At 37.4% G+C, this 71,522-nt stretch overlaps 4 protein-coding genes across 12 annotated transcripts in view; 3 read left to right on the top strand and 1 right to left on the bottom strand.

Annotated features, from left to right (window-relative positions):
• The window catches only part of LOC109035580 (BRISC and BRCA1-A complex member 1), a 2,951-nt gene extending 2,403 nt beyond the window's left edge, over positions 1-548 (top strand). Inside the window, exon 2 of one of the 2 annotated variants that reach the window (XM_019049264.2) lies at positions 1-548. This exon is cut by the window's left edge and continues 688 nt beyond it. In XM_019049264.2, coding sequence (XP_018904809.2) covers positions 1-158 — 158 coding nt within the window. In that variant the 3' untranslated portion in view covers positions 159-548. The other variant, XM_019049263.2, reaches the window with a different exon arrangement.
• A 1,426-nt stretch (positions 549-1,974) lies between these two features.
• Positions 1,975-10,277, bottom strand: Nf-YB (nuclear factor Y-box B). Its single transcript, XM_019049329.2, has 5 exons — positions 9,844-10,277; positions 8,663-8,811; positions 8,057-8,254; positions 7,270-7,327; positions 1,975-2,760 (listed from the first exon to the last, which is right to left on the bottom strand). The coding sequence occupies exons 1-5, from the start codon at positions 9,932-9,934 to the stop codon at positions 2,657-2,659; spliced, it is 600 nt and encodes a 199-aa protein (XP_018904874.1). The 5' UTR covers positions 9,935-10,277; the 3' UTR covers positions 1,975-2,656.
• A 5,379-nt stretch (positions 10,278-15,656) lies between these two features.
• wus (TM2 and DnaJ domain-containing protein wurst) lies at positions 15,657-31,734 on the top strand. Of its 6 annotated transcripts, none has more exons than XM_019049321.2 (6): positions 15,657-15,902; positions 22,289-22,551; positions 23,521-23,668; positions 24,763-24,970; positions 25,871-26,138; positions 28,249-31,734. In XM_019049321.2, the coding sequence occupies exons 2-6, from the start codon at positions 22,306-22,308 to the stop codon at positions 28,453-28,455; spliced, it is 1,077 nt and encodes a 358-aa protein (XP_018904866.1). In that variant the 5' UTR covers positions 15,657-15,902; positions 22,289-22,305; the 3' UTR covers positions 28,456-31,734. The 6 variants fall into 6 exon arrangements, with proteins under 6 accessions (XP_018904866.1, XP_018904865.1, XP_018904867.1 ...); XM_019049320.2 differs by lacking the exon at positions 15,657-15,902 and adding an exon at positions 20,654-20,895; XM_019049322.2 differs by lacking the exon at positions 15,657-15,902 and adding an exon at positions 20,654-20,974.
• Positions 31,735-33,522: 1,788 nt separating this feature from the next.
• On the top strand, positions 33,523-70,852 carry LOC109035589 (b(0,+)-type amino acid transporter 1). Of its 3 annotated transcripts, none has more exons than XM_019049277.2 (13): positions 33,523-33,965; positions 53,007-53,180; positions 54,046-54,147; positions 55,585-55,863; positions 56,834-56,959; positions 57,209-57,308; positions 59,673-59,717; positions 63,326-63,449; positions 65,207-65,310; positions 66,571-66,667; positions 67,493-67,642; positions 68,096-68,264; positions 68,831-70,852. In XM_019049277.2, the coding sequence occupies exons 1-13, from the start codon at positions 33,905-33,907 to the stop codon at positions 69,154-69,156; spliced, it is 1,857 nt and encodes a 618-aa protein (XP_018904822.2). In that variant the 5' UTR covers positions 33,523-33,904; the 3' UTR covers positions 69,157-70,852. The 3 variants fall into 3 exon arrangements, with proteins under 3 accessions (XP_018904822.2, XP_018904821.2, XP_018904823.2); XM_019049276.2 differs by lacking the exon at positions 33,523-33,965 and adding an exon at positions 42,221-42,570; XM_019049278.2 differs by lacking the exon at positions 33,523-33,965 and adding an exon at positions 48,220-48,421.
• Positions 70,853-71,522: the final 670 nt, after the last annotated feature.

Raw genomic sequence — 71,522 nt, 5'->3', positions numbered from 1 at the left:
AGCTAGATAATGGATACTCGTACATTCTAGAGACTGATAACAGTGCTGTTAATTTTATGAATGCATTTTCATTGTTTTCATCTCACCCGTTGCAGCGTCCTCACCAAAGCGATTTTAAAGATGACATAATGTCTTACAAGAAAAGCTTGAGCAGTTAGAATAATTTTTCAGAAAAACCTGTTCTCCATCTCGATTTTTTCCCCTTATTGTCGAAGCCACTTCAGCTTATTGTTTAAAGTTATGTCTAATCAGACATGTTTACATTCACAGTGCCTTGCACATTACCTTTAAATTGATGTACAAATAACCATTTCTCTATCATTTTTGGAAAAAAAATTTTCTCCTCTACTTATTTTTAGTGTAGCTCTTTACTTTTTTAGTTATTCAAAGCAAGAGTAAATGTCTATGTAATTAATAGTTTTGTTTCTTTGTCAATTTTTTACCTCAATTTTAGTTCTCTATATTTTGTTCAATGTTTCTTATTCTCATTTATAAGTATCATTATTTCTGTTAAAAATGAAATTTACATTTTGAATAAATTTAATGTAAAAAAAAATTGATTTCCATTTTCTCATTGGATGTAAATTACTATAACAAAAGAAGTGTTTCTCAGCATATGGAGCAAATGTATCAACATTTGTAATAGAGAAGTCTTCCAGAAAAGACTTCAACTTTGATGACCAATCTAATAACTTCTCTGGTGTTTAAAACATTTTATAACACCAGGCAGAGCTGACTTAATTAAGTAACGGGGCAGAAAGGAGAGGTGTTTTTAAGGTCAAAATCAGCCTCATGAAGCTGAAATCGGACCCATGTTAAATTTTTTTTAAAAGAAAACACATCTTATTACTCGCCTGGCATTATCTTGTTTGCTGATTGAAAACCATTGAATGCAAAAAGCTTTGAAAATTGGCTTTTTTCAGCTCTTAGTTCCGATATTGGTGAAAAAAAAAAAAAAGACCAGGGAACGGTCATTATCAGAAATTGGCCCCAGACGGTGTTTTTCGCCAATTTTTGGAGTAAATGATATAACTACAAAACCTTGTATCCTGGTTTTAGTCTTTGTTAATTTCCCATCATATTTTACTCTTTTGGTGGATAATTAATCATCGTTGTTTAGGTAAGAAGTAGGTCCCAAATAAAAAACTTGGACTTTTTTTCTGTCAGCTTTTCTAGAGGACGCTTTTAGCTTTAAAGTTTTTACGTATTCTTTAGAAAATCACTCTTTGGATTACAAATTTTCAAAAACGAAGAGTCGTTTGATGGTCAATCCACATACATGAGTCATCATTTTTTTTCTTTTTCACAATTTAGAAAAAAAAGCGTTTTTTACCTTCTGGTGCATGTTTCTAGGAAACTAACAGTTCGATCTTCATAAACTTTTTTTTAAAATCTCCTTGAAATTAGAGCCTTAAGTGGTACTAGAGTTATATGTGTAGACATATAAGTTTTTTTATGCCAAAATACAGCAATGAAAAATTTCGGGGAAATGTGCCCAAGTTTCAACTTTCGAAAAAGAACTTTCATGCAAACAGATTTTCATATCTCTAGTTTTAGGTGTAGACAACAGTCATATTTGTATGCCTACAAACTTTCAGGCTTTTAGATTTAAAAGTTTCTGGGGAAAATGCTACTGCACTGGAAGTTGAACAGATTGTACATTGAATCAAATGTAACCCATTCCTTCCCCTAGGCAAAACTTGTGCGATTTGTTTTCTGCCCTTGTAAGTTTTAAAAGTATTTTTTGGAAGTATTGTATAAAAATTATTCAATGATATTTACTTGAAAAATTAGTGAGAGTAAAAATTTTGAACCACAACAATCGAGATACATTTTTCTGTCGAATCTAGGATAAATAATCCAGTTTTTGAGGTCATCATGAGGTTACATCCAAAACTTCTTATCAAATAATATCGAAAATTAGCTGGTGCAGGCTAAAAACACTTGAGAGATCTTGGAATGAAGAGTTCGGTGTAAAATGGGACACTTCTTTTATTTTAAGCTCTGTATACTTTATACAAATGCTTAGACAATAAGTCGGATCAATGCAAAAAATACAAACATAAGATCAGACAATTAAGATTTTAGATCGCCTAACAATAATGATAACTTTCAAGTAAAATTATTTACATCTATTTTATTTATCAGATAAAATTAATCGTGCGGGTAAAAGATGATATAATGATTTTTGAAAGTTTAAAATTGAATTTTGATAGATTATAATGAGCGACAGTTACAAACAGGTCTTGGCTTGTTATGCCTTCATGTTCAAACCGTAAAATATTGACCAGACAAGTGAAATTTTTGTACTTCTTTATTTTTGAGATTCTTGCTGCTTAATTGTGCTAGAGGCCTCACTAAATAAGTATACGCACTTTTAGACTGCGAAAGAAGATCTGCCATAGTGTTCCTTGCATTTACTTTACATGTAAAAGTGGCGACAGATAATTTTCTGTCGCAGGCTAGAAGAGCGTAAACTTACTTGGCAAGGACTCTAACAGACTTTAAAGGAAAAAAGAACCCAAAAACCAATTCAATTAATTTCTCAATTTGACTATTCATATCGAAAGAAATCAGAATTTGGGGAAGAAAAAGGTAAAGTGAAGACTGTTCATTGGATTAAGTTAAAATGCAATATTTTTCCAAACGTTGTCTCTTAAGTCATATGAAACTGCTGAAGAGGTTCTTGATATGTTGTGTAAACAATAGTATCTTCTTGTCCATTTTGGGCTATCATATTACCAGAGATCGAAGGTGAAGCTGGAAAAAAAGAACGGAAAATAAAAAAAAAAAATAGGAAAAATTGTTTTCATAGAGAAGTGGTAAAAACATAATACTTGCACTGTCCTTAAAAGAGAAACAAAATCAGGTCTGTGCTGTTCTTGCTCTTATGTATCTTCATGTCTCTCCTTCAAGCCGAATCAATGTTACAACTTCACCAGATGCCTTGCATTGAAAATATAAGCTTCAGGCCTGAAAAGAAGAATTCTTGCCACGTCAGCACTCCTTGTTGGTATGGCCATGATTTCCGTCGTACCCATGCTTCTTGCTAAATTCCTTGCTTTATGATGGCCATGCCAAAATCAAAATTGATCCTAGTTCTTGAGAAAAATTCAAACATTAGGCTAGACTTCAAAATAGATGAAGAGCCTACGATTTCAACAAGAATGCTCATTTTATATCCTACTGAAGATAGAAATAGGGTGAAAAAAACTGTCCCTGCAATAACTTATAGTAAGGAATGTGTCACCAAAGTGAAGGAAAGAAAGAAAAATCATGACCAAACAAGCACATTTTTCCCCTATTTTCCTGCTCATAGCTGACGGGGACAAGTTAAATGAAAGCTCTCATTTGAAATTTGGCATCTTACTAATTCACTTTTTACCAATTCTCCATCAACCTGTTCAGCCCGTGCACCCGTAGCCTGGGTTAGGAATGAGAAACAAGGAAAATGTTTGAGTCCCATTAAAATGTCTATATCTCCCGTATTTTTTCATGAAATAACTTGAATTTGTCAGGATTTCTACATAATGCATCATAGATTGACAATACCTGACTCAAATTGTTTCAGCTTTATTCCCAAAAACATTTTCAGCAAAAATTTTAAAAATTTAATTTTTTAACTTGTACATAGAGCCTAGAGTAGGCCCTGGAGGACGGCGAGTTGAGCTCGTATTTTTACAGGTGCAGGGTTCACCAGGTCAAAGACATGTGTAGCCTTTAGATTTTGTCATCAGGGCCGGATTACCAATAGGCTAACTAGGCTATAGCCTAGGGCGCAACATTCTGAGGGGCGCAAAATTTTTGAGAATTTATTCAAAAACGTGACTCATTAAAAATGTCTACGTTGCGGTTGACAAAATTTCCTTCGCGTGTCATAAGCACACGGCCACGGGGTACTAGCTACTACTCGGGCAAAGGCGCAACGAAAAGAATGGACTGATAAAACTCGTGCGGTTCTGCTGGCGATGGCTAGTTCCGGCCCGCCGGGCATTTCTCTGGCCAGGCACCCTAGCCTGGCGCAGCCGATCCGGCGAGGCGGCTCACAACCGGAGATTTGATCCCTTTGGTCTCCGTCATAAAACACCAACTTATCAGTTATCTTGGCTCCGGTTCTTCACTCTGCAATATTTTGAGTCAGCAATGAGCTGACTTTGATAAAATTCTTTTTACATGACTAAATGGAGCTTATGTTTCTCAAGTCCCCAGCTTGTACGGGGCGCGGGTGGATCAGACTTAGTTGTCGTTGGATGTCCGTGGTGCCAAGTGAAAAGCCCACCGCCCCGCGCCGTGACCGTCAAAATGAGTTCTAAACCTAGTGGAAGCGAATTCAAAAAGAGAAGAGAGGCCCGGGCAAAAAATGAAGCCGAGGTTTTAAAGAAAGTGCCTAAAATTTCAGCTTTTTTTGGCAGTGATGATAAAAGCAAATGCGATCCCGTAACAGAAAAGCCCGATAACAGCGATCGCGACGTTCCTTTAACAGTTGATCCTGGTCCCAGCACACGTATATCGGGTGATAACGAGAGTGACAGTGTAAAGAGTGTCGGAGACTCGGCGGAAAAACTCGAAAGTGATATTGAATCGGGGGAGAATTTGATTGGTGCGGTTTTTCTCTCGGATCCAGCGCTGTGGAAAATCGATGAAAATCTTCGCGATTACGTGGCGGCTCACGGTGTGTCCCAAAACTGTGGCGTAGATTTCAGTGCATCGAAAAGACTTTATCCAGACCAAGCACGGTATGCCTCAAAAAGTATGTTCACGAGAACATTGCTCAATGGTGAAACCCAAAATCGATCGTGGATGGTGTATTCTAAATCTAAGGGTTGTGTTTACTGCGTTCCTTGTATGTTGTTCGGATCACCCGCGAATTCAGACAGTGTATTTGTGACCGGGTATAATGATTGGAAAAATGCAACCCAGCGATTAAAGGATCATGAAAATTCACGCGGACACAAAACATGTTTAGGAAACCTGAAAGTCCGAGCGAATACGAAAGGACGTGCAGATTCACACCTGCTTGAACAGACGGAAAAGGAAGTAAGCTACTGGAGAGCTTTGTTAAGAAGAGTTGTCGCGGCTGTGAAATTTCTAGCCATTTACGGCCTGGCATTCAGAGGCTCAAGTGAGAAAATTGGAGAAGAATCAAATTCAAAGGGCAATTATCTTGGTTTACTGGAATTTCTATCAGAATTTGACCCGTTTCTTAAAAAGCATATAGACCGTTATGGCACTGTCGGTTCAGGGCACACTTCATACCTATCATCCACAGTCTCTGAGGAATTTATTTTACTCATGGCTCAAAAAGTGAAAACCATTATATTGCAAGAAGCAAAAGATTCTAAGTATTTTGGCATTGTTTTGGATTCCACTCCCGACATTTCACACACAGATGAACTCACTTTCATACTGAGGTATGTGAAAAATGGGGAGCCAGTCGAAAGGTTCCTGTGTTTTTTACCCAACATCGGCCACAAAGCTGAAGAAGTAGTCGAAGCAGTGATAAAGGTGTTCGAGGAGTGTGGTTTGGATGTCTCAAACTGTAGGGGACAATCATATGATAACGCATCGAATATGTCGGGTATTTACTCCGGCGTTCAGGCGCGAATCAAGGAATTATGTTCCCATGCTGAATATGTGCCGTGTGCGGCTCATTCTCTAAATCTTGTAGGTTCCTCGGCTGTCGAGTCTTGTGTTATGGCAATATCGTTTTTCTCTCTCCTGCAAGAGCTTTACAATTTTTTCTCTTGCTCTACGAAACGATGGGAAGTGCTTTGCAAGAATTGCACTCGAGTCCTTCACAGCCTATCCAAAACACGATGGGCAGCTCGACATGATGCTTGTCTTACCCTTGTTAAAGATTGGACTGGAGTAATTAAGTCTCTTGACGAAATTGCCAGTGATGAGCACCAACCAGGCGATACCAGGCATGAGGCACGTTGCCTAAAAGATAAATTGGACTCCTTAGAAACAGCTTTGATGGTCACCATATGGGGAAGTATTTTAGAAACATTCAACAAAGTGAGCAAAAAACTTCAAAGCCAAGCCATAGATCTCGGAGAAGTTAAACGTCAGTACAAAGCTCTTTCCGACTACGTGTCAAATTTGCGTGAAGATTTCGACCGTTTAGAAACTTTGGCGAAGGAAAAATCAAGCGTGACCACTTACAAGTACGACAAACTAAGACGCCCAAAGCGAAAACTTACGTTTGGCGAGTCTCGAGAGGGTGAAGTGTCTTTCAGTGGACGTGAAGATTTCAGAGTTAATACATTCAACGTGATATTGGACACTTTGAGCGTAGAGTTACGTAAACGGGCTGATAAGTACGATGATCTCCACTCCACTTTCGGCTTTTTTGAGGATATCGACCTACAGCAGGATTCCGCTATTATTTCAAACAAAGCTGCTGAGCTTGTAGCCTTATATCCTAATGATCTTGAACCAACATTAGTTGATGAATCATTGCACCTTAAAGCCTTCCTGATCCAGTGTGGCTCGTCTTTGTGGGAGAAGAAAGGCGATAAACTGATAAAGAAAACAACAAGTCTACGGGGACTTTATAAATTTCTATATGACAGCGATGTTTTGGAAATTTACCCAAACGTCGACATAGCCCTCCGCATGATTCTGGCTACACCCGTAACCAACTGTTCTGCAGAGCGCTCCTTCTCTACCTTGCGTCGGGTCAAGAATTACCTCCGGTCAACGATGGGAATGGCTAGACTAACGGGACTTGCTCTACTTACTATTGAGCAGCGCATCACAGGCCAGATTGATTATGAAGACGTAATCGATGATTTTGCAAACAAAAAAGCAAGAAAGAAGCCACTGTAAAATAGTGAGTAAAGAGAATTTTTTTTTTTTTTTTTTTTAATTTAACGAGTCTTTTCTTACTTCTTATTTGCAAACGTAATCGTACCTCAGAAATGTTGAAAATCGTGTTTCTATAAAGGTGAATTTGAACATTTTCCTGACACCTAACATCCTCCTTCAGATCTGTAGGGGAGGGACGTCTGGGGACCCCCCCCCCCCACCCCCACGAGAGTGCCTACTTTTAGGGGCGCCACCCTAAGTTTAGCCTAGGGCGCTAAAAATGTAAATCCGGCCCTGTTTGTCATGAGTGTAACCAATTAATTCACAGGCTAATTTCTGCTGATTGGCTCAGTTAGCCAATAGAAATTATCTTCCTTAGATTGTGATAGAGAAATTCATAAAGCCATTTCCCCACAAAGTAAGATGATAGATACTTAATTTATCTTTTTAAATCCTTACCAAAGCAATCATCAATTTCTTCATAAATATGTCCAGTAGATTTATCGCCTTTGGTAGCCTGAAAATATTTAGAAACATTGAAAACATTAGAGAAAAGGAATAAACAATGTAAAATAAAGAGAGAAATGTGGTCATTAGCTGACCACTGAATTGACTTCATCTTGCAATCTCATTAAAAAATGCACCTATCTCCATAGGGAATCAAATGGCACATATGTTATCTCTAAAATGAGCTACAAATAGAAGTTCCTTAGTTCAAAATGTCAACAAATTGATTTCAATAAGTAATTTTATTTATTTTTAATAGAATACACAGAATCAAAGCATACTGAAATTAGAGCTGGTGATCTTTCTGCTGTTGAACCATTAACGTTAAACTTCAGCTACAGCAAGGACAAAGTGTCTCTCTCATGAAAAATTGCTCAAAAATTAAATTGAGCCCTTTATCCAAGTAAATGGATAACAAAAAGAAGAAAGCGCATAAAACTAGGTAAAATAACATATGTTCCCTCTTTACTAGTTGAACTTTGTGAACACTTTAAAAACTTTCTGCTCACCGAAACACCAAAGTTTAGATGGATCACTGAACCGATTTTAGTGCTTTTTACAATGAAATCTTCAGCAAACCATACTTATCAATTTGTTTGCGAGATTGAGATTCTTAAAATTTTCTTTTTTTTTCTTTCGGAGTTTTTGAAATCGAAATTATCCATAGTTCCTGACTTAAAATCTGCAGCCTATAGAAAACAAACTTAAACATGATTAGTCGATAAAAGAAAAAAATTACCTCTCGGTACTTTTGCAAGTAAATTTTCAATGATTCTATGTAATTGTCAAATCCTAAATTTGTCATCGCAAAAAGAATATCTTCACCGTTTATTGTTTTCCTTTTTTCTTGATGACATCGTTCGCTTGCCTCACTTGTGATGAAACTGATAAACTCAGAAACACACTCTTGGACACATTCTCTGGCATCTTTGGCAATCTGTAAAAGGATGACAGTATTTGTTATTGACATGGACATCAAGAATTTGGCAGTATCACAGATCATTCATATCAATGTGACAAATATTCTAGATCCTTGTTTAATGCAAACTAGGGCTGGTTAAACAAATCCTAGTTATCCATCCGTTCAATTTAATATTGATGAACCAAGATAAGGCATCTGTAGGAAATGGGCTAACTCTTTTGGAACTATTCATGCTCAGAGTCTGAGAGTTGTTGCTCCAAATTCTCTCCGTTGGGTTAGGTACAGAGCCCTCGAAAGTGAATTACCCATCTTTTCCATCAGTTTTTAGGCTTCTTGGCCAACGCTTAAGAAACACATGGTTGACTCTCTCTTGTGCAATAAGACGAATCATCATATTCAACGTTAAGAAAACGAGCGACTTACTTTGCCCCTAGGAGGAATGGCTTTTTTCATAATTTTAGCAACATTTGCAATGGGCAGGAATCTGTCTTGTTCTCTGAGGGGTCTGGACGATTTTGGGTCACCATCATGATTTGAATCATCTGAATTTTCCCCAGTCAACACAGCATCATCTGTAATATATCATAAAACTATTAAATATCATGTTTAAGAATTGAGTCAGCTCACAAAAAGGCATCTAGATATCCGCATTGTTATTCAATTTTTAACTGTAAAAAAAAAAAAAAAAACTGCAGAGAGCAGGATAAAATAATGTTAAGCAGCTGATCATCATACAGATGGATTATCAGGAGACTGTAAATGTGTTATTAGTGCTTGATCCTACTAAAATAGAGTGACAAAAGATGTTTGGCATCAGATTTTAAAGCCTGCAAGCCGCTTGAATTTCTTGAATAGGTAACAAGGTGGTATTTTGCTGTACAATAGCTTGAAATTTACTTGAGAAAGCTTAAAATTGGATGTATTTTTGTCAGACGGAACTATGTGCATTAGGACGTCAGCTCTGTTATGCCAGTATTCTTATGAGTCTCAGGGCTCATATCTTGATGCACACAGTTCCGTTTAATAGAAATTCGTCCAATTGCATCTCTAGTGCCTTCCATTTTGACAATTTTCCGGAGGGGGTACCCGGGACTCCCCAGGGGCTCATCAGTTTAAGCTGTCCTGAGGCTTATATTGTGCTTGCGCATCCCTGTTTGTCTCGCTTTGCAGACTGTTTACGTCTTCGCATGCAGTGGTGGCAGCATCCGCAATCAATTTATGATTGCTTTGACAAATGAATAAATACGAATGGCTTAAAATGTACAACAACAGCAAAGCAGTAGCTTACAAACTGAAAGTAGACAACTGCTGGCAAATCTACCCATTCCCTGGCGACTCGATGTAAGACTCTTCCCCGCCTCTTCGTACCCATGACTGTTCCGATTTCGTGAGCAACATGATCTGAGCGATTCATTACGGAAGATTTTCAAGTAATTGCACAGTCCACAGTATATTGGTTGTGCATCTGATGGTGTGAGAAAACGCTTGTAAAAGGATGAGTGGAGGGGGGTAGATGCATTGAGGGAGGCTCAATATGAATTGAACATGGTAATAAGCCCATGACTTGACAAGAGCACAGACTTACACCCTGAATAGCTTCTTACCATCCATGTCATCGTTGATGATGTAACCTTGCCCGTTTCCAGTCAAAAAAGCACTGCTAATTTCGTCGCCGCTGTCACTGTTACAATCCATTGCAAAATGTTTGGATGAACCGCGATTAGGCTATATAATGAGATTGACGAATCAGCGGAAAAAGCTCCCCAATGGAGGATTCGATTGACTCCGAGGATTCGTGAGCACTGACCAATCAGTTGTGTCCTGAAAGAAACGACCAATAAGCGGGATCGAAGGACCGCAATTCGTGAAGCAAACTCGTAAGTTCACACGGCGCTGATATTAATCGCGAGAAAATCTAAACTGAACGTAGAGACACTCAAAGATTTGGGCTCAGAAAAGTTAAAAGCTATTGGGAAAATGTCGCAGGCGCAAAGCAAGCAATGGCGATCAAAAAACACTGTCAAAAGTGGTGGGGGATGCCTCTTTTTACGTCACGAATGTAAACATCTCGTGATGCTTGCATCACTTACCAGAGAGCGCTGCGAACGCTCACTGGCCATGCCATATACATATACTGCCGTGCTAAGGAAAAAAAAACGCCGTATGAGCCTTCAGACGTTGCCGAATTTTCTTCGATAAAAACAGAATTTACAGAGAAAGTTGTATGTGTATTTTTCCAAAAATTTCAGACAATTTTTTACGCAATTTAATCTAAAATATCTGAAAATTTCAAGAGAAATTATGCTTGCATTGCATCAAAAATACATGTTTTATCAAGGAAAATTTGGCAACTCTCGAATGTATATGCGTATTTCTTCCTCAGCACGGCAGTATAGGATGCTGATCGGATGATAATATTCTTTAAACAGGGTCAGGGACGGACTGGCCGGGGTGGCGATGGGGCGATCGCCCCACTTTCATCGGCCAAAAGGGGCCCCGGAGGGGCCCCTTTTGGCCGATTTGAAGGGCCGTATTTCGCCGTTTCGAAGAAGCGCCCGAGGGCTTTTTCGGTTCGTCCTCGAGAAAGGGCCCCGAGACTCCTGAGAGGACAGGACACTTTATTGCCGATTCGGAGAGCGCCCTGAAGGAGCTTTTTTATGCCGTATCTAAGGGCGTTGCATTTTGAGAGCCCTTTTTTCTGATTCGAATAAGTCCAAAGGGGTCCTTTTTTGTCATTTCGGAAGAGCCCTGAAGGACTCATTTATTGCCGATTCGAAGAAGACTCGATGGAGCCTTTTTTTGCCGCTTCTAAGGACCTTAAAAGAGCCCCTTTATCTGATTCGAAGGAGTCCTTTTTTGCCGTTTCCAAGGGACCATTTATTGCCGATTTGAAGAGGCCTTGATGCGGTTTTATACCGCCTCTAAGGACCTTCAAGGCACCGGGCTCTTTATCGCCGATTCGACAAAAGGGTCCTTTTTGCCGGGGGCCCTTTGGTACTGATTCAGAGAGGCCTCGAGGGCGCATTTCTATGCAATTTTGAACTTTGGAGGCCCCTAGTAGGGAACCTTTCCTACCTTCCTCAAGGGATTTCGTAGGGGCCTTCGGCGATTTTTCCCCCCTTTAGCGAAATCCATAATGGGGGCTGTCCATATAATACGTAACGCAGTTTTTCCGATTTTTTTACCCCCATCCCCCTCCGTAACGCATCGTAACGCAAGCTCGAACCATCCCCCCCCCTCAAAAAAAATAAATAAATACGTAACACAAGCCTCGCCCCTCCCCCCTATTTTGGTCAGTTTTTTTAATTAACAAGGAAAAAAAAGGTCTTACGGCAAAAAAGAGTTACGTAACGTTGGGCTTGACTCCCCCCCTCCTCCCCCCTTAATACGTTACGTATTGTATGGGCAGCCCCAATGACTTTTTTCTAATTCAAGGTTCATGATGCGGATTCCGAGTTACGTGTTTTCAGAATTTAACCATCGATTTATTCATTCATTACGCGTCATTTAACTAGTAAACGGCACTGATTTTTCTATGAGCAGAGCGAAGAAAGGATCCAATAAAACGTTCAAAAAAAATTAAGACAGTTGTCAATTTTGGCGACTAAAAAGTACATTTAAAAAAAACAAAGGAACAAAAAAATCCGAACTGTGTTTTTCAGAATGTGTTCATTTTAGACTGTCACTATTACTATTCTACTTGATTCTATGTATCTTCTGTATACTAATTTAGCTTTGGCACAATTTTTTGTTGGAAGAGGAAAATAAAAGTTGAATTCCAAGTATACAACGGATTCTCATTTTTTCATCCAGTTTAAGAAAATATACTAAGTTTTGCATTTCTGGTCTCTTTTTGGATAATGTTTCAAAAATAATATTAAAGAATAGGGTCTAAAATAGCGTAAAATTCATTCTAAAAGGGCCTAATTTTCAAAATTTTCCGGGGGAGGGCCCCGGACCCCCCTTCTACTGGGGGCCCCCCCAGACCCCCCTAGGGGCCCGCCCCATACTTAATTTAGGGCCAGTCCGCCCCTGAACAGGGTGATTCATTCTAAAGTCCCTTCCACTCCCTCTAACTTTTTACCTGATTTAGGTAAAGATTTGAAACTTAAGGGATGTTCCTTGATCAAGGGGAGATACTTTTCGGCCCCCCCTAAAATTTTAAGGAGGTCCTCTTCGGGAAGGGCGACGGACCCCAACTTTTTTTTTCCGAACAGGAAGACCCCCCCCCCCCCCTTGTGCAATGGCAATACCTTGATCAAAAAATCTTAAAAAAAAAGAAAATTTTTGCGCAAACCCGAAGTCAATATAAATCCAACCTTTTAAATATGGCGGCCGATTAAAGTTCAAAATGACCGAATACTGTCGCTTCGGTTTTTTGTCGATGGATTTACGCCATTGGTAGCTGTGGGCTTTACTTTTTCCCGTGAAAAGCGAATTTCACGTTAGTTTCTATACATTAGCCGAATTTTTCTAATTGCAGTTGGTGAAAATTTGAAATGAGAAATGACCGATTTTTTTTTTTTTTTTTTAAAAAAAAACTTCTAACTCAAAATTTTTTTTTCATGCCAGCATACCTCGTTTCCTTTACATTTTCAGGCAAATCCATCAGCCCAAGACCAAGCTGTCCATTTTCGACCATATTGTTTTTTGACCGCCCCCCTTTTTTGAAAATTACGAGTTTCTAAAAGCTATCGTCAATTTCATTTTTTATTTTCAATACACTCCCGCTTATCGATTTTCACTGAAATCCATCGACAAAAAACTTATGCTTTATTGGAAAATGCGCATCGAAGAGGATGTCTCTCCATTTGAAGAAATTGGGGTCCGTTGCCCCCCCCCCCCCCCTCCACGAGGGCCCCCTCAAAACTTTAGGAGGATCAAAAAGTAGGTAGCCTCTTTTGACCGAGGAACTAAAGTCCCTTTATAGAGGAGCATCCCCTAACTTTCAAATCTTTGCCTCAATTCGATGAGGATTTAAAGGGGCTATGGAAAGGAATTTTGGATCACCCTGCAATTACGCACTCGCAATTCTTCTTCATCTTTTGACCATCAGCTGAATTGGACAATTAAGACTGTTCCTTTTACTATCTTAAATGCGTTACGTTACACGCTCGTTATGAACCGACGTAAGAACGTCCTCGCTTCTTAAATAACCTTTTCATAATTTCTATATGTTTTGAGCTCGCATCTTTGAATTCGGATTTCAAGCGGGTGAGAATTAGAACTTTGGAGTAGGTATGTGTTGTGGTATCACGCGGGAAAGAAGGAAAATCATCTAGCTTTTCACTTTTCTGAATTCACTGGCGAGAATGAATGTTTGCAAGGAGCTCGCATCGTTTTGGCTTTTGAGCGCGCAACTATTAGAACTCAAGAGTAGGTATGTGATGTGGTATCACGCGGGAAAGAAGGAAAATCATCTAGCTTTTCACTTTTCTGAAATCACTGGCGAGAATGAATGTTTGCAAGGAACTCGCATCGTTTTGGCTTTTGAGCGCGCAACTATTAGAACTTAAGAGTAGGTATGTGATGTGGTATCACGCGGGAAAGAAGGAAAATCATCTAGCTTTTCACTTTTCTGAAATCACTGGCGAGAATGAATGTTTGCAAGGAGCTCGCATCGTTTTGGCTTTTGAGCGCGCAACTATTAGAACTCAAGAGTAGGTATGTGATGTGGTATCACGCGGGAAAGAAGGAAAATCATCTAGCTTTTCACTTTTCTGAAATCACTGGCGAGAATGAATGTTTGCAAGGAGCTCGCATCGTTTTGGCTTTTGAGCGCGCAACTATTAGAACTCAAGAGTAGGTATGTGATGTGGTATCACGCGGGAAAGAAGGAAAATCATCTAGCTTTTCACTTTTCTGAAATCACTGGCGAGAATGAATGTTTGCAAGGAGCTCGCATCGTTTTGGCTTTTGAGCGCGCAACTATTAGAACTCAAGAGTAGGTATGTGATGTGGTATCACGCGGAAAGGAAGGAAAATCATAACTTTTCATTTGTCTGAGAATACTAACGTTTATGAATGTATACATACATCGAACTCGCATGGTTGAATGCGGATTTCAGGGGAGCGAGAGTTGGAACTTCGAAGGAGGTAGGTACATGATGTGGTATCACTCGAAAAAGTAGGAAAATCATAGCTTGTCAGTTTGTCTGAAATAAGTGAAAGGACTGCCGATAGTGAATTGTATAGATTGAGCTCACATAGCGTTGAATTCAGAAATCAAGCGCGCAACTACTCGAACTCCGGAGTAGGGGTCACGGAATGATTTTTTATGAAAATTTCACTAAGTTTTATTTGGCTGAAATGTCATTCTCCATGAAATTCCAAAAAATTTTCAGGTGTTGCGTTTGCCAACTTCAAACAATTAACCGAGAATTCGTTAAGAAACTGCCTTTTTTTCTTCTTCTTTTTTCCGAATTTTCGAAAATTAAAATGTTATCGTTTCTCTGCGTCTCGTGAGAGTCCATTACAGAAGTTTCGCAAATTTCATGAAATTTTGTGAATTTTCATGGAATTTGGCTCTGGAATTTCATTTCTCCAAATTTCATGAAATTTTGTGAATTTTCATGGAATTTGGCTCTGGAATTTCATTTCTCCAAGTTACATGAAATTTTGTGAATTTTCACGGAATATCGTTATGAAATTTCATTTTACCAAGTTCCGTAACATTTTGCATTCCTGTGAAACAGATGTAAAGGCTGCCGTGCTGAGGAAGAACGCCGTATGAGCCTTCAGACGTTGCCAAGTTTCCTCCGATAAAAACCGACTTTACCGGGAATATTGCGAATATTATTTTCCAAAAATTTCAGACACTTTTATACGCAATTTCATCTAAAATATCTGAAAATTTCAAGACGAAACTTGCCCGAATATTGTCAAAAATACATGTTTTATCAGGGGAAATTTGGCAGCTCTCGAATGTTCGTACGGCGTTCTTCCTCAGCACAACAAAAGGGACAACCAGTGCTCTGCCATGCGAAGAATGAACGCCGTATGAACCTTCGAGAGTTGCCAAACTTCCCCGAATAGAACATGTAGTGTTGAAAAGAGTTATGCGTATTTTTCCTTGAGATTTTCAGATACTTTAGATTCAATTATGAACAAAATTCTCTGAAAAATTGGAGGAAAAATATTCAGGATTTTCCCAATAAATTCTGTTTTTATCGAAGGAAACCTGGCAACGTCTGAAGGCTCATACGACGTTCTTCCTCAGCATGGCATTGCTGGTGCTGGTAGGGACATCATAAGAATATCGCGCAAGCCTCGGGCAGCATAATAAAGCAATTAGGAATTGGAAGCGAAGGCGGCGCCATCTACACCTGGAGACGAAGACGTCGACCAATGACGTCACGGAGAATTCTACGTGGGGCCGTAGGAAAACCCGTTAGTTCTCTTCCGTTGCGCGTCGCTCCCGAGCGAGACAGTACACTGACCCACTTCTTCGGCGCCGTACAACCGTAGATGCAGATCCGCCGGCTTCAGTGTAAACCCCTGCGTTCTCGCCTCTTTTCTTTTTCCGCGTTTAATTCTCCCATATTTTAACCACTCTCAATATTTAGCTTCCAGAAAATGTGCTTCAACCACGCATAGATATCGCCGTCAAGTTGCATTCTTCGAGGACATGTGGTGACAAGGACATTGACCCGGGCAGATCAACGTAAGTGTCGGCCTACAACACGTATACCTATTCTTATTCTCCTGTGCTAAGGAAAAACGCCGTATGAGCCTTCAAACATTCACATTTTCCTCGGCAAATCACTAGTTTTGAGGAAAATTTGTGAATGTATGTCTACCAATTTCTCACATAATTTTGTTTGTAATTTGATCTAAAACTTCTGAAAATGCCCATGAAAAATATTCATATTAATCCTCAAAAATAAGCATTTTATCGAAGGATCTTTGGCAACTCTCGAATGTTCATACGGCGTTCCTCCTTAGCACGGCAGTGTACTTATACCAGCGTGAAATTAAATTATATGTGACGTTTTATTGAAATGTGGCATCGAATTGTTTGCTTTTCCTCAAATTGCACATCTAGCATTCAGTACAGTGCAACAAAAATATTGAAGTAATTTTCCAATGGAATTACATTTTTTGTTTTCATGCAATATTTGTACATTATTTGGTCAATAAATACCGCTCTTTAAGTTCAATAAAACGAGTTATCTATGTCAGGGCCGGATTTAGGGGGTGGCCACATGGGCCGCGGCCCATGGCGGCAAATTTAGGGTGCGGCAAATTTTGTAATATTTTTAAATGTAGCTATAAAGAAAAATCGGAACCAGAAAAAAAATTATAAACGAGAAAAGGTGACAAAATCTCTCATTTCCTGAGAGTATATTTCTAATTTAGTCGTCTCTCTGTGATACAATAGACAGTACCTTTAATTAGTCGAGTTAAGACTAAGAGAGAAACCGAACACGGAATTTGGTCTGGAATGGCGCGACGCAGAGAGCAATGATGACGAGGACTTAAGATGAAACGGAGAAACGCGCGGCGCGGCGGTCGGAATGTAACACATATTAGCGCCTTCAAGACTGCATGAATACTTCACGCATTGCGTCAACAACAGTGCTGTCGCTGCGGTCTGCAGCGGGCGGCGTGAAACGCATAGCGCCTACAAGACTGCATGAATACTTCATGCATTGCGTCAAGCCGCTTACAAGACTGTAGGAATACTTCACGCATTGCGCCAAACACAGAACGGTCATCGCGGCGCGGCGGCGGAAGTTAAAATTATTAAACCACATTTATGTTTGTTCTGTCATTATTTTTACGTTCATTTCATATAAATGGAAGGCCTTGTCCACACAGAGATAGGTTTACGGAACATAACTTGCGCACTAAGTTCCGTGAACTTTTGCCAGTATATTGTTGATAGGGCTCTCGCAAAAAATGTGTCCAACACGAGTATACGCGTCTTATGAACCCCTCCCCCTCCATGCACGTTCACTTGATGGTTCTTATCGATGTTTCAAAACAAAAGAAAAGGGGGCGGCAAGTAAGAAAATCCGACCCTGATCTTTGTGCGAAAATAAAAAGCAATTTGCAATGCCAATTAAAATAAATGAGAGTATAGCCCCTTCAATTAGATAAAAAGCAATACACACAACACCTTGATACAACGGCAATATACTTTTTCCGCGTGATAGCAATTTACTGGTGCCCGTTCTGCTCGGGTGTTCTTTGCGGATATTATCTTCCAAAAATTTTCAGTAAATTGTTTACGCAATTTAATCTAAAATATCTGAAAATTTCAAGGAAAAATATGCGTGAAAGTTGTCAAAAATACATGTTTTATCGAGGAAAATGTAGCAACTCTCGAATGTTCATACGGCGTTCTTCCTTAGCACGGCAGTGTTGTCCTCAGCGCAACAAGCGAATGTTGGGGGAACGCGGTTTCCGTTTTGGCAACGAATCCGATCCCGAAAAATCCATTCTTTCTTGGGGGAAACTTGGCAACATTCGTATGCTCATTGGAGTTTTCCCGTAAAACGGCAGCACAGTTCGCGAGAGAAAAGTGTTTTTTAACACTTACGCTCATTAATTCTGGCGAACGTACGGCCTGGTCGTTTCTTGTCCGATTATCGAGAAGTTGGCTGTTACTGCCCCAGGTTTACGACCCTCGCTGAAAACACTGTTAACATCCGGACTGTTCAGCTCGTTGAGCTTCGAAATCGTGCTCGCCCTCTACTCCACCCTGCAATTTCATTAGGACCACAGGTTACAATGAAGAATCACTTGTGTCTAGCTCATTTTAGACAAAAAACGAGCGAGGGGAGCAAGAAAATAAAAATAACTTGTGCGTCGTTAATTTCTAAATGCAGGTAGGTGATTTCACAAATGAACCAGAGACAGCGAATTTTTCTCGCAAAATGAAATCCGTTGTGACAGAATCAGTCAAAAGCAGGGCTATAGAAACGCACAGAAGCTTTGTACTAGATTAGGTACATTGTGCAAGAAGGAAATAAATGAGGAGCTTGCAGGACAAGGCGCATAAATGCTTTTTTTTTTGGAAAAATTGAGGTATTAATGATTTCAAGTAAAACTAGTCTTTCTGCATATGCTCTGAAAAATTTGCTCCCGAATTCCAATTTTTAAGCATCAAAAAGTCAGTTTGAACTTACTTTCCGCCACAAGGGTCCATGTCATTTCGAAACTTCAAACACGTATTTCTCGAAATGATAAAAATTGCACTTATGCGCCTTGTCCTCCAAGCCCCTCAAATATAGTTACTACTTTTAGCCCTTCTTAGAGAGAAACGCATAAGTCGCGTAAACTTCCCTATATGTACTTTTTTTAATGAGCTTGAAGTATGATTCCCAATTGTATAGGCTGAAGTTCAATTAATTTTTTAGCACATGGAAAATTTGAACCGCTTTCATTTTCCCGTCATACTGCACTTTTTGTGCCGATGTGTCACGATTGTAGTTAAGTTGCACAATCGATCGACCATCAAATTTAGGGCAGAAAAATCATGATGAAGATCAAAAGCAGATCTTGCCTGGAAGCGCCTTCATTTATGCATGATACATCACGCTTTGTCACGAAGTCAGTTTAGTTGCTTGAACAATCGAAGCCCGCAATTTATGTCACCAGAGCTGAAATGAAGATCAAAAGCTGATCGCGGCTTGATCGAGGCGCCTTCATTTTCACGTGATACATCACGACGTTCTCAGTCACCCAGCCGACCTGAAACCAAACCTCGGTTTTAGAATTGGACGTATTTATCATGCGAAAAGGAACTATGTGCATACCTAGGTTTTGCGTGTAACATAGTTCCTTTTAGCATAAATACGTCCAAATGAAGATTGCATCATTCATTTTGGACGGATCCCCGAGTAGATAAAAAAAATTTAATTCAGTTTCTTCAATTATCTTCTACGAGTTTTGTGCGATCCGGAGAAAAAAAAAATCGAAAAATAAGTGTAGTGCGAAACTTTTTTCCCCGGAAACATACGCGATATTTCACACAATGTTAGCCTTTACGCATAAAACCATTTTTGATTTTGAAGCTGCGTAAGAAATAAACATATCCACGACTCCTGCTTTAAGTATTTTCTCCAAGGCCGATTGGACCGAAAATTCCCGGGCCCATTTCTCAGAGCCAGCAAGGCACATAGCCACATTAGTTCAGAGAGTTCACCTTCGCATTCAATCAATTTCTAATTACCCATGCAGAGATAGGAATGAATACGTTAGTTTTGCCTTGATAATTGCTAGAAATGATATTCTAGACAATTGAAGTAGAGCTCCGTCGTGCTACAGGCCGAAGAACGCCGCACAGTGGATCGAGTTAATTAGAGAGCAGGTCGGACATAAAATTTTCGACTAAAACTGCAAATGTTGGTATTTATTTCGTCGCATTTAACATTTCAAGGTATGTCTTAGGTAGACAATTTTACGAGGAAACTAATGGAACCACTTTTAAGACCTTAAAGTTCTGTATGAACGGAGTTATGAGCTTTTATAGTTTCCAAATGTTGTCCGACCTTCCCCATTGACTCGATCCACCGTGCGCCGTATGAACCTTCAGACGTTCCCAAATTCCCCTGTAGGAGCGGAAATTTTGAAACAACGCGATGGAGATACGCGGTTTGGCACCTGGGCCATGGATATGTGTCTCGCTTTTGGCCACGCTGTCGCTGTCTGCGCAGTTTTCACTTTCCACCGTTTTCTGAGCTGAGTGATGACTGATGAGCGAGAGAGCGACTTCACGGGTTCATGATCACAATCTCTCCTCCAAACGAAATGGAGCTACTCGCTATGAGCTCACCGATACACGACACAAAATCCATCAAGATTTGACCGATTTAACGGCGTCTCATTTAGAGACAATCAGACGAGAGCCAAATCGCGACAATAATCAAAACTTTTACTTCCGCATTTATTCCAAATCTCTTTATGGAAACAACGAGGTAGGTAGGTAAAGACTGCCGTGATATGATATAAAACATGACAGGAAATCTGCAACGTCACAAACGAAGATACTTGGTTTCATAATTTAGTCATCGATTTCTTCTCTCCAAAATGAGTATCAGAGATGGTTCATTGTCTTTGTGTAAAATCTAGTCCATTTTTTTCCCCAGGAAAACCAAAGGAACGCAACGACTTAAAACTTTCCACCTTTAAAAAATGTATTTCAACATACACCAACAAAATTTCAAGACAGAATATTGTACGTATAGTTTTCTTGTGAAGCAATGAAATACGAGAAATAACAAGGGAAACTGCTACGTACGCGGCTGATGTAGTTAGATTGAATGTGGTCATCGCCGTCATCGCCACATGTCATTGCCGTTCAATTAAATCTGATGGAATCTCCCGCCACAATCTTATTGGTCAAACCAAGTTCGTTTGCGCATGCGCGCACCCCCCTCCTCCTGTCATTTCATCATTCACGGATTTGTTTACAACTCCACGTATGTGTAAACAATGAGCCTTGAAATGAGAACGGGAAATTCATATTCGCCTGTTTCGTGGAATCATTTCTGTTTAATTTTTAACACTTTGTCATCTAATCTTCATCTTATCGCGCTGATCTTGTCTCAACATTAATTTTCTAAGCCTGTGGTTTTCTTATTGAGTGTTATCAACAATTCGCTCAGTCCCGGTCTCATGCATTTGCGAGCCACGCCGACAATCAACAGGTGCCGATACCTATTATGTAGCCTTTCTATTTATACTTTATCAACTGTAATGAAAAATATGTGATGATTAAACCCCAATGTGAGAATTTTTTCTGCTATCCAGTAGTTTCACTCGTGGTTTCTGTCATTGTCAGCCTATACTCTTCTAAGCTGTTGGGATGGTGAATACTTACTACCACTTACTACCACCTTAAATCAGGGTGCGATTTCAACTAGTTTCCCGATTGAATCTCAAGAGGAGTCGGATACTGAAGTGATGCCATTATTCCCATAATAATCAGCCAGGCTCTGCCACTGTAGCTCCCCACATAGCCGACTGCTTATGCTTTCATTACACGCAGTGCAGAGAGAAAAAGTGAATGACCACGTTATTGCTTTCAACTTAGCTTGGTCTGTTGAAGATGTGCTGAATTTTCAAAGTTTTCCTGAAGAAGACATCTACTGATGCTCTTTTGCATCGGGGACACATCAGTTAGGCACTGAGCCTGTCAAGCTTCCCAAATACTACTGGTATTCAAGCGATGCTGCTCTCTGCCGAAAAATGTCTTGTTGTGAGGGGACTTACGGTATGAGCAGATTCCTTCATGAGCAGATTTAACTGCTGTCCTGACGGAGCTGTTCTTTGCACCAAGTGAGGCACAGAAGTAGAAAAAAAAATAGATAAAAGTTTCAATCATGATACTGTGCTTAGTAGGGCACTAGACAAGCCATGAACTTAACCACTTTGTTCCCTTTTTCCAATCTCTTCAAACTTTTAAGTAGTTTATGATATTTTTATCAAGAAGTTTGGTAATGAGGGCCTCAAGCAAGTTTAGGTATTTTTTTTTTTTTTAGACAATGTTTTTATAATAAGTATTATTTTGGTAAATGGGAAAAATACGAAAGTTGCCATTGGTATATTCTGTGTTCCATGTGATCAGTGTGAAGAGAACCTGACTATATCGACGGTGTAAGTCGGCAATCACATAACTCAGTTTGTGACGTTGCGGACTCCCTGTCATACTTTATACTTTAAACAGAAAATCACTCAACGGCAATTCTTTAAAACTGTCATGATTTTTCCTCTCTGTGCGAAGAAAATTCTGCAAAAACTTCAAGGAAAGATGTCACTTTGTTCTCCTTTAAAAAAATAACATAGAGGCGGAGATCTTCAGACACCACATCCGAGATATGTGATTGCGGATTTCGCAAGTATTTTTCTAAGGTTTTGATTTCCTAACATCCCATTGCTTGAATCGCCTCCTTTTTTTAGAATTTTGAAGAGCAAACATGGAAGACGATGCTTTAATGAATATCTTGTCAAGGGATCTAGGATATTATATGTTTTTAATTTTGTAGGTAGTACTTCAAGCGGCAGATGTTCTAATGCGTATCTCGTGGTTGTTTGTTACAGGATTCAAAGCTTGAATAATGGCTAAAAACGAAAAAAGCGTGTTTTTAACGTACCTTCTTTGGCTGTTGGGTGGTTTCTTCGGACTCCATCATTTCTATCTGGGTAGAGATATGCAAGGCTTTTTGTGGTGGTGCACTCTTGGAGGCTACATGGGTTGCGGCTGGTTACGGGATATATTTCACATCAGAGAATATGTCGCAGATGCCAACAGAGATCAGGAATACATGAAAAAACTGTCACAGACTCTAAGGCAAAATCCAAAGGTGAGAATATAATTTTTCAAGATCATAACGCAAAGTTTGTATGTATCATTCATGTCTCTAAATCCTGGTGTCTAGGACCCAGGTCAATCGGGATTCATCAGGTTATGAAAAATTTCAGGGGAAATCCATGAAAAATGAAGGAATCTGTTCTAGGAACAGGGAAGCTTTTCTTCTACAATTTCACTTAGAGCCATTTCGTTTTTTAATTTTGCAGAAATTTTAAGCACTTATTGTTATTGAGGTGTATGTTGTTGCACCTGAGTAGCCATTATTGACCTCTTAAATGACATATTTGTATATTTAAATCATCATCATAGTTGAGGAGCTATCAATGAACACAGGATAAAAACACCAGGAGTGCTTCTATGGAATTACAAATTTGGTCTGTGCAATAGAACCGGCAGAAAGATGAAAAAAATTTGATATTCACATGAGGGACTGTGGAGATCTTTATGTTTCTTAAGAAAATCTTGGGGAAGGGGTAAAACCTACGGTTTTCCATCAAGGAATAAGCTACAGATTCTGGGAATGAGCAGGGCCAAAAATTCTAGACACTGTGCTTCAAATATGTCACAGCTAATGACAAAAATGCGCCAATGTCAATTCTCTATTATGATTAATTAATTCGTTAATCCTTTATGGACCTGCAAATCTGGCATAGATTCTAGCATAATGTAATTTGCACGAGCTTATAGATAATTTCTTCAGCTTCCTAATTTGACCTTGTTGAGCTCATTTGATCAAGAATTTGCTGATCTTTAGAGATTTCCTTTGACCTTTTCCAATTTTTTTCTGAAAAAACAGGACCTGCAACATTCAACTTGAGAATGAGATGACAATCAGGGAGGGTCGTGTTTCTATTGCTCATACTGAAATGAATACAACATCGAAAACCTTTTCAACTTTTTATCACTCATGAATTGCATCAACTCAACTCTGTATCAGTGCTGCTTTAATTTTTTCTTTCAGCCACCTTTTTCCAGTGTACGGTTCCTTGGTATGATAGTAGTTGGTTACATTTGGGGCTCAATCGTTCACTTGGCAGTCCCAGAAGAAGAAGTGGGAGGTTACAGTTTCTTGTGGCTGCGACATTTGGTTCCTCTAGCCTGTGCTTTAGGTAAGATAATTGTAACAAATTTACTCAAGAAGAAAAATCTAAACGGTAGCTCTCAATAACTGGACAAGATAAAAATGTAAAAAGCCTAGGTGATGAAGCTCCCAAAACTAAATGATAGAAATGTTTTGTATTGGCTAGTTACTTGGTGGTACACTTGGAAATTAGGGCAAAACAGGAAAAACTTGCATGTTTCTCTCATAAGAGGAAAGTTGTCGTTTTGCATAGGTATTGCATCTGTATATTATGATAAAAAAAAGCAGAACTAATAGTCAAAGATGCATTTCATTTACCAAATGCATCTTCAGCTAGCTTTGTTTGCCTTTCATGAACTTCAGAACTATGTGTAAAACGTGCATTTTTGCGTCTCATGTGAAATAGGAGCCTCCGTAATTTCTTTTCACTCTGACTCTCAATCAAGACAGAATCAAAGCATTTTGGACCTACCAAATTTGACTCAACCCTATTTCACTATTTTTAAAAATTGGTTTTGCATTGGTTAAAGGAAAATGAAAATTGGCTGTAAAAATTCATCAACAATTTTGTTATTTCATGTGTTTTTTCACCACACAAAAGCAGAACCAATCTGCAGTAGTGATAATATGCTCAAGTCAAAAACCTTTTCATATATGTTGCATTTTTCCCTGCTTGGTTCGAATCAATGGGCAATGCCACCCGCAGGAATAGTTTTAGGTCCTTGACACATAATAAAGCAGATTGCAGAAGGAATTTGGTAAATAATTGAGTCCATCGGTTTAGGGTTAGAGTTTCGGTTTGATAACCTTGCCTTGACGCAGTGCTAGAAAAAAAACAGGAAAGCCAACACGTATGTTTAAACCTGCTATCAATAACTGAAGTCATTTTACTGACAATCTATTTCTCCCAACACTTTAATCTAAGGATCTTAGCGAAAAGTTCTCCGAGGATACACTCTCTATTTTAGGTAATGCACGAATACCTCCATTATCGTAAACTTGTATCAAGAGAAGCAATATTTGAGTATTCAAATCTACAGTTTTCACCAAAAGAAGTTCCTAATTCCAAAATAAATTAATTTCTCTTGTAGGTATTTAATTTTCTCTGGTTTGTTTTTTCAGGTGTTTGGTCCGTAGGCAACATTGGTCATGAAACAGGCGGTCTGAAGTTACCATTAATTACAGCTTATGTTACGTATCCCCTAACTTTTTACAATTATTTTGACGAATCCACTTCTTTCACAATTATGGTCATAGCAGCAGCTTACATGTTTGATACTAAAGCCAAGAAATGGAAACGTAGATTCAGACCGCAAACATCTTGTTTGAAGTAAGTCATTGTTAAAAATCTTAATATCGTTTTGGGGGTTTGATTTGCAGCATAAAGATTCCTGTAGAACTGAGAAGGGGAGTCTCAGGAGTGGCCACCTCCGACTCTCTTGCGCTTTGTCGTAACAAACAGTTCAAAGGAACCTGATGGATCCTCTTCAGTTTTTACCAATGGGTCTCTGAAACCTCCAACAAAGTTGTCCAAAAATGCCCTATGATGATCATCTGCAGTAGGTATAGAGAATGATTGTCAACCTGACATGTAACAAACAGGGGTAGAGCAGTGGTTCAGTACTTGCCTCGTGGTCATGCGGACTTGAGCTCAAGTCCCTGGCCAGGTATTAGTTTTAAAAATTAGATTTAATTATTTATTTTTGTCATAAAAAAAGTCCTTTTCCCTAGAACTCTTGCTCCTGCTGTAACAAAATTTAAGAAAATTATGATGTGAAGATGAGTTGCTGTAAAAAAAAAAATTTGGATTCGGTGACCCACATCATTTCTTATATCATTGAGAGCCCATCATATTAATATTTTTATAAAATGTTATTCTCGTGTGAGGTTCTAAGGGGTCAACCAGAAACTCAGAAAAATGTGTTCCAGAATATGTTTAACTGATTTCTGAACTAACTTGCGAATTACATTAAGAATAAAATCACTAAAACTTTAAAAGAAACTCAAAACTTTTAATTTCAGTTGAGAAATCCTCACTCAATTTATGACCTGTTTAAGCACTGTTTAAGTAAAGACAGTTTTGAGTTTTTTTTAAAAATTTTAACGATTTTATTCTTAATTTAAAGGTTCTTTTTTTGTTTTTTAGCCTTATTTTCATTATCATTTTAAATGAATTAGGTTTGTTAGGTTCCTGTATAGCTGCTCAAAGTTGATTAATTTTCTCTTTTAGGAGGTGCCTGATTCTTGGCTCATGTGCACTATTGTACGCATCTCTACTAGGCAGTTACCTGTACTTCAACGCCTCAATAACTGACGAGGAAGGAGAACAACTACCAATGAGAGAAGCGATTTACCATTTCTTCAAGTCTCCATGGTGGACGGATATCAAACAGTCCTTCATCGATACATACAACTATGCACAAGTCCATGGCTGGATGGAGGTCTGGAAACAAATAATAGACTTATCTGATCCCTATGGGGAGCAGAATGCTTTCAAGGTTTGTTTTAAATTTATTTCTTTTAATATCAATAACCCAAGGACTAAAGTGAGGGGGAGCTGGGTGTGAAGAACCCGTAAGATTAGGAGCAAAATATTTGACATGACATCATAAATCTAGCCGAAACCTTGCAGTCCTTATGATGATGTCATCGAGTTTGGAAGCAGAAGTTTAGGTATCTGCACTACCATACAACGCAAAGACGCCGTAAACGCCATTTTGCATATTTTGGAAACAATGTATCGTAGCAGAAAAACTTGTGTATCTCGGGACAGTGTTTTTACGGAATTTTTTCGAAAATACCATCAAGAACTTAACCTGAAAATTTGAGGTGCATTGGTAAAACAGTTTTTATTTCATGAAGTGTTAAGTTCCAAAAAACAAGGGAAAATCTAGATGGATTTACGGCGTTCTTGCATAGCAGAGCAGTGCACTGCTGATGGCTCCAATTAAATCCAAAACGTACCTGCAGTTCCCATCTGGATTAACCATACTTCAGTTTTGCTCCATACCTACAGCGTAGCGATGGCCAAAGTGCGAAATCACACATATCTCCATTGCGGTGTATCAAAATTTCTGCTCCTAATTTATTATTTCAAGGAGAAACAAGCCAATTTTATAGCTTAAAATTTATACAGAATATTCTGCTGACAGAGAAGAAAAAGCAAGGAGGCTTTCAAGAGATCAAATGGACTAGTTTTTTTTTAAAAAAAAAAGTAACGTATGATAGAAAGTTTGCAATGTTGCAAACGGAGATACGCAGTTTTGCACTTTGGCCACCAATATCTTTATGAATACATAGGGAAAAATTACTCTAAATGAGTTTTTTCTTTTGTTACAAGTACTTCAGTTTCTAAAGAAGGCAAATCACCAAGTCAAGATTTTTGCAAAAAACTGAAGGTACACAACTCTTATTTTGAGAAATCGAGATATCAATATAGTTTTGATGCATTTTGAAGATCTTTAATAGCAGTTCTGTGCCTGCCATGGGATTGTGGAGAAAACAGAACTCAACCGTGAGCTTGAACAATCGGGAATTTAGATGATTCAAGTTTTAATAATTAGGAATTTAGTTTACAGTACTGTTCCAAATTTTTTGAGCATCAAATTAAAACTAATATTGCAATGCCTTCTCTTAGACTGCAGATTGAAGAAATTATGCATCTGAATTGGTCAATAGACAGGGTCTGAACCAGTAAAAAACTTTACGTTTTCTCTTCTAACGCTCATGTAGAAAGCAATTTCAACAACGGGAAGTTTGTAAAAAAGCCTCTGGACGAAATGTGAGAAAATATTTTTAACATAGATTAAATGGAAGTTGGATTATACAATTGACATATTCCGTATTTCTGCCTTTTAATCACTGTTATTTGTGAATACTCACATCTTGTTTAGGAGGTGATCTCCTGACTTCCCATTGTGTGATTCGCTTCCCTCATAAAATATTTCAGATGAAATATGTTGCCAAGTGCTTTAATTCAAACATTGTCTAGTGGCGCGATGCAGCGCTTAAAAATGCCCATCCATCTTTTATTTGAAGGGCAAAAGGGAAAAAAAGCAGTAAGAGATTTTTGCTGGCAAATTTTCAGGAATTTTTTTTCAATAGAGAAAATAGCATTTTGCAAAATTTCACTGATAATTGAGGTCCAGGATGCGAAAAGGGCACTTCTCGGTTGCGGTGTTTCCGAGTCTCCTCTAATATTTCATTCATTGTAAGGAAAGTGAATGCATCCATTTCACTAAAAATTTTACTGAATATTCCTTATGATTCTACAATTCTCTTTGGAAAGAATTCTGGAAAAATCACTCATTAAATTCTTCTCCAAGGGGTTAATTGGCAGTAGAGATTCTGAAACACTGCAATCGAGAAGTGCTCTTTTTGCATCCAGTGCCTCAATTAGTCCACTCTTCCATATTTGAAATTATTTGTTAAGAGCTACTCATCATTTTAAGAGCTACTCATCATTATGATGCAAAGCGAAAATGCAATTTCCTAGATTTATAATGTTTACATCATAAATTGATTTATATGTATACCTCTTTCCAGAGGTAGTTCGTACCTAAATGTTTTGAATTTAAACTCATTACTCATTTCCTCAATTTATTTCAGGTGCTTGATCTTTCGATGGGTGCAAGGCAAAGTGATATTAATTCACGCTGCAAGAAGTTGGCCGTAAAATATCACCCTGACAGAGTGCAAGATCCTGAAGAGAAGAAAGTTGCTCAAGAGAAATTTTATGAAATTCAACAGGCCTGCGAAATCTTGTCGAGTAATCGCGCCAAGAAACGAAGGAAGAATAAACAATTCAACGAATGATCCTAATTGATACCGGAGTTGCAATGACTGGTCCTAGACAAAGATCTGCCCATGCATTTTTTTCTGCGAAGTAATTCCTTGCTAAGGCAAGGAAACTACTTCTATTTTCCTAATCATTTTTATTTTTCGATTTGTTGTTTAAAAAGGTCTCTCTTAGAAATGGTATACTTCAAACATGCTTCATAAAAAAAATCTAAGTTTTATATCCCCATGATTTATTAAAATATTCTACATAGGGTAACCTAGAACAAAATAGGGTACTCGTGGAGAAGCACCCTACCAAAAAAAATAGACTATCCATGAAATGCATTTTGGGATGGCTGCACAAGAAACCAGTGGAGCTTAATAGTCCATTTCCTGATTGGTCAACTGATTTGAAGCCAGGGAAAATATATCCACATGCAAAGCGTTGTAGACATTTCTGAGGTAAATTTCTCAAAAACCTATTCATCTCACCCCGTCCATAACAACATAATTTCACTTAAACTTTGAAATTCCAAAGTTGGAAGTATCCATATGCTAGCAAAATCAATAAAACTTCAAAAAAAACCAACCAATTTTCAAGAGAAACCAGACAAACAACAATTGCATTGCCTAGTTCAATACACGTGATTGTGAACGATCAGGATGAGTGGATAGCCCCACATTTGTTATAAGTAACCCTATTTCTAACCAATAAGATGACACAAGTACAAAAATTTACTGAGAACTCGTGCAATTATCCTTTCATTGAAATCGTGAGTAAAATCAAAATCCTCTACCCGGATTGATGCTTGATTTTACCGTTGATCTCAGAAAACATGAGGTTTTGTTTCTATGGTACATATAATGTTAGAGTATTTACCAAATATCTTTATTTAGTTTTAACACAAATAAGCTTCCATTTCTCCAAACTAATGGTAAACTGAAGCAAAATCAAATTGTTATTAACCTATTCTGTTATGGTAAATTAACTGAATAGATTCATCCAAAATGTTTGAGCCAGAAGAAGTGTACAAATCAGTCAGATAGGCATTTTTTCTGTATTAGACCTCTAGACAAGGTACGAATTCATAAGCATTATTTTCTCATCTGGTTTTTCTAGTGAGCGGAAAATTTAACTTTTTTGTTACTAATGGTAAATAAAAATGTTGATACCTTGGTTTTGAGTGGATATCAGTAGTTTTTGCTGGGCGAATCGTGCTCTTGGTGGAATTCTGAAGAAGATATATGTATCAGAATGCTTAAATTCGTACCTTGTCTAATGGTCTTTTGTCTTCCACTCCAAGAAATGAATTAAGATGAGAAAAATATTTTTAAAAATCCCTTACATATGGAATGCAGCATCACTGATTTTTTAGTAGGGAAATATGACATGGTATGGATGCCAAAATGTAGTTAGAAAATTCATCTCCCTCAACAACATTTTACGCTTTAGAATCTTGATTTTTCATGAGTCTGTGATAAATATTTTGTCTGCTAATTCTGGATAAGTATTTACGGTTTCTCGATTAGGAAGAAAAAGGCAAGCTGATACATTCCAGAATGCTTTTGTTATTTTTTTGATGAGAGATTTTATAACATTGTCTTAATGTAAATTGATGGCTAAATTCTGAACATGTAACTCATTCTTTATCAATTTTGAGAGAGCTGAAAAGTAGAGTTAAAGAGGATGCTTTTGATGCATTTTTTTAAATTACCATTTGAGGAAAGTTGGAATTAACTGAGATACTCCAAAAAGAGTCTAAAAAAGGAAACTATAAAATTTCTGGACTCTCCTGAAAAACGGAGATGTCTGAGTTACAGCTGTTATTAGAATTTAGCTATCAAAATGTATGAATTCTCAGTTCGCCGTTTAATCGACTCTTATTCATGTATGCAAAAATTTTTTTAATTAGGCATGTACATTTCAATACGTCACTTTATTTAGAATACTTTATCTGTAGAAGAAAAGAATGAAATTTAGTCAGCGCTTATACATCATAATTCCTTAGATGGACAGTATTTGGATTTGTTTCTGTACAATCCAGAGGCCTTATGTTGAATATTATTTGTTCAAAATTTATTTATGTGTTAGTTGTAAAGATCTGATTTATCCGTGCAATAGCTCACATTTGTACTTGATTTATTTTAAAACTTGACCGTCCACTTTCACTTCTTTTATGGTGAAAGATTAATCGCTCAAAATATCCATCGAAATCAGTGCCTTTTAATTTGACCCTCCCGTTTAGTTAGAGTAGTATTTTAAAGATTTGCTTGGTTATAGTATCTGTGCCAATTTCAATTTTTTTCTTAATCCAGTAACTATTTGGAAAAATTCAAATTAGATAAAAATTTGATGGTCTGAAGCAGAGAATGAATAAACCTTTATATTGATGGATTTACATCAGTAACTGAGTACATAAAAAAAACAGATTCTTACCTGTTCTAACAGAGACAAGCAAAAAATGGCCTCTTCACTTTTTTTTAAATATTTTACTTAGGCCTGTTATCTATGTGTTTAATAATTTTGACAGAGAAATGCTAGAACATCACCTCGAGTATATATTTCCAAAATCATATCACAGTGTTTCGAAGTAGAACTGTGTACTTTCATCTTCAGCATGAGCGACACAAATGCTGCCCCTAAATTTTTCATTATTTTGATCAAATTTATTTCCGATGGCGGAGGACGCAATTTTATCACAAGGCATCCTAGTCCTTTACTGAATTTTGTGATCTATTGGTTTTTTTGTTCTCTGTGCTCAGTTCAGGATATTCATCCCGAGATTGATTGAATCTTTATTTTTTGATCAACAAAAAAAAGTAAGTTGACATCACTAATCTTGTTAAACCAGGGTTACATACTTTATCATATAAATATTTTTTTAATCTTGCAGAGCTAAGTGCAATCAGGGTACACAAAGCTCTCACTTGATTAAGTATTATTGATTTATTTTTTGTGATTTTAGATTAGAATAAATGAGTATTGATGAGTTATCTACATTCTGAAAACTGGATTTGTTAAAAATACAAGTTTAAGAATCGAAACTGCACAGTAAAAAATTATCATCTCACTGATAGTGCAAATCAGAGAATCATGAAGTCAGCATAATTGCCAAAGAATGGCTTTTGGAACTTGCTTTTTTTTCCTAATGCTAGGTGCAGCATTTCTAATAAGTACATTAGCGAGTATTTAGTAAATGCTTAAGCTGTATTTGATTCCAGAATTATTCTGTATGCAATCGTTTTGATCACTGAATTAAAATATATTCTGAAAATGTTATTTGTAAATAAAATTAATTTATTTTTTATAAGTTATCTTGTGGTTCTGATCTTATATTTTTTTACCACTGTCACTGCCTTTCCTTGATAACTGCCCAATCAATCATTTGTACCTGAAGAGCTCTTGCGAGCCCCATCTAATTTTCAGTTTCTCTTTTCTTTTTCTGAAAGTAAGTCAGATTTGAAAAATCAATCGATAACATTCCAATGTATTACACTTTTCAACAACCTTAAAGAATTCCTCTTGCATCATGGTTTGAATTTTATAATCAGGATCCATTTTAGAGCCTTTCGGAAACCAATGATAGAGATTCCAGCCCAATGTGTGTCAGTTTTAATCGCCGAGGCCCCGTTAAGATTAGAAGGCGAAGCACTTACATGGGAAAAATTGATATTGCTGATTTAACAATTTTTTAGCTAGAAAAAGTGTGTAACATGTTTCAATGTAGATTTTACGATAAAAATTGCTAATTTAACCACCTCCTTAAAATTAGCTTTCAACCATTGTAAAATGTACATTTGAAACATATCAGACATGTTATTTTTAACAATTAAATTGTTAAATCAGCAATCCATTTCCTTCTGTGTAGTGAGCACAAAAAATCCAGTCATTATATGTTTGAAAGCAAGAGCAACAGTCTACCAGCCCCCCTCCCCCCCCCCCCCCCCAAAAAAAAAAACTCCTGGAATCTCAGAGAAACGCAAGATACCTGTGCAATTTTTTCGAGGCAAAAAACCGTGAGAAAAATCCTGGCATAGCTCATTAATGGAAGTATGATGGTTCTGACCGTGGCGTGCACAAATTTTCTCATCAGAAAAAGTTCAACTTATTTTCTTAAAATAGATCAACTTCAGGATCCTAAGTTGAGTTGTCGAGGTCTCGAACGTAGCTCTCACGAATATGCACAAACATTTTCTCGTAAAAAATTAAATTGCCCAATTAAAATTGGCAAAAGCTTATGTGGCTTGGTTCCTTTCTGTTAAACGCGGTCCATTTGTCCTTCAATTTTTTAGACTTTTTAGTAAAGTTACAAGCAAAATTCTGTGAAAAATTAGAAGATAAACATTCCAGAATGATTTCAAGAATTTGCGATTTTCCAAGGAAATTCGGCAACGTCACCTGGGGCTGGGGTACTAAGCGTGGGATTAGCCAAAGGCTATTTGAAATTGGTTGAAAAAAAAAATAAATAAAATAAAATAAAAAAAATAAAAAAAAAAAAAAACGTCTCCAGGCTTAAACGGCTCATAAATAAAAAAGAAAGACATGACAGAAAATCGGTTTGAGTATGTAGTCTTTACGCTGAAAATGTTTTTATGCGGTATAGATAACATTAAAATTTGATTTTGTCTTTTAAGAATTGGATTAGTTTGTTAAAAAATCTGGTCTTTTGCTTCTTTTTTTAAACAATGTGACACCTCTTGGCCTTCCACCCCAAACTTAAGCCCCTTTCAGTTATAAGTGACGGAGATGAGCTGTCAGAAGCGCAAAATTAAAATTTGGCGCGTAATATTTCGGCGGGGCGACAAAAACCAGCTTTCCAACATCAGCATTTATTCCCTAAAACTCCTGAAACATAACACAAGTCGAATCTCTTGTTTGATTACTAAAGTTAGACTTCTAAAGATCTGAAAAGAATGGAATCGGAAACTATGTATGTAACAGACACCATGAGGTTATCATATTTCTCTTCTATAATTTTCTCTTTAGCATTTCTTTCTGAGGTTTCCGAGTTCTCGTAAGCAACAGGTTGGCAAGCTTCGTTGTTTACATCTGAAAGTTATCAGCTGCTGTTGAGGCGTGTTGAGGTTATGTTGCATCCCTTGCCATGCCATCCCTTGTTGACGTTGCCGAAACCCTTTGTTCATGCGCGTTCTTGAGTTCTTTCTTGACCTAATTCTCCGTTTGCGAGGCTTCAGTCCACGCAGTGTCTTTACTTACAAATTTTATTTTCAGTTCAGACCATATCATTCAAGGTTCAACGAACCGTTCACATTTGAGGCACCTTTTCCCGTGGTCATGTGCGTTGAGTGAAAATTCATTCTTTTGTGACTTTCTCCTTTTCCACATTAAACATGTGCTCCTTATCGTTCTTCTGCGGAGTTCATCAAAACCTGTGGTAAAGATCCTGGTTCAGATATCTGTAATCTCTGGAGTCTCAGTTTGCTGGAAGTACCTATTGTTTTCCAGCAAGTTTTATCAAGTGCTATGGTGTTCGACTGCAGCTCCCTAAACCTTGACTGGCTTTTCCTCACCCCCAAAAAATTTGGTAAGCATCTGAATCCTATTAACTTCTTAAATTTTAAACCAAGTCTTATTTTGCTTGACTTACTTATTGGCCTCTGCGTCTTCACATCGCCAAGCTAAGTCGAAGGGATTGCTTTTCAGATTCAGGTGAACTGTTGATTCATTGCTTCAGTTTTGCTTCAGTGAAGGTCATTAAGTTTACTGAAGGATTTTATTTATATCTGACAGCAATTTTCATAACTATGTCAACGCTTGCATTCGTGAGAACATTTATTGCAGTTAGATGGACCTTGAATATTCTAAACAATGAAAGGGAGCTGCACTGCAAAGAGGACATGGCTACTCGTTCCATGAAAATCCCCTGTTTTGTTTCTTTGGCACGACGGTTAAGAAACCTCAGGGTTACGAAACAATGAATGAGGGTAAACTTATGTAAACAGGAAAAGAAATACGGGCAGGAATTCTTTCGGGAGCTTTTCCGTAGCGACTTGAAGCAAAAGATATTTACTGAACTTCCGAAAAGGAGGGTTGAAGGGAGTAAAAAAGAGAGGAAATCTCTGAATGAATTGTGTTGTTTTGAGAAAAAGAGTAGTGCATTAATATTGTTTTTATTTCTCAGTCATGTTGTGAATATTGTTCCTTTAAAGAATTAGGTATTTTTTATTTAATGGCGATTACAATCCTCTAGAAAGTTGGAAGTAAAATATTCACAAATTTTCCATAAAATTCCTGTCCCATCAAACAAACTTTGGCAACGTCCAAAGGCTCATTCAGTGTTCTTTCTTAACATAATGTTTGGATCGACAGAATATGACTTCCGACTTCATATATTTTTCCTACCACACAATTTTTGCGGCTATCGATGAGAGATTGTCCCTAGTTCTTCCTAGATCAGGGTGTCTGCAGGTCCAAAGAATACGGTAGTTACTGTTTCTTAGGGCTGTTGGGAAGTACTAATGTGTGTATTTTAAGACAGCCAGGAAAGTATTTGCAATCCCTTACTCATTAAATCTTAGTGCATTATTTACCCACTAAATTGCTATTTTGCTCCCAAAGGATCTTCAGGCCACAAAGACACATTAACCCTCATGCTACGTCATTTTTGTCGCGATTTGCGCATTTTTCGAATTTTTGAAATTTTGAATTTTCTACTTGAGGGTAGGTAGGTACTGAGAAAGTAGGCACTGAATTTTTTTGATGAGGTACTGAATTTTCTTGAGAGGTTTGAATTTTTTGGGAAAGATCTTGAAAAGCATGTGAAGGTACTGACTTTTTGCCAGTCAGTCTCCATAGACACCCTAAAGAGATAGTCGAGTCAGTTTGACCTAGCTTGGGATTTCTATGAGTGGTCATCAAAAAAAAAGTTTCAAACCCGATACAACTCTCGCCAAAGTACCTCTCATAGACATGCGTCCTTTACAGTTCTTGAGAGACCTCTAAAAATTGTGTACTTTAAATGATTATTGATTTGGACATCTTGTAGCATATTTTAGTAAACCTCCCTGTAACTTCCTCTAAACTTCAAAAATAAGAGACAGCCCAAGGTGCTTTAATGACAGCGCAGAGATACAACTATTCGTGCTCGATGGATGTCCGTGTTGCATCTGCAAAATTGAAGGCGCGTTAGCCCGAGGCGTGAACTCGTAATGCTCCGCTCTGTGCTGCCAATGAGATGTCACTCAGATTCGGGAGGAAAGTTCAAAGGCGAGACCCGATTACGGCTCTTAAATCTTCGGCTGGGTTGCTCACGTGAAGGCCTGGAGCACCACTACTAATACAAGACGAACGGAACCAACACAACATGGAAATAGAGCAGGGAAAAAGACGCGCGTTGCTGATGACGGCGCAGGGATCCGTCTATTCGTGCTTGATGGATGTCTGCGTTGCATCCTCCAAATTGAAGGCGCGATGACGCGAGGCGTGAAATCGCAATGCTCCACTCAATGCTGATAATGAGTCGTCACTCAGATTCGGGAGAAAAGTTAAAAAATGAGACCCGAATAAGTCTCTCCTATCTTCGGGTGTGTTGTCACTCGATTTTATTTTTTTTATTTTTTTGCAATTCAATGCCTGGTTCATTTTCTAGGATGTATTTGTGGATCTATATCCAAAGCTCGTATGCACCGGACCAATACAACCCACGGATTGCTGATTTAACAATTTTGTATTTTAAAAAAGTGACAGACGTGTTTTAGTGTAGATTTTACTATAAAAATACTAATTCAACTACGCCCTTGGTTGAATTATAGCTTTCCACTATTGTATAATGTACGTTCGAAATATGCCTGTCACTTCTTTTAACAATTTATTATTAATTCAGCAATCAATTTTTTCCCGTGCAAGCTTCGGGTCAATTTGACGCGACTTGGGCATCTAAATTTTAAATAATGTATCCACTAAAATTGCCTTGACATGACCCAACTTGTGGAAGTAGGAAAGGTCCTCGGTGATGCCTGGTGATAAAAAAACGTCAGTAATACATTTATGTAGGACAACAAGCCACCACTAATTTGTACATATATCTTGCCTCATCATGCACCATATTTCCCAAGTTTCCGTAACTTCTGATTTTTCCTGTATGCAACAACATTTTTATCATGAGCAGAACGTTGTCTCTTAAGGAAGTCGGCCTCCTGTGGCGTATAGTGGTTGTAGCGCTGTCCCTATGACCAAGAGGTCCCGGGTTCGATTCCCGGCCAGGTGACCTGAGTTTGATGGGCTCGGGGAATGGTTCCCTGGGGCTGGGGTAATACTGCTGTGCTAAGGGAAAACGCCGTATGAATCCTCAGGCGTTGCCAAAATTCTTTCGATGAAACACGATTTTTTGAGAACCTATGATTATTTTTCTTCTAATTTTTCAGATTATTTTTTTCGCATTTTCGCCTAAAGTTCCTGAAAGTGTAAAGGAAAAATATTCACAAATCTCCTTAAAAATACACATTTTATCGGAGGAAATTTGGCAACTCTCGAATGTTCATACGGCGTTCTTCGTTAGCACGGCGGAAAGCGTAGGCCTAGCCATTAGGCTATTTAAAACTTGGTAAAAAAGAAGTTCAATCTTAAGGCCTCCAAAATTCCGAGGGAGGGGGGGGGGGGTTAGTTGGCGATATGGATTACATTTTGCAATAAGGAACCACTATTTCCGGCCCATTTTAGAAACAACATACATGCTATTGGTTTTCCTGTGCAGATATGCGCTTTTATGGGAGAGTCAGAGATAGTGGTTTCTTATTGCAAAATGGAATCCATATAATAATTGGTCTTAAAATTATAATAATACTATAACTTCACCGCTCAAAGAAAATTCGTAGCCGTTCGTGAGTAGCTAGATAAATTGTCCTACTTGTACAATTCATGCATTACCAGGATATTATGCGATAGGTTCTTATACTAGCTTGCCGAACGCTTGAGGGTTTTCTCTCACTTCGTGATTAACACGCCTCAGGCTTTAAGTTCTCAAGCATAGAGATTATTTTTTTCCCGACGGTTCCAGTTATCTTAAAAAGCTTCGAAATCTTGAACTTTCTGCTGAAGGACCTACAGGTTAATGCCCCACCTACAATCCATTTTTTTACCTCTCTGTGGCCGGCTGAGCGTTATGTAACCTTTGATTTAATGCGGGAAAGTATTGATATCAAACCAGCTCTGAGGAAGGATATCTGTAAATTTAAGTAATGTTTAAATTTTTTCCCCTTCCGATGTCACGTTTATTCACGAATGAATTTCATCTCTCTTTTTTTTAAAAGATAGCTGACTTTTACTTGTGTAAAAAAAATCAGTTTCTAAAGACCTTTGTAATCCAGATAAAACGATGAAACCTCATTCTCCCGAGCAGAATGTGTAGACTAGTCTAGTCCCATATAATGAGAATCGAACTTCCGTTACCAGTAATGTGCGACACTGTATAACGCATTGTTTACAAGGTTGCCACGGTCAGGGAGTAGGTACCGAGAAATGCCAGGGAATTTTAAAAAGTCAGGGGAAACCTGGAACTTTCAGGGCAAATGACGAAAGTGTCCGGGAAAAATTGTTAGGTCAACTTGATTTGCTTTCCAGAATGGGTATGACAGTTCGAACAACAGATTTTGCGTGGAGTGTATTTCAAATCACGTATTTTAATCATCTGGCATATCCATAATTTTCAGGGGGTTTTACCACAATGTGTTAGAGAAATTGGGGAATTTTATTTTCTAAATTCTGTGGCAACCCTGTGTTTAGAAATTTCTTTCAGGGGTGCAAACAAAATTTTCCTTCCTATTCACCCGAAGTCCTGAGATTCACTTTCCCAACTTTCCTTCATTTTAGAGATTGTCGGAATTTTTTATATCCGTTTTCTAAATCTGTGGCAATGCTTTATCTCTAAAACTGTCCCCGCAGGTAGCCCGTAGACGAGCCCATTCTATTCAGATCAGTGTTCTGCGTTAATTCTAAAATTTTAGGAGCCACTTGGGCTGGAAAGCCCAATTTTCAGGAAGCATCTACAATTTTTTAGGAGTCAAATTAACCTTTGTACATGCATGGTGTGTGTCTGTTCTGTTCTCGAATCTTCTCGCTCTCGGACTGTGTTGAGAGGGCCAGCGCCGCTTCGCGCACGGGAAGAAACGAAATTGCTGATTTAAACATTTTGCAGTTAGAAAGAGTGTCAGACATGTTTCAATGTAGATTTTACGACTTAAAAGTTCCACTATATTACACTATATTGCGTTACACAAAATATTGTGTTAGCTTTCTAACTATTGTAAAATGTACCTTTGAAACATGTCAAATATGTTTCTTAACAATTTAATTGTCAAGCCAGCAATCCATTTTTTCCCGTGCGATTGCGAATTTGAAAAATCGCTGGGGTGCGTTAACTTTTCTGGCCGGCCCCTCTGATGAAAATCGGAAAAAATCGATGTAAATCGCGACTGAAACGGCGCGAATTTCCGATTTTTAGGCTCATTTGGCGCATGGCGACCAGAGGAGATGGATCACCGGTTCAGATTTTGGTTCCTTTTTATATTAAGTGATAAAATTGTAAATTTCTACCTAAACGATATAAATGTTCATTCTCATCTTGGTACGCTATATAGATCTACTAGGCCGATTTCCTTATTTTTGTTGATTGAAAATTCCTCCTCGTCATATTTCCTCTCACCGGCAGAGTGTTCAGGTGTTAAATATTGCTTCTATGGACCTGTTGCAAACTTTTGAATGTAGGCTTAATACTCGCATCGTTAGATTCGGGCAGCGAACGCGCAACTACTCGAACTCCGGAGTAGGTGTGAGATGTGGTATCACGCGGAAATGAAGGGAAATCCTGGTATGCTACCTGTTTCAAATTACTGATGTTTATGAATGTAGGCTTACCGCTTAATCCTCGCATCGTTCAATTCGGAAATCAGGCGCGCCACAATTTGAACTCCGGCGTTGGTATGTGGTGTGGTATCACACGGAAATGAAGGAAAATCTTAGCTTTTCACCTGTCTCAAGCCTTATGAATGTGTAAGACTGTGATTGGAGGCATTATGCTTTCATCGTTGAATGCGGAAATAAAGCATTCAAGCGCACAACTATTGGAACTCCGGTGTAGGTATGTGATGTAATATCACGTGGAAAGGAAGTAAAATCATGGATTTTCACTTGTCTCAAATGACTGAAGTTCATGAATGTAGGCATTACGCTCTAATCGTTGAACTCGGAAATCAAATGCGTAATGCCTATATTCATCAAAGGCAGTGAATTGAGACAGGTAAAAAGCTATGATTTTCCCAGAGACAATAGACCCTCCAGCCTCCATTGGCTTCTTGGCGACAGGTGGAAGCTTTTACTTTCAGGGATTATGGACAATTATAAGGGAGCAACAGTCATCACCCTAATTTCAGCTGTTGACTTACCTACATGGTGGATGATAAACTTCGGGTGACGTCATGAGCCAAACAAGTTTCCCAAACTTCGGCCATTTTCGGCTTGTTTGCAAAACGAAACTGCCAACACGTTGTTGAACATCAACCATGTTGGGAAGTCAATAGTAGAATGCTGAAGTCCCGAAAGTAAAAGCTTCCACCATGGCTAAGATACTGGTGGAGGGTCTCTAGTCTCTGGATTTTCCTTTACATCATATACCTACACCGTAGTTCGAATAGTTTCCAGCTCTAAATCCGAATTGAACGTTGTGAGCATAATGTCTACATTCATGAATATCAATAAGAGTCAAGTGAATAACTATGATTTTCCTTCCTTTTCGCGTGATACCACATCACGACCTTACGCCGGAGTTGGAATAGTTGTGCGCCAGAGTGCTTGATGGTTTTGGATGGAAAAAATGTTTTCGGTGCATGCCATTCAGTCCCTAAAAATAACCACGTCGCCAAACATATTTGAATTTTCGGGTCCTCTAATAGTACAATATCAACGTTTTCAAACCTCGGGGTTGACCACTCTTTGGAGCAATCTAAAATTCGCGCCTACCTTGTCAATTCAAAATGGAGGTGGAAAAGGGGGAAAATACTTGCATGATCGTAAAACAACTTTTCTGCAAGAAACCGGAATATTTATTTTTTCCAAGTTGAGCGGCTTTTAAAGCGAGAAAGTTAAGTATCAAAATGAGTAGTAGTATGGAAGTATCGAAATGACCATAACTGATTTATTATTGACATCAAATCAAATGAGCTGTCAATACAGATAATTGTAAGCGTAAAAAAAAGTAAAAAAAAAAAATAATTAAGAGGTATATGTTGCTCGAATAGGTACTCCCCCTTTATGCGACTCAAGAATATAATTTTAGATGACATTCAATAGTTCCATAGACTTCTAGTATCACGATGTACTTGTTTTTCTCCTCTCCCCCCCCCCCCCTTCCTTCCCGAGGAGACTCCAATCGAAGAAAGTTTGGTAATAATCAATTTTTCCACTACCCTTCAATCCGCGCAGGAAATGATACGGGAGTAAACAACCTCAGTAAACGCGCAATTGTAAATTCGCTCATGAACTTCTAGTAATCTGGCCTGTCCCAGATACGCTTTGTACCTTTTGGTTCAGCTATTTTTTTAATCTCGGGATCGCTCCGCGATTTTAATGAGGATTTTAATGAGTGTTACTTGGTTGCTTCCACCGACCGCGTGCTCTTTGACGTACGCTGTACGTAACGTTCGTTGGATCGAATGTCTGAGTCGCACAATGGAACGGATCAATCAAAGAAGTCGGACATCGTTTTTGAAACTTTGAAAGCTCATTTCTTCGTTATTACGAAACGGGAAACTCTAAAAATGGCTCCGTTGGTTTTTTTGTAAAATTTCCTTCGACGTGCATCCCTCGGAATTTTTAATGTGCTGGAATAAACATGAACATTTTCAAGCAAATTTACGTCCGACTTCCACAATGGCTTTGACCATTGTGCGCTGCGTCGTTGTACGTCATTGTTGCCAGATAGTGCCGAGAAACCAGCCCAGCACTCTGCCGTGCTAAGGAAAAACGCCGTATAAACCTTTAGGCGTTACCAAATATCCCTTGATGAATCACGAATTTTCGGGAATATTTATGAACATTTTTCCTCCGATTTTTCAGAGAATTGTGTTCGTGATTTGATCCAAATACTGTGAAAATTTCAAGGGAACATATTGATAACTTTCCTCAAAAATAAAAATTTTATCGCAGGAAATTTGGCAACTCTCGAATGCTCATACGGTGTTTTTCCTTAACGCCGTGAAAAACGCCGTATGGACCTTCAGACGTTGTCAAATTTCCTCTGACGAATCATACACTTTCAGGAAATTTTCAAGATGATTCTCTCCCAGTTTCATAGAGAATTTCGTTCTTAATTTCACCTGAAGTGTTCAAAAATTTGAAGGAAAAATAGACGGCGTTAAATCGAAAGGAACCCAGCCACATCAGCTGTATCCAATTGTAAGTGGACAATTTCATTTTTTACATGAACACGGTCGTTCGGATTCTCTTGGAAATTCCAGTGAATTTTCTGCATAGTAGGGAGTAAATTCCTTAAAATTTTCAAAGGAATCCCCCTGAACGCGCTGTTGTAAAAAATCAAATTGCCCGGCTAATTTTGGCAATATCCGATGTTGCCTGGCTCCTTCCTGCTAAGCGCGATCCGAATATTCAAAAGTTGCCTCGAAAATTTATTTTTGCCGAGAGGAAACTTGGCAACATTCGGGTGTCGATACGGCGTTCTTCCTTAACACGGGAGCGCGATTTAAAATATCCACATTTAAGCGAAGAACCTGGCAACGTTGCCGCGTGTGTGCTCTTTTATCTAAGGAGGGGCCACTACAAATAGGAAAGCGAAAGTAGGAAACTTTTCATATTTTATCCGTCCCGCTTCCGTCAATCATCCTAAGCTTTTCGAGTACGCTCGTCGAATCGGGTTTTGTAATCCAGCGTCTTTGTTCTTCCAATTTCGTGATTTTGTGACGGTTTTTTTAAAATTTATTCTCGGCAGTACGTGATTTCGCTCCGGGTGAATTCCGTCGATTTCTCGTCCAGCGCGAAAAGCCCCGTGACTCGCGTCGACCTTTTTTTCCGTCTCCTAGATTCGATTTGTTTTCGGTGCCGCCGAAAATCGTCCAAAATGACCACCCTCAAAGACGGGAAATTCGAGTTGAAGAAATTCCTCAAGAATCTTTGTCCAGAAGGTAAATCTTTCAAATGTTCGCTTTTCCTCCTTGAAGGAGGATACTGCCCCGCCGCACAGTGGGTCGAGTCAATAGGAGAGGTCGGACATAATTTGGAAACTTTAAACGTTTATAACTCCGTTTATTTGAAACTTTGAGGTTTTAAAAGTGGTTTCATTGGTTTCCTCGTGAAATTTTCTTCTCGAAGCACCCCTTAATATTTAAAATATGACGAAAAACACATCGAAATTTGGAGTTTTAGTTAAAAATTTCATGTCCGACCTCTCTAATTGACTCGATCCACTGTGCGCCGAGGAAAATCGACTTATAAACATTCTTGCCTTCTTTGTTTTTCCTTGGAATGCTCGTATAATTCAGCCTAAATTTTCGGATAAAATTCTTGCGAAGTTTCAAAGAAAAACATTCACAAGTTTCCCTGAAAATTCGCATTTAATCGGGAAAAATTTGGCAACGTCTGAAGGCTCACGCTGCGTTCTTCTTTAGTAGGGCAGGATAGTTGTGAGGAAAATAATCTTATCGCCTTACCCGTGCGGACTGATCATTGAAATCGATAGACAAATCGATAGATAAAGATGAAGACGGAAAAATGGAGTGATCCTTTTGGTTCAAACGGATGGTTGTGATCGACGAAGGAGGGACATGATGGACTAACTATAGGATCCCTCGGGTGTTTTTTATAAGCTCTTTGATTGGCTATCATTTTTCGCGGCATTTTCTAAAATCTCTTTTCCTCTTCAGGGTTTATAGCTGATTGATGAAATAACTCGATTTATACACCCCGTAGGTACTTACACTGTTGGCAGTCGAGGAGTTAAACTCGGTGCCGGAGTTTATTCAGCGCCCAAAAACCCCAAGTTAAATGAATGTGAAGTAAAATTAGCACCATAAAATCATACGACACTCCACCAAAAGAGTAAATTCCGCTCCCTAATAGTGTAAGTCATTCCGTAAGGAGATTAGATTCTGCTCCGCCTTCATGTCACTCAGGGTTTTTTGGCGCCACGTGTACAAACTCCGGCACAGAATTTCACTCCCAAATGTTTAACAGTGCAACCAGATCGTTCAGCATTCTTGTTTCCACCCAAAGTTTTTAGCTCTTGGACATTCACCAGCCCCTCAACACAAGGATGCATGTATGGTCCTCACTTTGCAACGAGGAGCCACTATTGCCGGCTCATTTTAGAAACAGCATATGGATTGCATTTTGCAAAAAGAACCAAGAGCACTCCGATGTCGCTAAGATTGTGCAAATTTTTTTACCTTGAAAATGTCAACTGATCATCTAAACAAGTTTCATCTTTACTCCCAAGAATCTATAAATTCAAGATGAAATTTACCATCGTAAATTTAATTTTTTGCATGATTTCAGAAATTGTATTTCAAAGAATGTAGGTTGCACAATCTTAGCTACATTGGAATACTCCTGGCTCCTTTTTGCAAAATGCAATCCATATGCCATTCGTTTTCCTATGCAGAACAGTGCGTTTATGAAAGAGCCAGTTCCTCATTGCAAAATGTAATCCACATTAAAGCCTGCTTGTCAAAAATATAGACTGTCTCCGCGAAATACTTGGCATAATACTCATTGTCAGCGAAATACTCAGTTTCAAAGGAGATTCACATTTTCCGACTTCGACCATTAACATGCACTCAATTCTTCGAGAGTTTTAACCTTTGCCAACAACGACCTGGCTCGTCCATATTTTTTCCAAGTTAATAGGGCTGTATAGGTGTCGTATTGTCGTAATCTACGAGAAATATTAAAATGCTGATTTTAAATCTCTGCTTGTACTCGGCGCGTAGTTGCCAAAAGAACCAATAAAAAAAATTATGAGAATGAAGAAGAGACTAACTCTAGATCGTTGCTATATGGTTAACCGTTTACATATATTCATCTTACAAATGAATGTATCGCAAGGAATTAAATTAAGGTCGTTGTAAAGATACTGGAATAATGAGGTCACGACATTCACGTGTCAGTCTGTCCGAATTGATTTTCCTCTTAATTGATCTCAAGTCTGGCACTCTACTCTACCTCATTAACATGTGATAAAGTGTATCGATTTGCCATGTTCTATCGTTTTCTTTCTCTTTTTAAAATCTCCAAGCTTTAAAAGTTCTCGCCTTTTGATTGTCTTGTAGCCTGTTTGTATTGTGCCTCTTCCACTTCTGCTCTTGATATTCTTTAACATCTTCTCCTCATTTTTCGCGACATTTCTTTTCACGATTTGAATCTTGGGTTGAGCCCTTCCTACGTCAAGATGACTCGTCACGCTCAAATGACGTGGTCGAACTGGCATACGATACATCGCATCGATTAGGTCAAAAATCTCGGCAGATTCTGAATTTTTAGCAAGAAAAGGACGATAGCCCCTGCGTATGAGCCTTAAGAATCATTCTAAACCCTAAAATCGGCAAAATTCAGAGAAATGAAAGCAGAATAGTGTTAGGAAAAAATCTCGCATTCGATTCAGCTATCGATTTCTGTATCGAATGCGAGGTTTTTTTTCCAAACACTATTCTGCTTTCATTTCTCTGAATTTTGCCGATTTTTGGGTTTAAATTGATTATATGGGCTCATAGGCATGGGCTATCGTCCTTTTCTTGCTAAAAATTCAGAATCTGTCGAGATTTTTGACCTAATCGATGCGATACATCGCATGCCAGTTCGACCACTTTTTTTGAGCTTGACGAATCACCTTAAGAAAAAAAGGGGGCAAGGTGGCTCAAATTTCAGTAATATTCCAACCGAGGGTGTTCAATGGCTTTAGGGTCATGAGTCAGGACGACATACGATCGCATGGGCTCCAAGTTTTTAGCTATCTGTTATTGAATCGGTTTGTGTTAGGTGGACCGATGGGCGTAAGTCCAAAAAATCATGAGCTCAGACTTTCGTTGATCACGCAGGACCCCGGGGCTCATGAGTTTTCGGACTCGCACCCGTCTAACAGAAACCGATTCTATCATCATTGAATTTCAAGGCAGGGGTTTTTTAGAGAAAAAATATCCGCTTCCACACTGGGAATATAAACGAATGCGATCTTTTTCTTTTAAAATGACCCTGCCTTTGCAGCATGCTGAATTTGCTCATTATTTGGCAGGTAAATTCTGTTGACTCGGAATAACAGAAATGCCATCTCAAAATTTTGGGATAATAACAGGTGGCTGAGAACTGGGAGCTAAAGTGTGCGACATATCCTTAGCTGTTCTGCTCATACCTAAGCCTACAGCCTCAAATCACCTTTAGTGGACTATACATTTTGCAATCAGGAACTAACATTTTTGGCTCAGTTTATAGATACAGCGTGTGCATCATTAGTTTTCCTATGCTTATAAGTGTTTTTGCAGATGTGCCAGAAATTGTTGTTCCCGATCAATTGCAAAATGTAGTCAGGGTGTCTAGCATCAAGATTTTCCCAATTTTCCCGATTGTATTAGGATTTGAGGTCAATCAGGATTTAATCTCGATTTCATGAGGATTTGAGGAACAATCGATCGTAAAATCAGGATCTGAGAAAAGTCGGCCGTCCGCTTATTTTCCGTTGATTATCCATTATCTGTCCGTTAATTTTTCTCCGCAAAAATCAGGATGTGAAAAAATTATAAAATCATGATTCAGCAGTCAAAAATCAGGAAAAATCAGGATTTCATCAGGATTTCCTAGAATGAAAAAAAAAAAAAAAAAAAAAAAAAAAAAAAAAAAAAAAAAAAAACTAAACACCCTGGTAGTCCAAATAACCAGCAATGCGTTTAATACGGTTAGGTTCGGCAACCGGGTTGTAGCAAAGTATGAGAAAGTATTGCATCTGGTTTCGGAGCCCACACAGCTGTAAAATAAAATGCACTGTCGGCTAATAAAGCGCAAAACGACGCTGTCCCTGCGTCAACTTTTCCTTGCGCGAACTCGGCTCGACGTTGTCACTGTTCGGTGTTTCGTAGGGAATCTCTCGGAATATAACTCGTCATACACACTGTCCACATAGAAACACCCGCAATCTGACTGCATTTTGCATCAAATAATTGCTATTTCTTGATCATTTCAGAAACAACGTATGTGCTAGTATAATTTTCCAAACATATTGATTCTAACCAATCAACTCGAGTCCCTTGCGCGGACAGAGCGAAAGTCAAAACTACTTCCCGCAACTATTCGAGCTCCTGCGTCGCCCAAATTGCCGTCACGCGAATTGAAGGCGTACTCGACCGAATAAGAGACACCACGAGGAGAACAGTCAATGTTTTTTCCTTGGTTTCCTACGGTTAATCGATTTTTAGTGCCACAGCCGTAGTATTGGCTCGTTCTCCTTTGTTAAAATCACATGGCAGCGGAGGTTCTATAACACCGCAAACGAGAAGTACGGTTTTTGCTGTATTTCTGTCAAATGTCCATTTGTGCCGTTAGTTTCTCTTTACTGCCGGCCGATAATCTAAATTGATAGACAAAGCAATAGACGAAGAAAACGAAGGGAAAATTGAGGGATCCGTTTGGTGGAGGCAGGTGGTTCCATGAAAAAAAAGGATAAGTAATAGACTAACTTCATGGGAAACCCTGTAGTTAGCCCATCTTTTCCGCCTTCAGTCTGTAACAACCGCACCAATTCAACTAGAAGGATTACTCCATTATTCTTTCGTCTTCTTGGTCAATCGCTTTCTCTATCAATTTCAATAATCAGCCCACAGGTAGATGTTTTCATGGGGAGGGAATGGGTCTGATCGACATGAATCGATCGAAAAACAAAGACGCAAACCGATCGTGAACGAGTCGATCGACAAACCCGTGAATCGATCGACAAACATCTGAATCGACCGACAGACCCGTGAACCGATCGACAAAAACCGTGAATTGATTGATTGAATCGGTATCGATCGTTACATGTTTTTATTTTTAGATCGACTCATGTCGATCGATTTCATACTCTCCTTTTTATGGATGGACCAGAAATAGCGGGTCATACTTGCAAATTGGACTAAATTTTGCAGTTAGAGACTACAATTTCCAGCTCAGTTTAGGAACAACGTATGCCCCATTAGTTTCCTTATGCACCTAACTGTTTTTAAGGACGAGCCAGGTGTCCTGCCGTGCTAAGGAAGAACGCCGTATGAACATTCGAGAGTCGCCAAATTTCCCCGGATAAAACATGTATTTTTGACGAAATTTATGCATACTTTTCCTTGAAATTTTTGGATATTTTAGATTAAATCTCGAGCAAAACAATCTGAAAAATTGGAAGAAAAACATTTCTAATTTCTACAATAAATTCGTAATTTATCAGAGGAAATTTAGCAACGCCTGAAGGTTCATACGGCGTTTTTCCTTAGCATGGCAGTATTGTAGTGGCCAATCGCAAAATGTAGTCCAAATGGTAATGGATTACATTTTGCAATAAGGAACCACTATTTCTAGCTCATTTTAAAAACAACCGATATGCCGTTGGTTTTCTTTGGCAGAAAGGTGCTTTTATGGAAGAGCTAGAGATTGTGGTTCCTTATTGCAAAATGTAGTCCAAATGTGGTTGGAATGATCGATCCGACAACAGGCGCTGAGGAGAGTGGCGCGATGTGGTGGGCTGAAGTGATCTGTGATCAGTTAAATACATACAATACATGCGTTATATATCTATTGAGTATTCCTGAGGTCCTCTTTCGACTTGTCCTATTCGATACCCGTTCCCAGTCCCAGTTTATTCATTGGGCTGTCACTGCTGTCAGTCTCACCAAGGCCGCCTCTCCGCGAGTCCCAGTCTCAACGCTTACCTTCCAGTAGTGTAGCCGCGTGTCGCTTCGCTTAGCTTTTGAGTGATCTGTGAAAGGCCAGTCGTCAAAATGGGACTCTTTTCCATGAAAAAAACCGGTATGTTTCAATTTTCATGGAATCGTTTTTCTGCCCTTCTTTTTTCTTATTTTTTCCTTTTTTCTTATTTTTTTCTTTTTCTTTTTCCTCTTCTTTTTTCTTATTTTTTTCTTCTCTCTTCTTTTCCTTCTTTTTCTTCCTTCCTTTCTTTTTTTTTCTTTCTTTCTTTTATTTTTATTTTTCTTTCTTCTTCTTATTTTGTTCTTTTTCTTTTCTTCTTTTTTTCTTCTTTTTTTCTTTTATTTCTTCTTTTTTTTCTCTCTTTTTTTCCTTTCTCACCGCTTTTTTTTTCTCTTCTCTTCCTTCTTTTCTTCTTTCTTTTTCTTCTTTTTTTCTTTTCTTCTTCTTTTTCCCCCCTTTTTTGTATACAAAATTTTACTTAAGAAAAATAGAAAAAATTATAATGAGGTACAGGCTAAAAAAGAGTCAGAAGAAAGATTTTCACACATCGATCCTCAACAGCGGTTGTACTTTTTTCAATTGACGTATTTTGCAATTTTATATTTGCGTATTCTTTTTAATTGATCAAGAATATTAAACTGCTGATGATGAAAAGAGAAAAACAAAGTTGATAATACCTCTTAAATAAACCTCATACTTGAATAAAGAAGTGGTAATATTGAAGTTCGTCATTTTCGGAAATTTCATAACCGCGCGTGCGCGCGTGTGTGTGTAAAAATACGTTTGTTGACTCGACTCGATGAAAGATTTTGTTCTGAATTTTTTCGGGTTCATCTTACCACAGACTCAACATTGTGAATTCTCTGCGACTTGCTAAATTTTTACCGTGCATTTTTAAAGTGCACTTCTTCTTTAACTGCTCTCTTTGAGTGTCTACCTTTCTTCGTATTGATTGATGGATGAGTGAAACCGATGACTTGAGATATCGCTAAAATGTATCTCGCCTCTCAAGTTAATTTCAAGAGGTCGTTGTAGATAAATACACTCACCATTAGTTGGAAACTTACGCCGAGATAAATGACTTAACTTTATGCCGGGGCTTTAGTTACTCAAATAATTTGAAGTTAAGTCTTCACGTTCTGTAGAAGTTCTCAGAGAAGGTTTGGTCCTGGTTTTGGTCAGGTTCCAGGCACAGAAAACGCTTTTAGTCTATCATGCTATACGTCAGGCTACATTCTTTGAAGCTCAATGCAATGAACCGGAGTTTTCTTCGGCGATTTGCAGGAGTTGTAGCGTTTTTATTCGCACTAAACCCTGTATTAGTGGACTATCAACACTGCATCGTTTTGCGCTCATCCAGCCAGTTCGCCTTCAATTCTAAAGTAGGCAATGTGAACGGCTTAGGAGCAGTAATAGTTGCTTACAGTAATGTGGCCTCGCACATTCATCGAAAATGGAAACATTATGATGATATCATTTATTCAGGTATGAAGAAACTTGTCCTGTAGGTGCCTATGAATAACCACATCATAACTTATTCTACGTAGTGAGATTTTTTTTAAAAATTTAAACTCTAGTAATGAATTAAAATTTAAAAAAAAAAAAAAAAAATCCGCGCATTCACTTACTCGTATATTGGTTTTTTACTGTGAGACGCATTTCAGAGCTATGGAGCATTTGCAGGTGTCTGAAATTTTGTAAATTCCATGTTTAAAATGATACTGCTAAGAAAACTGAGCTCCAGGATATCCTCGGTTTCTAAATTGAACAATTGTTCTAGGAAATATGACAGAATAACCTAATTTGCCAAAATACATGTGTTTCAATGGAAAATACCGCCAGATGACGTCTCAAGGTGGCACATTTTCTCACTTTTAAATCTATTTTCCTCTGATTTCCCATTTCAGAAAAAACACGTGAAAAATATTTCGAACTCAGCTTATCAAGCCTCCTCAGATGAAGCAATACAATTTTTATATGCAAATTCTCCATTTCATCTTCCGCCGGCAGCGAACTCACTTTTTGACTTGTATAGACCGCGTCAATTTTTTTTTTGGGGGGGGGGGGGGGGGACTCGCGGTGTCGTGTCATCTGCAGCCTGACCACAGATTTTTGACTTCCATCGATATTGATAGAACTCGGTTCGATTCCAATGGAATACCCCATTGGAATGGAACCGAGTTCTATCAATATCGATGGAAGTCAAAGTCTGTGGTCGGGCTGCAGACGCCGTTTTTCCTGCGGGTTTTTTTCGGCACACGTCGCGTCGTACCGCTCAAGGTGCAAAAGTCAATTTCAATCGTCTCTTTGGCTATGACCAACGACTTTTTCTGCGCTACCTCGGACGATCCTCATCACGCGGCTTCTCGCTTCACCCGCGCTTCGTAAGCGATAAAATCGCCCGATTGGAAATGCAGGTGCCGAAAGGTCAGCTCGCGCCTCGGAATATTTTCATCCGCCAACAATTTTTTTTTTTTCATCTTTCCATGTCCGCTCGCATGTTTTCCGTTTCCCTCGCTGTGAGGAAAAGACCCGGGTTAAAAATACTGAAGTTGAGTTCCGGTGGAGTCGCGGCTTGATTTCGTCACCTTCCAGGCAAAGTATCACAAGCGCCATGCGACGTTTAAAAATTTCCGCCGCCATTTTATTTTTTTACAGAGAAATTGTTCAACGAAGCTGTCCAAAAATTTCACTGAATTTTCTTTGTGCTGCCGATAAAATTTAGTGAAATTTCCAAACAGATTCAACCAACAATTTCTCAGTAAAGAAATAAAATGGCGGCGGAAATTTTTAAACGTCGTATGGCGCTTGTGATACTTTGCCTGGAAGGTGACGATTTATTGATACTCATTCCGAATAATATCGAGAATTTAGATGAGACCTTCCTTCCCGATTCCCCATTATCTCGCTCAAGTTCGATCATGTTTTCATCAAAACTTTTTTCCCCTCTTCTCCACGCGGAAAAAATTAAATTGCTGATTTAACAATTCAATCGTAGAAAAGTGACTGCAATGTTTCAATGTAGATTTTACAACAAAAAAATGCTACTTTAACCACCCCCATGGTTAAATTAGCTTACAATAGTGGTTGAAGTAGCATTTTTTGTTTTTGTAAAATCTTCTTCAACGAAGATTAGAACAGCTACCGAAAAAAAATCCGTGGATAAGCCAGACTCTTCTGTATTCGAACTACATTTTACAATTAATAAGGACTTGTAACTTAGCACCAATAACTTCTATTTTTGGCTCATCCGCGGAAGCGCTTACCTGCAAAGGGAAACTAACCGCACATATAGTAGAGTCTCGATTATCCACGGTGATTGGGGTTGAAGCTATCGCGGATATTCCGAACCTAAGCTATTTAGTAAAAAATCAATGAGTCTTACTTTCGAAGAAGTTACTTTGTCACTTGTAATTTATTTTACCTCAAAGTTTAGTGCTTCAGTAGTATTTTAGTGGCAAAATCACCACAAAGTCATCAAAAAAAAAAAAAAAAAAAAAAAAAAAAAAATCGCGGATAATCGAGACCGTACATTGATTTCAAAATGAGCCAAAAATCGTGGTTCTAAACTACTGAATGTAGTTTATTTTCACAGTAATTTCGAATAGTATAGCTATGCCGATGTCATGAAAACTTAAATTTTAAGCATCTACAGGAAAAAAATTCGTATTCTGGTCCCGGGATGGTTTATCGCCTTGTTTATCGCCGAATTGTGGCCCGAATGGACAAATGCCGATGTGGCTTTGTTCTGTTCCTTCAGTAAATTTGCATTTCAAATGAGCCAAGTTGCGGAGGTGTTCGCGCGTTCGAATGTCAAGATCAGAGGTGGGTTCGTCGTCGGTAAAAAACCGCAAGCAAATTTTGAGATGAACCCTGTCGCGCGCGTATCACCATGAGTTCCAGAGCTCACACGGAGTGGGTAGATCATGCGGGTTCTCTCACACGAGTTACACCCTTTTTCCCATGAGGAGATCCGACAAGTGAAACGTTTTTCATATGCGTGGATCCTTCCATCATAGGGTGATCCAAAATTCGCGCACCACCCTTATAACCCCAGGGTTTTTACCCCCTTTCAGAGGGATATCCTAAAGATTTTGGGGGGTTTCAAAAGTCGTTTCTATTGATCTAGGAGCAGTCACAAGATTCCTTGTTTATATCTCAATTTTTCAAATGTTTCAAATGCCTGATGCTGATGTTGCGAGACTTATGGATCACCCTGTATAATATGGATACCTCGAAAATTCAAGAACTTTATGTATCTCTGCCGCGCGCAGGAAAACCGCCGTATGAACACTCGAACGTTGCCATATTTAATCTTAGAAATCATTAATTTTTGAGGGAAGTTGTGAGCATTTTTCTTTTTAATTTTCAGACCCTTTGGATTAAATTACAAACAAAATTCTCTGAAATATTGGAAGAGAAACATATTTTTACAAATTTTACCCAAAATTCGTGATTTGTTGGGGAAAATATGGCATCGTCTGAAGGCTGATACTGCGTTTTTTCTTAGTACGGCATATCTTAGGGCTCATTCGGAATCGCTGGTGTTATGAGTGTCATTGAATAATCATCGATTTTTTTTTTCAATTTTTTTTTTTTTTTTTTTTTTTTTTTTTTTTTTTTTTTTTTTAAATTTGTCCTCACACTTACTAAGTTTTTCTCTTTTTCTTTTTGGACATTTCAGAATGTTCTCGATGTGAGGACGGAAAAAGCAGGCTGAACTCCGAGAGCAGCAACATGTACATCGAAGTATTCAGTGCCAAAAAGGCCGAAGAAGGAAAACCGGCCAAAGGCGTCCAACTTCAGAGGGAGCTGGGGCTAATGAGCGCTGTGAATTTGATTCTCAGTGTCATGATTGGTAAGTGTATCTTTTCAGCCAATGAACTTAGCCACGCTTTTTCTTAATTAAATACCGCCGCCCCTTCTTAAGTTAACAATACATTCATTAATCCTAAAATGCCCTCAGTCTGTCCTATTTCAGTCCCTTCAACGAAAAAAAGAAATCTACATAATTGACAGATTAAAAGTTTGATATTGTAGATCCTAGCTTTTCTTCGTCTCTAAAATTAAATAAAAGATACCCGATAGATATCACTCAACAAGATATTTCTCTACCCAGGTAGTATTTGTCAATGGAAAAATCGCTGAAATTAAGTTCAGTAAAAATTCTGAAATTAAGTTGCGATTTTTTTTACGATTATTTGGCGATGGAATTGCTAGGATCGTCAACATCCAAGCGACTATTTTCAGTCATGTCTTAATTTTATCTCTATGAAATTGTGTTCAATAAAATCGAAATTTTATCTCAATATATCACGATTTTTTGTTAGATACTATCGCGATAAATCGCCGTCGATAAAATCGCGATTTTCTCGCAAAGCTATGCGATGAAATCGCGATTTTTAATCCAATAATATTTAAATAAATTGACGTCGATAAAATCGTGATATGGTATTCTCTGATCGAATCGCAACTTATCGCGATCACTGCTACTTCAGTAATGTCTGTTCATCATTTGATTCCATTCTTGACGAAGGAAAAAGTGATCAATTCATGGTCTCATGGATTGAAATGTTGATCAGCATTTGTTACGATTTTTGTTCCATGAATTTAACGCATGGGACTTTGAGTGTTGTCGTTTCTGAATTTTACATGGCAAATGACCCCTTTCTTTGATTTTTCTCCATCAATAATTCATTATTTTTGTCTCTTTGAATTACCAGGTTCTGGAATTTTTGTCTCTCCAACACGAGCTCTGAAGGAGGCCGGATCCATCGGAATGGCCCTCATTGTTTGGGCTCTATGTGGAACCATCTCCATGCTAGGTAAATCGTGTTCTTCTCAATCTCTTTTCAAAATCTAATTTTACGAAAACACCGAGACCTCTCTAGTATTGTAGGTATTTAGAAGGGTAGATATTGTTTTTCCTTCAGTTTCCAACTTTTATTTCTTCTTGAAGGGGAAAAAAGTGATTACTTATTCGTTTTATAAGTTACCAAAGTTTCCGTGCATTTAGAGGATGCAACTTATGCTCTTGATTCATTCTGTTCAGATTTGAAGCAATCCATGTAAGAACGGTCTATCCTCACTGCCATGCTAAGGAGAAACGCAGTATCAGCCTTCAGGCGTTGCCAAATTTTCCTTGATAAAATATGAATTTTCAGGGAAATCCGTGAAGATTTTGCCTCTTATTCTTTGAAGAATTTTAATCGCGATGAGATCTACTAGGACTGCGTTTAGCAGAAAGGAACCAAGCCACATTAGCTATTGCCAAATTTAGCTGGGCAATTTAATTTTTTACAAGAGAATGTTTGTGCGAATTTGTTTGAAATTTTAAGGAATTTACTTCCTACAAAAAATTCTGCGAAATGTGCACAATAATCCGCACAACTGTTTTCATGTAATAAATTAAATTTCCCAATTAAAGTTGGCAATAGCTGATGCGGCCTGGTTCCTTGCGGAGCAACGCAGTCCAAATTATCTTAAAATTTCAAGAGAAAATATCCATATCCATCTAAAAATCCATCTGAAAAATTAACATTTAACTTGAGAAAATTTGGCACCTCTCGTATGTATATACAAGATTTTTCACCAGCACGGCAGCGCAAGGGAACACCATGGATCGAAGACATAGGTACACCTATGTAGACACCTATAAAGACATAGGAACACCATGTAGATACTCCAACTTTCTTTGAATAAATGTGCCCTTTCAGCCTAGAATATATTTGAATTTGATATTAAATTGTTTTTTGGCAACTATAAAGTTTGTTTGCTGTAGCTCTGCTGTTGTTTTCTGTTGCAAAGTGCAAGTGCAAGCATGGAATGTAAGGGTAACTGTGTTGCTAAGATTTTTTTTTTCTTCTTTTCAGTGCCCATCTATTAAAGCTATCAGTATCTAGCTCCCTACTCACAATCAATCTAGCACTTGAGGCAATATGTATTATAATTGAAACAACCTTCATGTCAGGAGAGGGCAAAATGCCAACTGTGCAGTTATTATGTCACAGAAGGCAAAAAGATCAGCAAGACAGCAAGGATTGTTCTCTTCAGGGCAATTTAAAAAAATTATAAAATTTAAATACAACTTATTGCTTAAAAATCCTCATCATCTTTTTGAAAGTCCCTTGAGAAATCTGAAGGATTACTTACTTTTTTTTTTTTTTTTTTTTTTTTTTTTTTTTTTTTTTTTTTTTTTTTTTCCCCGTTTTCTGGTACCCATTTTTCTGCTCTTTTGTTTCATAATGATAATTAATTTACAGGTGCGTTGTCTTATGCTGAGCTTGGTACTGTTGTTAACAAATCCGGAGCTGAGTACTCTTACTATCGAGAAGCATTTGGACCCCTCCACAAATTTTGGGGACCACTTCCTAGTTTCATCAATTGTTGGGTTTCAATTGTATTTGTCCGCCCTGCAGAGATTGCTATAATCATCCTGACTTTTGCGGAATACTTTACTCAATTACTTAACCCCATTATCCCACCAAATGAAATTGATAATTACTATGATAGAAAGAAGATAGTCGCCATTGCAGCTCTTCGTAAGTACCCATATTTAAACCCACTTAAAGAAATGCAACCAAAGTAATTGTCTGCAGGTGAAGGGTTATTTTTGAGGGATAACAAAAAATAATGCTACAAATTTTATGAGGACCATCAAAAGATATTCCTATATCCTTTGAGTTTTTACAACTGTCAAAAACAATGACCTTGCAAAATCTTAAGTATTTTGCTTCCTTTTTTTCCTTCTAAAGCACCTGCAAACTTTCAGATCATTTCGATAGGTCATGGTAGGAATTGCTTCCGTCTCGCATGCACGATGATTTATCATTGATTCCAAAAGTCAAGAAACTCCTGTAATTTTGGATAGAGAAACGGAAAATTCAGGAAATTTCATATTTTGAATTTGATCACTTGCCGGAATGAGCAGCATGTCATGTGAAGGTCTTGTTCAATTTGCTCCAATTTCATTTCGGGTAAGACCATTTTTTCATAGATCCATTAAAGATAGTAATTTTAGCAGAAATGATAGTGGTTTGACTCACGAAAAAATTTGAGTGGAGTGTTGGAGGTTTTGCCAACGCCCGCTCAAAATTCAGTCTATAACTGAAGTCTCATTATAGAGACAAAAAACTTAGCCGAGCACAATATCTCTAATGAGAGTTATCCTGTTTAATGCAACACCAGTCATGACCCTTGGATGATAATTGGATCCAAAACCTGTGTGCATTTACGGTTCTAACTGGTTGTGACAAGTGTTGTACCAAACAGCATAACTCTTGTGGAAGAAAATATGTGTTCGGATGAGCTTTTTCTCTCTACAATAGGACTTCAGTTTTAGACTGAATTTTAATATATGTTAGCGAGATCACCAACACTTTACATAAATAGTTATGTTGGAATCATAATTGGAGAGCATTATATTATTTTTACAATCCACTTTAATCATAATTGGAGAGCATTATATTATTTTTACTAATGATGTGTGGTTTTTCACTTTTTTCTCTACAGTTATTATCACAGCAATCAACTTCTTTAGTGTCAAACTGTATGTTAAGATTCAGAATATTTTCTCATCATTCAAAGTTGCTGCTTGCTTCCTTGTCATAGGCTGTGGTCTCTACTACATTTTCATTGGTAAGTCTCCCTCGTTATGTTTAAAATGCTTAATGTTTACTTTTGTTTGTGATTTATTTTATCATTTACCGTTTAAGTATTTTAACCATTTAAGTGAGAATGCCGTAATTTTAAATCTCTTTTTGCAAATGCAAATAATATTATTTGCGTCATTCCCTTCAGTTCTTATCTACGATCTTCATGCATATGAGTTCATCCCTTCTTTACAGCTAAGTATTATTATTTAATAATGTGTTAAATTTTTTGTAGGAAAAACTCAAAACCTTGAAAATCCATTCAAAGGATCAGATTTATCGCCAAGAGCTTTTGCAGTGGCATTTTACCATGGTCTTTGGGCTTATGATGGCTGGTATGTAATATTTCAAGCACTCTTTTTTTTACTGTACTATTTTTCGCGTGATTTTTTTTTAGAAGTAGCCTGTCTATTTTGGCGAAGGTTTTTCACTTGATTTGCTGTTTTAAAAGTTTTACCGAAGCTCTTCATCATCGTTCCTGGAAGTCTGCTTATCTTTGCCGTTAAAATTTCTCAGAAATTCAGAGCAGGTTTTGACTGAGTGCACAATTTGTTAGGAATAGAAAGTGGTAAAGAACATCCTCTTTAATATCTAAAAATTATTAAGTATACAACGACTTTTCAAGTGAGAATGAGTTTTAAAATTCTTACATACCTCTTCTCTGTCTGTATTTATATTTTTAGGGTTAGTCATCTGATTTTTTTTTAAATGTCAAGAACCTGAAATCGTCTTTAATTTCAACCTTGCAACGAGTAGTAGTTTAATGAGCCAGTTTTATGTGAGCAGAGTCTTACAAATTTTTCAGTTGTGGCAGATTAGCGTAGTTCTGAAAACCTCTATAATCAAGTCTGAAGTGCCTTTTTCATTGTGTATCATTTATTCAGTGAAAAATAAGAGAATTATCTCATTAAATTGCAGGGTTATCAGTCTCAAGCTTATCAAAAAAATCCCCTCTCAAAGGAATAATCAGTGACTCTTATCTCTTCCTCGCTGCTCTACAAAAACTCAGTTTTTTTCTTTCGTTTTGCTTGACTTCTTGGCAGATAAAAAATTAAATTTACCTTTTTAATTATTTAATCTGAAATTCTTCAAAATTATGCTGAGGCAGATTTATACCTAAGGAAGCAATGAAAAACTATATACCATGATAACAAGATTTGTTTTGCATAACATAAAACCTCTTCATGTTTTCTTCACATGAAAAAAGAAGATAACCCTTCTTCTGTCTGGGTTCTTTTATCATCCAGTCTTGTATACAACCATGCAAAAATTCACCTCTTGATTTTTTCAAAAATAGGATATAATATTCAATAAATGTTTGATAACATAATAATCAGCACACAATAATCCCAGGTGACGACTCAGACTTACGAAACTTTTTACCACATACATGGAATTATTGATTGAAAATTATGGTTGTTGTTGAAAATTTAAAATTGTTTCAAATCTCTTTCCGATATATGTTGTCTCTTTTTCACTTGTCTATTTTTTATTCTTTCAGCAATGGACTTACAAAGTCTTTGAAAATCTAGAATTTCCGCCTGTAACTAAGTTTGAACTTCCAGAGTTCCTTTGTTGATTGCAGATGGCTTGACGCAGAGCTATTTTTTACAATGGGCATTTGATATAAGTGTCTTACAGAGATATTTTTTTTCCGAAAAGTCGGAAACCATTAATACATCATTTGAACATTCATTAAAGCACTTTAGGAAGTTGTGTGGCAACTTTTGCGCAGCCATCATGCATTTTTATGAACTTCCAAAGTTCTTTCCTTCCTAGTTACATTGGCGGAAACTTCTTCCGTGTGATTCAGACATTAAAACCTTATTTTCATAACATGCTAGTTTCTATTTTGTTATCCATTTTAAATGAGTAAATTTATTCCTCGCCCTAAGAATTTTCCATTAACAGAAGTAGACAACTCATCTTTAAAACTTCAGCTTTCAATTATTGTTTTCAGTAGTTGTAAAATGTTAGGTGTTGAAATTTAGCATTTTTTAAACTTGTAGTATTTTCTGCTAGTATTAATTTTTTTTTTTTTTACCCAACGGTCATATTAAATTTTAAAGACAATCCAGGCAGAAACATTTTAAAATGACTTTCCTAAACTATTTTTTACATAACGCGTTTGAAGTAATATCACACTCAGAAAAATATTTATTTTCTCTGTTTGTTAAGAAGGAAGACCTCCTCCTCCTTCCCCCCCCCCCCCATAAATAAAATTACATGTAATGAAATGAATATTCCAATTTTAATCTCTACTAATATTTAATTTCACAGTCTCAAATTGTCTATTTTTCCCCCCGAGAAATGAGACATTTTTTAAATCATTTGAGAGACAAGGTCAATACAATTAGGTTGTTAACTGTAGTGATCAGAGAATCAGATTTATTAATTCATACTTTTGTTTTATTTAACATAGTGATAAAAAAAATATCAGTATAGGTAATTTTAGATTTATGAGAATGATGAATTCCTCCTTTTGCCTATCAAAGATTCCTTTTAAATGACTTCTAATTTTTTAAGTGTTTTATGGGCAAAATAAAAACAGCATGTCGTGGGAATAAGTAGTCTGCACACCTTTTATATCATCCGAGTATTAGCAAATTGAATCAATGTCTCTCAAAGAGGCGTTCACATTCATTGCTCGAAACGCTCATTTGGTCGCAATCTCATACTTGTTCTGTTTGTGGCTTCAGGTCCTCAGTGACTACTGTCACAGAAGAAATTAAGAAACCTAATAAGTAAGTTGTTAGTGATTTTTTCCTCCCCAATTTTCTCAATTTCTCATATCTGATCGTTAGTTTTTGCTCTTTTCTTTAATGGCATTGGTGGATTATGTCTAAAGTGATGGACTTTTGCTCGTGTCCTAAAATACTCAGCATATTTGTCAGAATTTGGGTTTAGGAATTTAGGTTTTCAAGTTCTCTTCAATTTCGATCTGTTTCTTTTTTTAGAAAGTTATGTGTTTAATAACAATTGGTGGTTGACAAAGTGTTCCCCCCTTTTTTTCCTCCCTTAACTTTAATGTTGTTCATTCCAAAGCAGCCAATCAGGAACCCGTGCTTAGCTGTTAAATCGTAGAATTTTCCATTCAGTTGTATTAGTGCCTGTCTGTGTTTTCTAGAATTCGTTTCCTATTCTCTTCCTTTACTTATGTCTTCTCAGTGTTTGCATTTCTCTCACGATAGCTACTCTTTTTCATAATTTTATTGCTAATTTTTCTCAAATGAACACACAGGAGCATGTGCCCCAGTCTCTTTTTTTATGTGTGCTTCTGATGGTTGTTTTTCTCCTAATTAGATCTTAAAAATTCAGCTCAATAGTGATTTGAGTATGAATCATTTTAAATCAGGACAAATGTTGTATTGAATTCCACCTGTGTTGGTGATAATCCATAGAAAATTCTAATTATTTTAAATCTTCGCCCTAATAAGAGGGATTTTCCTCTCTGATCTCCTACATCTGTTGAAGAGAAACCAATTGTGAACAGTTGATTCCGTGCCAGCATCACCTTTCCTTTTTATTTAGTATCACAAACACAGACCACTCGTTTCCAGCCAGTGCAGGTAGATTATCCATTTCTATCTTAATTCCAACAATGAAAAAAAGTGTGCAATTTTGGAAAATCAAAGAATTCAGAATTTGGGAAAGCCAAAATGTTTTTAAGTCTCTCAAACTATTGCACCAAATTTTATTCTCACCGAAGATGAAAAGTTGAAGTAGTAATTATTTTAGATTTACACTATCGGAATAATCAATATTCTCTCTGATGATGTTCAGGACGGCTCTATCTCTTGATAGATGGGTAGATTTTGATTTTTTCTCTTTGCAAAAGTTGCATTTTAGACTCAATCCATCAGTAGCTTTTAAGGAAAAAGAGGTCAAGTCCGAATGGTATTCAAAGTACCGTTGTCTCGGACCCAGTGAATGAATAAAAACAGGTGCTTTCAACTCTTATTACCATTTAAAATGTATTTCTCAGTGCAATTTCAAATGTTTAACAAATGTTGAAAGTCCTGGTTTTTTTCCGATTGGATTTCACTTGTTGCTTAGCCCAAGAAGATTCATATTCATTTCAGAAACCAACAATGGTTTTTATTTGAATATGGTATCAAGTCATCAAGTCTCTAAAAGTTGACTAAAAGTGCATTGCAAATTTGCAATGCTAACTTTCAGTAACTCTTTGGAACCACCATGGTTATTAATTATACGATTGCTTTCTAACGTCATTGACCTCAAGGGTCATTCTATATCACCTATAAGACCTACAAGGTCCATTAATTATGTTCTGCGAAGTATAGTTGTAATGAGACTGATATATCTCTTCATTGGGCTCCTTAATTCAAAGTCATTTCTTATCACGTTGATTAACCGCTACGGTTATTACGTATCAGTTGACCATATATTTTCTGCATGGTTTTTTTACCCTTCTTTTTTAACCCCATAGAGTTATCAGCTCCCTTCTTTTCATTTTATCGCAGCTCAAGGACCATAATGGTTCGAAAGCAAGCTTTTTTTTTTTAATCAATCTAGGCTTTTCCTCAACTCTTCAGCTTCTATCATTTTTCCTTTGAAAATGAATAGTGCTCTTTGCTGTCTCTATCAAGAATCTTTTTATTTAGTATTTTTCTTCGTTAAAGTCTTAGGAAACCAAAATTCGAATTTCCATTCAGTTTTCTATTTAAATTAGGCTCTTTCAAGTACATATTGAGTACAGAAATCATAATCAATCGTACATGATCAGTTATAGACAACACAAATAATTTGACGTATATTCCAAATGAGAAAAGAAGCATTAATAAAAATCAATATTGAACGTACTCTCACAGTTCTTAAGCAGTTTAGGAATAAAATTAAATTATCTTTAAGATTTGTTTTATTCAATAACAATTTTCCTAGATTCATTTATACGACTTTCTGCAAACAGTTTGAAAAACTGCTTGACCAAACTCCTCAGTTTTATTTTTACAAATAACTCAAATATAGGATACAATAGTAATAACTCAGGATTTTTCGGTTTTCGGCTACTCTAATGATGAAAACAAAAGTTGAACTATTAGCCGATTTTACAAATATAAGCAATAATTGCGACTCAGCCCATGCTTTAATAAAATAAAACAATGTGGAAGAGGATGTTAGGTGTATTTACATTGATTTTACCTTTACATGGTGGACAAGCAAACGTTTCGACTAACTCTCTAATCTTCATCAGTGCAATGGAAAGCACATAGATAAGAATAATCCAGATCTTGCCAGTGTTTTTTATTCTTTTCTATTTACTTTCCTTTGCACTGATGAAGACTAAAGTGTTGGTCGAATCGTTTGCTTGTCCACCATATTAAGGTAAAATCAATGTATATACACCTAACATCTTCTTGCACATTGTTTTATTTTATTATAAAATGGCCGGAGTCGCCATCACCGCTTATATTTGTAAAATCGGCTTGTAGCTCAACTTTTGTTTTTATTGTAATAACTCAGTACATCAATAATATATTTTGCTCCTGTATGATATCGGATGTAAAATTTTCGTTTTGAGATAGTATTATTGAAGTTGAGCTACCAACGCGGCATTTTGGTATCAAATTTTTTCAAGGTCCGTTCGCAAGTACGGTGAAACTGTCATATTGAATTGAAGAACAGTGAAAATTAAGCTTTTATAATTGAGTTAGACTTTGCATGAAAACACATTTCTTTCTTTTCAGTAATTTCTCTACTCACACTATTTTTTAGCATTTGCATTCAGTTTTTTTTTTTTACCTAGACAATATTCTCATTTGTTCCCATAAATGCAGTGTTCTGATGTCACTGATTGATGTCTGTAAAAAACTCCATAGAATCAGACTTTTACACCTATAAATAAAGGACAAAACTCCAAAGTGGTGCCTATAAAATTGACGCAGCCTAATATCTGTTTAATATCTGCTGTGTCCGTACCTTTCGGAAAATACCATGCCTAGCCAAAATGGCATGTTGAATACTTTAACGGCTCCTGAGAAATAGTAGATTGCTCCTCAAAACTAGTGTTGTCAGCCAAGGTGGCTCCCAAGACTTCAGGAGTGAAGTTGGAACATTGTCTTTTTTTTGTGTCGTTGTTTGATTATACAATGTTTCTGAATGCATGGAAGACTTGCGCAGAAGATTTGATCGAATTACTGAAGGAGACGCTCACGACTACCTTCCCAATACTGTTTGGAGAGAGTATTATCTCTTAAATTCCTCTAATTCACAACAGTAATTTTTTTCTCAGTAGAAGATATTTATTCTCTGCTCAGTCTCTGCGTTTTCTCCTGTACATCTCATTTTCATGCCGGACTCTTTTCTTAATATGCTTTAAATTTTTCCCTAGAAACATCCCCAGAGCAGTCATAATTGCTGTGCCTTTGGTCACAATGTTGTACTGTTTCATGAATGTCTCTTACATGACAGTTCTGAGCGTTCCGGAGTTGATTCAAGCTAAAGCTGTTGCCAACGTAAGTGTATCCTCTAGAGGGGGAATTGGGAAAGTGGGAATGAAAATTTGCAAGAAATTGCTCTAAACTTCAAGGGAGATGTAATGGTATTTGTAACCATTCCTTCATTCAGGAACCAAGCATTGAATTGTTTCCTTTCAGAAGTAGGCACGCTTCTTGTTTCTTTCCCAACGAATCTCGATAGAAACATGACAGTTAGACTCTGCAGGAATATCATTTTAACAGAACTTCGTTTCTAGGTTGGAGGTCATGACCTAAACTCTTGATTGATAAGTTAACTTATCCAGCATCAAGAAAAAAAGAGCTCTCTCCTCGAAGTTTTGTACTGATAGGTATCAGAATTTCATTTTAAAATCCTTATTAAATATTTTTGCTTTCTAGACCGCAGAGCACACTCAGATTCTTTTTTTAGTTTCTCGCTCGCCTAGTTCAGTTTACACTACCACTTAAAGGATCGGGAGGCCATGAGCAATTTTCTGCAACTTTTCACACTTCCCACTTGCTTGCAATCACTGAGATTTTTTTATTATGTGTGTTGTTAAGTTACAATCAGATTTCTTTGTCTGCTGAAAAATTTGATGCTTATCCTTAAAAAGTATAAATTTATGTACATCTTTTATGTACATCTGTGCGTGAAAGCTGTGATAACAATCCTGGAAAGTCCGCCAGGCTCCTCATGCAAGCATGAAAATGTTATGATAGCATTTCTGGATTGTGCACGAAATGAGCCTCGCCTACTAATGATCTGCAACTTCCCAACAAGAGAAATTTGACGCACTATTGTGCTTTACTACTCATTATTATGACAAACAAAATTCATTGTTATTCATCAAAGTAATATAATATTACTCTAATTTATAATGAATATATTATTACTCTGATTCGAACTGGTTAAATAAAAATTTCAAATTGTGTGTTAGTTATTGTTTCTATGTACAAGAATAAAAACAGTATAATTAAGAGAAATAAGTAACAATTAGACAAATTTTCAAACAAATAAATGAATCGGGTGGTGGGGAAACATTCGCTGTCCAATGTAGGGTTTCAAAATTGCAGTGGTTTCTTGTGCGCCAGGACACTGATGGATAAGATCGATCTCCTCACTGAACGCTTAACTATACGTAGGGGATTTATTTATAAAACTTTTCTACATTCCGAACGTCTTAAACCATTTTTTGTCTGTAAGTTGCAACGAAATCGTCCACTCAAATTCTGAAACACTGTATTGGACATCGGTAAATGGACTGAGTTAAGCAGAAAGGAACCAACCCACATTTTGGAAAAAATTGAGTTATGAGTGGTTTTGAACCCAACCACTGCTTTACTCTCTATCGCCAAAAATGCAAAGTTTTTGTTGAAGCAAATTTTGCAGAAATTGAACTTGAAGTTTAACTTTTACATTGAGTCTTATGCAGGAGCTAAACTTGAAGCCTCTTTTTCTCGGTTCAATCCCGGTGTGGCTTGGTTCCTTTCTGTTCAACTCCGTCCAAATAAAAGTAGTATCAGAACGTTTTTGCACGAGCCGATTCAAATTCGGAAATTAAGTACCTAAGAAAATGAGCAAAAGTGAAAAAGAAAATAGATTAACAACTCTATAATAGAAAGCTGGTGTTTCTTGTATGCCCTCTTTTCAAAGTGGTTCAATAATTTCAGCAAGAATTATGTCACGAACAGTGTGAGTAAGCATTCTTTTTATTTTGTATTTTGCTCCCTGCTTAGTTTCATGATGTTTACATATTTTCTCTTATCTTACTCAGGAAGTCGGTGTGAGAGTTTTGGGTCATTTCTCCTGTTTAATCCCAATGGGTGTTGCACTTTCAACATTTGGTTGTGCTCTTAGCGTGCAATTTGGAGTAACCAGGTATGTTTCTCTCTCAATTTGACTTCATTGTCTTCTATGGCTTAACCCATTGACATATGATTTAATTTGACCCTTTTGAGCCAGGAATTACAATTTAATTTGGCGGAAATCAGTAACTTTGAACACTTCAAAATAATCCAAAAATTCCTTCTCTGAGGGTGAGAATCAACACAATAAGCACTCACAATACAATGTTTCAGAAAAATGGTGAAAACTTTGAACAAAATGATTTTTTAATGTAGTTTATTGCTGTTGAAGTTGCGAAAATCGCAAAATTAGCGATAATCAGAAAATTTTGAGGTTATTTCATGTTCAAACGCACATTAATAAGAAAATACCATAACAAAACAAGGAAGTACCTTACACAATAAGTCATTGAGAGGTCACACTGCTCATATATACATTGATGAGAATGCAATCTACTGGAGAATCGCCGAACTAATGCAAACAATTGACAGACGGCTCTGAGCCGTCTCTTCAGATCTGGCCCAGTGCAGCACGGACGGCTGGGAGCAGTCAGTCTAGGTCAATGGGCTAAAGTAAAGTATTAAATGTTAACCAGTACAAAATATTTGATAGTTAGAAAATTGTTGTTCGAAAAGAACTCAACAACTGCACCAAGTGCTTTGAAATATAATTTACAGCAACATAATAAGCTTGAGGGACTGTTCCAAAGTGTAAAGAATTTTTGACCTGGAACGGCATGACTCCGCACTATTGCTCATTCTGGTGTCCTATTAAAATACCGATCAACCCTGTAAATTTAGGACTCTGTATTGGCTGGATCTAAATATAATGATGGCTAAATTCGGGGAATATGTACCTCAATTGCAATGTATTAAAATTTCCAATTATGTTTATTTTCCTCAAAGAAAACTAATCTATCGTCATTCTCATAATTTTGTGTGCTTTTTTTAGAATGAGTGAAGAAAGTTCACTGAAAATTTTAATAGAAACTGTTGGTTAGTTTCTCCTTGGTAATAATATAAACAACTTAAAACGTTGCAATTTGAGGTACCTACGCATTTTTTTATTTCAGCCATCAATATATTTCAGAATTTTTGTTAATACTGATTTGCAAAAACTTGATAAATTTAATTTCAAATCACTAGTTTTTGTTTCATTAAAACAATACTGAAAAAAAATCAGATGTACTAATTGAACCAATACTGTTAATTTTTCTGCACTCATGGAATGTCTAAGTCTCTACTCAAATTGTCATTTTTCTCTCAGTTTTTCAATCGTAATTTTTTTTTCCAGATTATGTTACTCAGCAGCTAAAAACGGACACATGATGGAAGTATTCTCCTATGTTCACTCGAAAAGACTTACCCCAGCTCCAGCTGTGCTTTTGCAGGTAAGAAAAAAACAATTATCATTGAAGGGGCAAAAATATGTATTAAGTGTTCCTAAGTTTGATACTATTTTCATAAAACAGCGAAATGGTCTAGAAAATGGTTTTGATTATGACGGGATTCAGTTCTCATCTTTTCAACTAGTGTATAAGTTTTTCCGCAAACAGCAGTTGACTGTTACCGCAGCCCCTCAAGGCTTTCATGGACGGTGAACAATTTATTCATTTATTGATTTAAATCAGAAGGGTGAAATGCTATCAATACAGTCAAGTTCAGAGCTGAGTACTAAGGATCTCTGCTACAAACCTCGAGTATCGCCACAAGTTATTGTTGAAAATGTGAGGAAGAAAACCAAAGAAAAAAGATTTCAGGGCGTATGTTTTGGTTTTGATTTTGAGGCAGGGCTGGAGCAGCCAAAAGAGACTGTACCATCACTGGTTACCATATACCGTTTTTGTAACATGCCAAAGTGCTGGCATAAGAGTGCTTGGTCCTTCGGAACATTTCGAACATTTTTAATCGAATAAGATCTTGGTAAAAAAATCAATAAGAGGTGTAATGTCCTTGAAACATATCAAGTAAGTTAGTTCCGTATTTATCACCTCTATTATATCGATCTTTCTCCAGATCTCACATTTTGTAATTATCTCTAAAAATCATGGTATCCCCACAAGGGCCTGTATTTTATCCATGAGTCTGCTTACTACCCATTTAAACTTCTTACCAGTAAATTACTTCCCAAATTTTTACTTTTACACAAAAATTCTTCTCGGTTTTAACTTTTGTGTTTCTTCTTTTCAAATTGGTAATGAAAATGATTTTTTCAGGGTGCTCTGTGTCTGGTGTGCATTTTGGCTGGAGATATAATTACCCTAATTGAATTCGCCAGTTTCCTCGTCTGGACATTCTATGGTCTTGCCATGGTCGCCTTAATTGTTATGAGATACACGAAAAAAGATGTTCCTAGACCATGGAAAGTAAGTAATACCTAAGTCCTTTCCGCTTTCATTTCATCTATCAAACATGAGAGATTTCTCTTAAAGCATTCATTGCTATAGGGAGGAGAATAATTTAGCATTACTGAAGTTCAATTGTAAATTGTGTTGGAAAATTATTGTGTAATTAATTGTGTAGAGCAAATAACAGGATTAAATACCCATGCAAAAACACGATTACTTGACTCTCTCAGTAAAATTCATTGAATTTCCTCTAAGGAAGAATATTGAACAAATATTGACAAATTCTGGTGGTTATATTTTTTAGTTGTCAGTTGCAATTAGTATTGTATGGAATTGGAATACAGTTGGCATTTGTATTTATTGTAGAGACTGTTAATTGGCTGATTGACTTATCTGCTTTATTTTACATGCACATTTTAATATGTATATCTGTCTCAAAGATTCTAAGGTGGTATTTTTTATGTTTTCCAGGTACCAATTGTTATTCCTATTTTTGTTATGATCATTGCCTCATGTTTGGCAATTATTCCAATTGCAATGAAGCCTCAACCTCAGTACCTGATAGCCGTTGGATTCCTTATTTCTGGATTTGTTGTCTACATTCCTTTCATTTACTTCCAGAAGAAATTATTTGGCGCAGGTAAGCTTTTGTGCTTGATATCTAAATGTTCCGTAGATTAATCATAAGACAAATTTCCGTGGGTGGATTCGATCAACTTTGTCAACTAGACAGCAGGGTTGTAAACCAAAGGAGAAAAACGCTCTGCTGCAGTCGAGGACTAAATTTAGTCGTTTGATGAATTTTGGGTAATATTTGCATCCATTTTTTCGACTCACCTCAGGAGGTTGGTCAAGAATTTTGGAAGTGCTCGTCACTGCCACCAGCATGAAAACTTAATGTTGTAGAAGCACCGTCCATCAGAGGGAATTCTACTTTGTTTTAAAGGAGATTGGCTGTAAGTTAAAAGCTTAAATCAAATCCACTCGCAGAAATTTGATTATTTATGTAGTTTAACAGCTGACAAGAGTAAATCATGTCAAATAAAGTTGCCATGGAATCAGACGAATTTATTTCAAAACAACCGAGAATCCACCTCAGAATGGTAGTTAAACTAGTTTTCATTGAAATTGTATTTATAGCTTCAAAAAATATAGTCTTCGTGAATAGGTAGGTCATATTAAAATCCTGCTCTTGTCTTTTTTCAGATATGTTCACGAAAGCAGTCAAGTCAGTGATGAACGTTCAACCTCCTGACCAAGATCAAGAACTCATCGCCAAAAAGACAGCCCAGCTTAATGATGATCAGTCTGATCCGAAAGAGGCTCTGTGTGTTGTTTCTCTTCTGTCAGAAACCAAAGACGATTCGTGTTGCGATGAGCCTTGCCGTGACGACTCATGTCACAAAAAATCGTGTTGTGACAAATCGTGCCTTGAAAAATCGTGTTGTAACGAATCGTGTCTCGAAAAATCGTGTTGTAACGAATCGTGTCTCGAAAAATCGTGCTGTGACGAATCGTGTCCACGTCAATAATCACTCGTTAGTTTGTTAAGCAAGATGTACATTTGTAAATACGACGAATGTTTGAGCGATCATTGTGAACGTAATCAAGTATTCTCCCAAGTTGTGACTTCTCCTCACATGAGAGTCTTCTTTTGTGCCATTAATTTAGCAGTAACAACAATTAGTCAATTACTGTGTCGTCTGCTGTGTCAAAGCATTGTTTTTTATAAGTAACCTGATATTCTTTTAGGTTCCTTCAATATTCAAGAAGTACAATTAACTTTGATTCAATTCAAGTGCAGCTGTGCAAATATCAACAAAGAAATCAGATTTCAAGAGTCAATTCCGAAAGGGAAAGCTAAACTTATCTACTCGAAACCTCGTGTCCTCACTCTGTCCAATGATATTCATATTTCTGCAATAAGAAATGCTCCAAGAGAAAAATAATCAAGTCGTCAATTATTTTTTAGAAAACGAGAGCTTAAACAACAATATTAGTATGCAGTAATTGAACCTTAATTTGACAGAAGGAACTACAATTTCCGGTTCATTTTAGAAACAACGCCTGTGCCATTAGTTTCCCTATGCAGATAGATGCTTCTTTTGATGAGCCAGAAATAGGAGTTCCAAAATGCAAAGTGCAGTCTAATTTGAAATGTGGCAACTTCTTTGGAATTTAAAAAATAGGGTAAATGTTAAAGATTAAATGATTTTACAAAATAATTATAGTTGCATAAACCTCTTTAGAATTATATTGTTTCCTCAGTATGCGTCTCATCTCTCCTGAAATTTATTTTCAACAATTCAAAAATTAAGCGTTGTTCCAAACAGCATAATTCTCATGAGGGAAAATTTGTGCGTGGAAGAGCTTTTTCTCGATACTGAGACATTAGGTCTAGAATGAATTTGAATGCATGTTGGCTGAATCACCAACACTGTCTGAACGACTTGTGTGTTGAACCACAATCTGCTTGTTAATTCAAATGTTGTCCTTGAATTCTATTGAATTGTATTGGAATCTATCTAATCGTAAGCTCAATCAAATGTCCTTTTTTTCATTTTGTTCCTCAGCCCTTGAAAAAGTGTTACATACATATTAGTTCTCACTCTTGTTTACCACAATCTGCAAATTGCCAACTTGTATTTTTTCTCCTTGAGGAAGCATTTTATTCATCAAATTTTATGAAGCAGTAGACGTTTCAAATCTTTCATAAATTGAAGTGGCCTCCATTTGATTGTTTTAACTTATAGTGAAAGTTACAATGCTGAGATCATTGTCAGACTTTATCTGTAATTGGTTCTTTGTGTGTGTATCTGCGGTAATATTGCTCACTTAATCCAGCTATAATCAACGTTTTCCAATCTTTTACCACTGAGAAGCATAGCTGATGTATAGAAAACTTTTAGTTTCGACATGATTTCCCACTGGAAACCTTCAAGAAACATTGATGTGGCCTTCATTGGATGGTCCAGTGCTATTCTTCATGAATGTCTCATCTCTGCCCTATCTAGAAAGGGCAGGGCTTCCTTGTTATTCTGTGATCTCGATTTCACCTAGTTTTCTTATTTTATGACTTCTCTAATGTATTTTAAGTATAGTTAGTTTTAGTTAATTTTATGTCAAACTGTTAGATCTTGTACTGATCGAGTCAAGTCATTTTTTACCAACGTGTAATCTTATTGTGCCTATCTTTTTCTTTAATTTATTAAACAATTTTTTATTGTATGAAGCTTTGATCATTCAAACCTACCAGTCCCTGAAAATCAACGAGATTTCTGTGGCTAAACCCAAGCGCACTAAAATTATTTTGAATGTATGCAATTCGAATTAATGTATCACAAAAGCCTCAGATTTTCAGGATAACCAAAAGACTTCCGCATAGTTTTGCAATTTCAGTACATCAAATTACTTACAAGGGGAACTTCCCAAGCTGCTGCCTCCGATCAGGCTGAAAAAATTTGTGCCTATTCAAAAGGCTTGTAATTTACATAGAGTGAGCTCACAATCGCATGTTTGGTACCTTCAATTTTAACCCTCTATTGCATATCGTTGGTGAAAGTGCAGAGGTGCGCATCTCGGAAAACACGATTTCCCAGGAAAGAAGAAAAACTGTCTACATTCCTCTTTACTGTTAGTAAAAGGGTAATAATTCTTGAGGATAGCAAGAATAAGATGCTTTTTCAGACTCCATCAGCATTTTGAATAATATCCTGAACTGTTAGAAAATAATGCAGAAATGCCGAGATTAGGCTCCTAGAATTGACACTTCATCACGAGGCTTGCATTTTTGAAATTAGTGTTTTAAACCTGTTGTTGGCGGATTTGGATCATTTACAGACTGAAAAAAGAGTTTCATACGCTTACAATTCCTTATTTGATAAGTTTTGATATGGCC

Source organism: Bemisia tabaci, chromosome 5 (assembly GCF_918797505.1).
Source record: "Bemisia tabaci chromosome 5, PGI_BMITA_v3".
Classification (NCBI taxonomy): Eukaryota; Metazoa; Arthropoda; class Insecta; order Hemiptera; family Aleyrodidae; genus Bemisia; species Bemisia tabaci.
The sequence above is the reverse complement of the archived record's forward strand: the minus strand, read 5'-3'. Positions and strand labels throughout refer to the sequence as shown.

Coding starts and splice junctions, on each gene's coding strand:
- Nf-YB (XM_019049329.2), bottom strand. CDS start 9,934: ATGGATTGTAACAGTGACAGCGGCGACGAAATTAGCAGTGCTTTTTTG. Junction 7,328..8,056: donor ACTTGCAAAAGTACCGAGAG/GTAATTTTTTTC, acceptor AAATATTTTCAG/GCTACCAAAGGCGATAAATC. Junction 2,761..7,269: donor AGAAATTGATGATTGCTTTG/GTAAGGATTTAA, acceptor CTTTTTTTCCAG/CTTCACCTTCGATCTCTGGT.
- wus (XM_019049321.2), top strand. CDS start 22,306: ATGGCTAAAAACGAAAAAAGCGTGTTTTTAACGTACCTTCTTTGGCTG. Junction 24,971..25,870: donor CCGCAAACATCTTGTTTGAA/GTAAGTCATTGT, acceptor TTTCTCTTTTAG/GAGGTGCCTGATTCTTGGCT. Junction 26,139..28,248: donor GGGAGCAGAATGCTTTCAAG/GTTTGTTTTAAA, acceptor AATTTATTTCAG/GTGCTTGATCTTTCGATGGG.
- LOC109035589 (XM_019049276.2), top strand. CDS start 42,507: ATGACCACCCTCAAAGACGGGAAATTCGAGTTGAAGAAATTCCTCAAG. Junction 42,571..53,006: donor CAAGAATCTTTGTCCAGAAG/GTAAATCTTTCA, acceptor TGGACATTTCAG/AATGTTCTCGATGTGAGGAC. Junction 55,864..56,833: donor AGTCGCCATTGCAGCTCTTC/GTAAGTACCCAT, acceptor TTTTCTCTACAG/TTATTATCACAGCAATCAAC.